Source organism: Chiloscyllium plagiosum, unplaced genomic scaffold (assembly GCF_037043375.1).
Source record: "Chiloscyllium plagiosum isolate Xiang-an unplaced genomic scaffold, Cpla_swu_hap1 HiC_scaffold_52, whole genome shotgun sequence".
Lineage (NCBI taxonomy): Eukaryota > Metazoa > Chordata > Chondrichthyes > Orectolobiformes > Hemiscylliidae > Chiloscyllium > Chiloscyllium plagiosum.
In genome coordinates this window covers 31952701-32024789 of record NW_028270190.1, presented here as the reverse complement: position 1 = coordinate 32024789, position 72089 = coordinate 31952701, and the positions used below count along the sequence as shown (strand labels likewise).

The 72089-nt window shown below is 42.2% G+C and overlaps 1 pseudogene; it reads right to left on the bottom strand.

Annotated features, from left to right (window-relative positions):
- Window positions 1-38394: 38394 nt before the first annotated feature.
- On the bottom strand, window positions 38395-68169 carry LOC148134916 (uncharacterized; annotated as a pseudogene).
- Window positions 68170-72089: the final 3920 nt, after the last annotated feature.

Genomic DNA, 72089 nt, shown 5'->3' with positions numbered 1-72089 from the left:
CTTCAAAGTTCACTCCGATGTATTTCACACTCTCCTTTATTTCGGGGAGAGCGGGTGCTATCGATTTCACTATTCGAGATATGACACCGGGAAATATGTTAATAGTTTCACTGGAAGTCCCTTCATCTGGGAGGAATGAGAGTCCTGGTTAATGGGTTCAGACTTATTTCCCACAGCTACAGTGTACTCCCTATACCTGCCGTGTCCTCGCCATTTATGATCAGCCTGCTCCAGGCAACCAGGCTCTGATTTGACCTCAGATTGAGCACAGCCCCCAGTTTACAGAGATGGTCAGGTAAGATCTGCTTCACTGACACTTACTGATGGACAATGCCAGTCAAGGCAAGGTTATCCAGTACAGCCGCATCTGACATGGGGATTGTGAGCAGCACCAACAGGAACAGGCAGAGTGTCCACATTTTGAGATTTGTCAGCACCCTTTAACCGTACTGTAGGGAAAACACAAACAATCTGAAAAGGATGAAAAAAACAACGTGTTCAATTCATACTACATTGGCAAGAGCGTGAAAGATATGCAGGGACACACATGTCGGCAAACTGAAAATGTCTGTCTATCATCGTAGGTGGTGTTTGCACAAAAGTTAAGCAGATGTTCTGGTTATCTCCCATGGGTACGATTTGCAGGTGAAGATTGGAGTTTCTTCTATGAGTTATAGAGTATAGCTAACCCATACCCTTTACACCTGGAAGAGGGGTGGGTGGAGGAGATGTGGAGGGACAGCGCTGGACAGTGAGCGAGAGGGAGCGTGGGACAGTGAGCGAGAGGGAGCGTGGGACAGTGAAAAAGAGAGAACGTGGGACAGCGAGAATGAGTGCAGGACACCGAGCAAGAGAGGGGACGGAACAGCGGGAGAGAACGTGCGGGAAGATGAGTGAGAGAGAAGGCGACAGTGCGTGACAGAGAGAGACGGGAGAAGAGCGTGACAGAGAGAGACGGGAGAAGAGAGAGGGGAGGCAGCGAGAGAGAGGGGGAGACAGCGAGAGAGAGGGGAAGACAGCAAGACAGGGGAGACAGTGTAAGAGAGAGAGGGAGGGAGGTTGAGATAGAGAAACAGTGAAAAGGACATGTAGAAAGAGAGACAGCGGGAGACAGAGCAAGTGCAGGACAGCAAGAGAGAAAAAGAGACTGAAAGCGAGAGAGAGAGATGAACAGCTAGAAAGGGAGGAAGGGACAGCAATAGAGGGAGGGTGGGACATCCAGTGGGAGAGAGAGTTAGAGAGACAACCAGAGAGAAAGAGAGTCAGTGAGAGAGAGAGAGAGAGCGAGAGGGCGAGAGAGAGAGAGGGCGAGAGAGAGAGAGACAGCAGGAGAGAAGAACAGACAGTGTGAGTGAGCCAGAGAGAGAGAGATTGAGAGAAAGAAAACAATAGCTTTGGGGAAGAGAGTAGTGAAAGAAAGAGATAGAGAGACAGAGAGTATGAATGAATGAGTGTGTGAGTGAGTGAGTGAGGGAGAAAGTGAGACAGAGAAATACACAGAGATAGAGAATGGCAGAGACCGGGACCTGGAGAAAGACAGTCATAGAGGGAGATACAGTGGGGTACAGGGACCGTCAGTGTAAAAGAGAAAGGTGGGGGCGAGAAAGGGAAAGAGATACAGATAGTGAGAGGTTGATAGATGTAGCCAGACAGAAACAGGCAGTAAAAGAGAGAAAGAAAGAGAAATGCACAGAGAGAGAGAGATCGGCAGAGAGGGAGACAGTGAGAGAGAGACACGGATAGAGACAGAGGCAGAGAAGTTAAAAAAACCAGGAAGGAGAGAGAGAAAAAGTGTGAAAGAGAGAGAGAGACTGGCAGAGGCAGTGGGAATGTCTGAGAGTCATTGAGAGAGTGAATGATAGTGTAAGAGAGAGAGAGACAGCATTAGAGACAAAGCTAGGAAAGAAAGAAAGTGAGAGACAGCAAGAGAGAGAGACAGAGAGAGAGAGAGAAAACGAGAGAGAAAAAACAGAGAACAAGGCAGATGGAGAGACAGAGTGATAATGACAGAGACAGATAAACAGACTGAGTGATATAAAGAGTGAAAGAACAAAAGAGATAGTCAGCGTGTGAGAGAGCGAGATACTGAGAATGACAGAGCAACACTGAGAAGAGAGAGAAGGGGTGAGGGAGATTGTATCAAATGGAGACAGACAGAGAGAGAGAGAGAGACAGAAAAGATTCACCAACCTGAACCACCTCTTCTCTGAGCTAATTAATGACTCTGCCCTTGAGTCCGCAATTGATGTCACTGTCCCTGCTGGCCCACTCCTTCTTTTGATTTGGCCAGACATTTACATATTGCAAAACAGCCATCTCGGCCAGACGAACAACAAACATCCAGCCACCTCTTGCGTCCACAGGGATTGAACGCAAAATGCAGAAGACAGTTTCGATTGCAGTTGTATATTCCTTTCCTTCTGAAACAGTCGATTTCTATAACCTGGTACCTGGTTCCATGCTCCCCCGAAAGAAATACATTTATTCATCGTCTAAACATTCAGTGGAAATAATCATGTCTGTGTCAGAAGGCAAGTACTTCATTTGTAGAAATAGTTTTTTGCTGATCTCTCCACTGGAATCATAACCTTCCCTCATAAGATCAGCGATACTGTACACTTTACTCAAAGGCACAATCCAGCTGACATCTGGCAAGTGGACAACCTGACAGTGAAGCAATGCCTCCCCACTGCTCCTGATAATGCGACAGTCCGTATATTCTGTAGTCTGGTTAGCTACCATTTAAATCAAAGATTTTAATGATTTCATCATTTGTAACAAATTTGAGTTGCAAGCATGAGCAAAAGCCTAAAAAAGATCTAAGAATGGAATACAGGGTAAGGTAAAGAGTGTTGTTAATTAAAAGAAGAGGTGTACAAAGGCAATGGTGGTTGGTGGGGAGCGTTTTCTGGTGCAGTGGTAATGTACTAAGTGTATAAAATATATATAAAGCTGACGTTAAACCCCGGGCCTGGAGACTCAGAACAGTTTCTAATTCAATAAAGGGAGGGACTAACAAAATAATGCATTGTGAGAGAAAACACCATGAAATTAAACTAGTGAGAGAAACAAATGTGTTTGCAACAGCTTTCTGCAGGTAAAGCAATATGTAATCAGGAAAGTCAAATATGTGCCCTCGATTGGCAGCAGAAGAAAAGCTGCAATTGGGACAAAGTAAATAACAAAGAAATAAAGATGATTTTTTGGTCTTTTTCACAGAGACAAAATTTCACTAAGTTTCTCAACAATAAAACAGACACAATACCTTCGTCAAAATGAGGAGATAGACGAACTGGTCATTCATGAACAGAAGTAGAACATAGAACATAGAAAAGTACAGCACAGAACAGGCCCTTCAGCCCACGATGTTGTGCTGAGTATTAATCCTAATCTAAAACAAAATAACCTAACCTACACACCCTTAAATTCACTGCTGTCGATGTGCATATCCAGCAGTCTCCTAAATGTCCCTAATGACTCTGCTTTCACCACCACCGCTGGCAACGCGTTCCATGCATTCACAACTCTCTGCATAAAGAACCTACCTCTGACATCTCCTTTATACTTTCCTCCTAACACCTTAAAACTATGACCCCTCGTACCAGTCAATCCTGACTAGGGAATAATCTCTGGCTATCGACTCTATCCATGCCTCTCCTTATCTTGTATATCTCAATTAGCTCACCTCTCCGCCTCCTCCACTCCAGAGAGAAAAATCCGAGCTTAGTCAATCTCTCTTCGTAAGACAAGCCCTCCAGTCCAGGTACCATCCTGGTAAACCTTCTTTGTACCCTCGCCAAAGCCTCTGCATCTTTCCTATAACAGTGTGACCAGAACTGGAAACAATATTCCACGAGTTTTGTAGAACTGCAGCAAAACTTCGCGGCTTTTAAAGTCGATTCCCATTAATGAAAACCAAAACACCATATGTTTTCTTAACAACCCTATCCACTTAGGTGGCAACTTTGAGGGATTTACCCACTTGAACACCAAGATCCCTCTGTTCCTCCACACTGCCAAGAATCCTGTTTTTAATCCTATATTCAGCATAAAGTTCTACCTTCCAAAATGCATCACTTCGCATTCATCCAGGTTGAACTCCATCTGCCATTTCTTAGCCCAGCTCTGCATCCCGTCAATGTCGTGCTGCAGCCTGCAACAGCTCTCGATACTATCAACGGAACCTCCAACCTTTGTGTCATTGGCAAATGTACTAACCCACCTCTCAACCTCCTCATCCAGGTCATTTATAAAAACTACAAAGAGTAGAGGCCAAGAACAGAGCCCTGGGGGAGCCCACTCACCACTGATCTCCAGGAAGCATATCTTCCATTCACAAAAAACTCTCTACCTTTGTCAGCCAACCAATTCTGAATCCAGAGAGCCAAATCTCCCTGTATCCCATAGCTCCTGTCTTTATGAATGAGCCTACCGTGGGGAACCATATCAAATGCCTTGTAGTACTGGAGAAAATAATATAATCATGGAATAATGAAGATCAGCATCTGTGAATCGGCAGATTATTGGTTGTCGTGATGGTGCATAATCTTACATATGTTGCTGGTTATCTTTCCCAATTCTAGAAGCATTGGAATCATTCCTGCAGATTCTATGATGTTGCTATGGCATCAACCCCAGTGAAATATCAGAATGTATTGAAAACGATGATGTAATTGGACGCTTAAAAATAAAATGGTCTGATTGGATGGAGTCAATACAAATTTATCAAGACAAACATTGTTTCACAAGCTCGATAGAGCTCCGTCTTTGGAAGAATTAACTGGCAGAATGCAGACAATGTAAATAGTGAGGGTGTGGTATCCAATATGACAGACAGCATGTAACTATGGGTAACAATCTGGTTAGCATTCAGCATAGTTTAATGGCCAGCAAACAAATAATAGGAATACGTAGGCCATTCTCGGGTTAGCTTGTTGTGACCAGAATGTTTCCAAAAGGACCAGCCTTTTCACACCAACCATCCCCAATCAGCATGCCTGGTTTGAATTTTGTGACCAAATGTACGATTTACGAGTTAGCTGATGATGTAAAGTGAGAATGCAAGTTTCAAGGTGAGCATAAAAAGCCAATACATGATTAATACAACCTAAGTGTGGAGGAATAAAAGTGTGGAAAATGCAAACCAGTAAAGATATTACAGTATAGTGCCAGAAAATAATGTTGTGGTGTTTCAGTGAAGATCTCATTCATGGTGGTGGGGGGGGGGGGGGGGCGGGGAGGAAGACAGCACGAAATAATGTATTCCTCCTTCTAATTCCTACCTTTTCGGTGTCGGTGCAGTTATCCAGCAAGATTATCCCCACAGCTCATCATGAGCTGAGCACGTTGCATCTCACTTCAAGTAAAAGATTCTTGTGGTGCCTTTTCCGTCAGTGCGTCCGGCATGGACAGCCCTGTATTGTAGAATCAGACATGGTTAAAACTGAGGCAAATACTAGGAAAGGGTGAACATCATTTTGTGTCTCATTGATTTTACTACATGGTTATTTCACTAACAACTGATTAATGCAGACACAGTCATTGTATGCCATTGTAATACAATTATAAACACGAGAGAGCTTTCACAGAATAGTATGAATTGAAAACTAGGATTACAATTTCGAAGAAATACATAAATCAACAGAAATGTGGAAGCAACGATCTGGTCAAATTGGAAATTTTGGTCTTGAAGCAATGTTTCCGTGGGTTAGTCTCGAAGAATCAGTACTTATTGAAATTCATACGTCATTGGGCTAATTGGGAAGCATTCCACCAATCTAATTTATGAGGGTCCTCTGCAGTTTCGACATTGAAAGCCCATTTCCAATAAATTTGCATTCCAATGGCCCTGCAAATTTATATTCCACAAGTACCCATAAAATTAAGTTTTGAAGTCAAAGCAGGATATGATTCTGCTCTGTAAATAAGATGCTTCTGGCGAGAAAAGGTACCCGAGAGATTTGACTTTAACATTTAACAGTGTAAGGTTACACAGGGCCAGAGAAAGTACAATGGATGTCCCTGGATGAACAATTGCATACACACGGAGAAAAAAATTACAAGTTGGGGTGTGGGAGCTTCTGCATCAGGGGGTCATTAACATTTCACATGGTGGGTTCAAAAAATCAAGCAAAAACAAAACAACATTTTGCGGACATCATTCTATGCACAAATACCATATACATTTGAATAATAGTTGAACATTTTTGACTAGTTTTTAAGGTTAAATCTATGTTGCTCCGACTTTTGAGGGGTTGAAATCCATGTCCATGAAACTTCAAACCATATCATGAGCAAGAAGACTGATTTCTCTGCGAAGTTCCTCAGGTTGTCCTAGACCCAGCCATCTTCAGCTGCTTCATGAATGAACCTCCCTCAAAAGCAGCGATGTCCAACGACGATATCACAATGCCCAGCATCATTCCGGATTCCTCAAATCCTGAAGCCGCCCATGTTCGTTTGCAAAAAGATCTGGACAATATCCTGACTTAGATATAAAAGTGTTTTTTTAAGATTTACACCAAATAAATATCAGGCAAAATTATCTCCATTATGAAGCAATTTAACCATTGTCCCTTGATATCCAATGGTTTTACCGTCACTAACACCCTCACTCTCAATATCCTCAATAACCATTCACCAGAAATTCAACATGATTTGGAAGCTGGGGAACTTGGGGAAATAAATAGTGATGTCTTGAAAGCAGTCCATATTACAGAGGAGGTGGTGCTGCAGATCTTAACATCAATAAAGGTAGATATATCCTCAGTACATGATCAGGAATCCAGAATACTGTAGAATATTTATTTCCCACCTTTTATTCATGTTAACCTCGTCTCCCTGGTGATCAGATCCAAGTCATCCACTCATGCCCACCTGTCTTATTGCAGATGCTTTGCACATTCAAGTAGAGAAAGTATAATTTACATTTTTATTAAACGTTAAACTTGTCCCTTCCTGTTCCTTTCTGCTTATCGTCAGCCACATGATCATGTTATTCCAATGTTTAAATCTTTCTCTGTTTTTGGAAATATCCACCTACCTGACCCCGGCTCCTGCCTCACCTCTGTCAGTTTACACCGCTATCCATAATCATATTCATATGATTGACCAGGACACTGGTCCCAGCACTGTTCTCGTGGAATCCATCACAATGGGATACATCACTTTTCCTGAATACTGATGCCAGTCCCCCATTAATAAAATAAACACTTTTTTCTGACAGTGTTGTTTTATTCTGAAATCTTCTGGCATGCTTTTGGGATCGACCAGTATTCCTGCATGTGGAATCCATCACAGCGTGGGTGTCGCTGCTGCCTCTGTCTGCCACTTTCTGTTGCAGCTGCTCTGAGATCCTGGGCCCACAGAATTCTCCGCTCTCAAGTAAAGCGCAGAAAGATGATGTTGCACAGGCCAGGATTGGACACTGCGATTTTCTAGATCTTCGTGAGACTCAGTACCATTCCATATTTTTATCCTCACAACGTCAGTTTAATTTCTGAATCTGTCTATTTCTGTGTCTCCTGCAGTTACTTGGAATTACTGACTTCGCAGAATTCCCAACTCCTGTCTCGTCCAACACCACGTGGAAAACAATCAAACAGCCAGAAAGATGGAGAGTGATGCCTACAGCCTTCAATAAATCCTGCAGGTAATTTCACTTGTGTTGTACAAAGCGGAGATGAATTAGAGGGTTCAAAGATAGAGGCCCACAAATGTGACATAGCCAGAGGGCTGATGTGGAAGCACAAAGGCTCCATTGTCATCCTGCCAAGAGAGGCCTGCTTTCACCACTGTTTTACTGAGATTCACGATGATAGCACAGGCCACAGTTGATGACTGGGATTTTCACATGATGTTTTAAAGAAGCTCAATTTAAGAGGTGAAAGCAGGCCTCTTAGGAGAGGCTGATAATAATGTCTGATATCTTTTTATTCTATTCTATTCTCTGTCTTCAACACAGTATTTATGTCCCGTCTTCTGATCCTGTGTGTTTCATCTTTCAAACTTTTATAACAGTCCCAATCTCTGTAACCTCATCCAGCCGCGACTGCTCTCCCTATCACTGCGACGTGCCCCAGTATCTAAAACATGCCCGCTCTTAGCAATCTCATCTTCCAGTCATTGCAAAAGTCTCCAATTGCCTCCAATCTCTGCAAAATCCTACGACCATCCTCGTGTATGCAGAGAGTAAGACAGTCTCTTCAGTTTGGCTCTTCAGTCCAAACTGGGCCATGCTGACTATGACGCCCACAAAGCTCATTTCAAGCGCTCACATTTCTCCATATCCCCCTCAACTCTTCCCATCCACGTGCCTTAAAAAATGCTTTTTACAAAAATATTGCTATTGTCCTCACCTCAAGCACGTCCTGTGGCAGTCCCGTCCACATACACACCACTCTCTGCATGACAACGTTACCCCACAGGTCCTTCTTATATCTTTCAGCTCTCACCCCAAACCAATGCCCTGTAGTTTTCAGTTCGCCATCCCTGGGAAAACAACTCATATGCATTCATTCTATCAATGCCCTTCATGATTGATAGACCTCCGTCAGGTCACCCCTCATTCTCTGACATTCCAAGGAATAAAGTCCGATACTGGTCAACCTCTCACTTTCACTGTGGGCTATTTGTCTTGGCAACATCCTCAGATCTTCTTTGCACTCTTCCCAGTCTTCCAAGTCATTAATACAAATAACAAACAGCAAGCATCCCAGCGCTGAACAATGTGGTACACTGCTGGTCGGAGGCTTTGCGTTACTAAGACAACGCTGCATCAACACTCTTTGTCCACTATTTGTAAGCCAAGTTTTAATCCAGTTTGCCAACTTGTTTTGGATCCGTGGGCCCTTTCGTTTTGTACAAGCTTTCCACGTGGGACCTTGTCAAATGTCTTTCTTAGGTCCATGTCTAAGAACTTTGCTCTGTCTGTAACCTCCTCTAGTCCATACACACATCGTATCTCTGGAAGCTTCTTCAGTATCTCAAATATTGTGTTTCAGAATAACTTTCTCAAGTCGATACATTCATTTCCATCTCTGTAAACATCTCTTCCCATCACAAACTTCCCTATCCGTGCATTCACCTTCTGTTCCTACCAACTTCCCATTTACTGGTGGTGTGCCACAAGTATCTGTTTTGGGACCACTGCTGTTTGTCAGTTTTATAAATAACTTGGACGAAGGCATCGGTGGATGGGTTAGTAAGTTTGCAGATGACACTAAAGTCAGTGGAGTGGTGGACAGTGTGGAAGAATGTTGCAGGTTGCAGGGGGACTTGGATATACTGCCGAAGTGGGCTTAGGAGTTGGAAATGCAGTTCAATGCAGATAATTCCGGGATAGTTCAATGCCGGGGTGGTGAGGGGGGAGAGAGAGGGGGGGCGGGTTGGGGGGTGTGGAGGAGAGAGAGAGAGTAAGACGGCAAGCGCGAGAGAGAAACAGCGAAAGAGAGCAAGACAAGTGGGAGAGCGAGCAAGAATGTGTGTGAGAGAGAGAGAAAGAGAGTAAAACAGTGAGACAGGGATAGAGGAACAGCAATAGAGGGAGATAGAAATGAAAGAAATAGAAATACTCAGGCAGAGACAGAGAGAATGGCAAAGGCAGAGACCCAGAGAGATATAGTGGGAGAGGGAGAGACAGTGAAAGCGAAAGGTGCAGAAGAGAGAGGGAAACAGATACAGATAGTGAGGATAGATAGAAAGAAAGAGATAGTCAGAGAGAAAGAGCCAGTAAAAGAGAAAGAAAGGGAGATACATAGAAAGTGTGATAGAGAGACATTGAGAGAGGGACACTGAGTGAGGCAGAGTCAGAGTGGGTAAAAAAGCAGGAAGGAGGGAGTGATAAAGTGAGAAAGAGAGACTGGCAGAGTCAGTGTGGGAGAGAAAAAAAGCAGTGTGAGAGAAGCAGTAGTAGAGAGAAAGACAGAAAGCTCGGAGAGAATGCCAGTCAGAGAGAGAATGATAGAGAAAGAGACACAGAGAGAAAGTGAAAGTGAGAGAGAAAAAACGCAGAGAACAAGGCAGACAGAGAGACAGACAGACAGACAGAGTGATGATGAAAGAGATAGACAGACAGTGAGTGATATAAAAAGTGACAGAACAACACAGAGTCAGAGTGTGAGACAGCGAGTTAGTGAAAATGGCAGAGCAACACAAAGATAGAGCGAAAAGGGTTGAGAGCCATTGTATCAAGTGGAGACAGGCGCAGAGAGAGAAAAGTTTTACCACCTCTTCTCTGAACGAATTACCGACTCTGCCCTTAAGTCCTCAATTGATGGCACTGTCCCTGTTGGCCCACTCCCTCTTTTGATTTGGCCAGACACTTATATATTGTAAAACAACCATCTCGGCCAGATGAACAACAAACATCCAGCCATCTCTTGCATCAACAGGGATCTAACGCAAGTCAGAAAGTGGTTTCAAACACATGTTTATATCTCTCACTAGTTTATTTTCTCTCTCAATGCATTATTTTGTTAATCCCTGCTTTATGGAATTAGAAAATGTTCCGAGTCCCCAGGACCGGGGTTTAACGTCAGATTTATATATATTTTATACATTTAGCACATTACTACTCCACCACAAAACGCTTCCCACAACCCACCATCAGCTTTGTACACCTCTTCCTTTTATTGACAACACTCTTTTACCTTCCCCTGTATTCCACGACTGCATCTCTTTCAGACTTTTGCTCATTATTGGAATTCAAATTTGTTACAAATAATGAAATCTTGAAAATTTGCGATTTAAATGGAGGCTAACCAGACTCCAGCATATACAGACTGTCGCATTATCAGGGGCGGGGGGAGGCAATGCTTCACTGTCAGTTGTCCGCTTGCCAGATGTCAGCTGGGTTGTGCCTTTGAGTAAATTGCACAGTATCGCTGATCTTATGAGGGAAGGTTATGCTCCAGTGGAGAGATCAACATAAAAGTATTTCTTCAGATGAAATACTTGCCTTCTGACAAGTACTTATACAGAGGCATCTTATTTCCATTGAATGTTTGAACAATGAACAAATGTATTGCTTTAGCGCGGTCTGGAACCAGTTACCAGGATTTAGACATCAAATGGATCAGAAGGAAAGGAATATACAACTGCAATCTAAACTATCTTTTGCACTTGGAATTCGAACCTGTTGACCCAAGAGCTGGCTGGATGTTTGTGGTTCGCCTGGCCAAGGTCATTGTTTTGCAATATATAAATGTCTGGCCAAATCAAACGAAGGATTGGGCCAACAGGGACAGTGATATCGATTGAGGGCTCAAGGGCAGAGTCGGTAATTAATTCAGAGAAGAGGTGGTTCAGGTTGGTGAAACTTTTATGTCTCTCGCTCTCTGCCTGTCTCCATTTGATACAAAATCCCTCACCCCTTGTCTCTCTTTCTGTGTTGCTCTACCACTCTCACTATCTCGCTCTCACTCTCTCTTGTTCTTTCACTCTTTATATCACTCACTGCCTGTCTGTCTCTGTAATCGTCACTCTGCCTGTCTGTCTCTCTGTCTGCCTTGCTCTCTGTGACTTTTCTCTCTCACTTTCACTCTCTCGCTCACACTGTGTCTCTTTCTCTATCTTGTTGTCTCTCACTGTCTTTCTCTCCTAGATCTCTGTCTCTCTAATAGTGTCTCTCTCATACTGTCTTTCTCTCTCTCTCTAACTAACTCTGCCAGTCTCTAACTCCTTCTGTTTTTTAACCTGCTCTGACTCTTAGTCGCTCAGTGTCTCTCTCTCTCTCTGTTTCACTGATTCTCTATCAATCTCTATGTATCTCTCTTTCTTTCTTTCACGCTCATTGTCTCTGACTACATCTTTCAATCTATATCTCACTATCTGTATCTCTTTTACTCTCTCAAACCCCCACCTTTGTCTTTCAATGTCCCTCCCTCTCCCACTTTCCCTCCCTCTCACACTGAGTCTCTCCAGGTCTATGCTTTTGCCATTCTTTCTCACTCTGTCTTTCTCTGTCACACTTTCTCTCGCACTTACTCATTGATTCTCTCTTTCTTTCTATCTTTCTCTGAGTCTTTCTCTTTCTTTCATTTCTCTCTCCCTCTATTACTGTTCCTCTCTCAGTCTCACACACACGGTCTTGCTCTCTTTCGCTGTTTCTCTCTTGCTCGCTATCTGTCTCTCTCTCTCTCTCGCCCCCCACCCCGCCCCCTTACGCTCTCCTCCCTCACCACCCCGGCATTGAACTACCTCGGAATTATCTGCATTGAACTGTATTTTCCAACTCCTAAGCCCCCTTCGGCAGTTTATCCAATTCCCTCTGCAACATTCTTCCACACTGTCCACCACTCCACTGACTTTAGTGTCATCTGCAAACTTACTAACCCATCCACCTTTGCCTGTGTCCAAGTCATTTATAAAATTGGCAAACAGCAGTGGTCCCAAAACAGATTCTTGTGGCAAACCACTAATAACTGGGAAGTTTGTAGGAACTGAAGGTTAATACACGGATAGGGAAGTTTGTATTGGCAGAAGTGTTTACAGAGATAGGAATGATTGTATTGACTCGATAAAGTTATTCTGAAACAGAATATTTGAGAGATTGCAAAAGCTTCCAGGGGTAGGATGTGTGTATGGACTAGAGGAGGTTACAGACACAGCAAGGTTTGTAGAGTTGGGAAGAGGTTACAAGAGATAATCAGTGCTGTCGTGATGGGAGGTTTACAGTGGTAAACCTCCCATCAAGAGGGTTGTCGAGGCATGACACCATTATTCAGATAGACAGCTTTGTAGGGAGTGAGGGGAAGGTGGCAGCCAAAGGGAGGTTTGTACAAGCTAGATGCGGTTCAGAGAGACAGGGACAGTTTTAGAGGCTGGTGCAGTTAACAGTGAATGGGGAATAATGTAATGAATGACAAATGTTCGAGTCATAAAGGTTTCTCAGGATGGTAAGAGTTTACAGTCATATGGCGCATTGCAAGAACAGACGTTCATATCGACGAGAAGTATTTTAGGAATTATACAATTTACTGAGGCAGGGAGTGTAGTTGGAACGAGGCAAAGTGAAAAAGAGGGATGACAGGACTGGAGAAAGATTAATTTAATTCAGTTTTTTGAAAACATGTCTCAACATATTGATTAGGGTAGTGCAGTTGATGTGGTTGACATGAACTTAAGTCAGGCATTTGACAAGGTCCCAAATGGAAAGCTGGAACAAAACATTAAGGGCCAAGGGATCCAAAACAAGTTGGTAAACTGGATTCAAACCTGGCTCACAAATATGAGACAAAGGATGTTGGTGCAGCGTTGTCTTAGTAACGCAGTCTCTGACCAGTATCGTGCCACATTGTTCAGAGCTGGGATGCTTGCGGCTTCCTGTTTATATGAATGACTTGGAAGACTGCTAAGAATGCAAGGAAGGTTTGAGGATGGTGCCAAGACAGGTAGGACTGAGGAATAGGGAGAGTTTGGTCAGTAAAGGACTTTATCCCTTGGAAATTCAGAGAATGAGGGGTGACCTTACTGAGGTGTATAAAATCATGAGGGGTACAGATCGGATGAATGCATATAGTTGTTTTCCAAGGGATGGGGAACTGAAAACTAGAGGGCATTGGTTTAAGGTGGGAGGGGAAAGGTTTTCGACGAACCTGAGGGGTAACTTTGTCAAACAGAGAGCGATGCGTATATGGGCTGCCAGAGGCAATGGTTGAGGCGGGTACCACAGCAATATTTTTGGAAAATATATTTTTATATGTGCATGGAATGGGAAGAGTTGAGAGGGATATGGAAGAATTGTGAGCACTTAGAATAAGCTTTGAGCGCGTCATAGTCAGCATGGCCTATTTTAGACTGAAGGGCCTGTTTCCACGCTGTATTACTCTCTGACTCTGTGTGAATGCAGAAGATGGAATTAGCAAGTTTGCAGAAGACACAAAAATCGGTGATGCTGTTGATAGTGAGGAAGTTAGTCCCAGTCAGATACTGGTCAGTTTGTAAATTGGGCAGGGCACTGGCAAATGGAAATTAAGGACAGACACAATGAATGCTCAATTACTGTGGAGTACTAAGGGGTTGTGGCGTCCAAGTCCATAGATCCATGAAGGGGTCAGTGCAGGTAGACAAAGCTGGCGTCTGGGAGGCTTGTCTTCATTATCAAGTGTCGAGAGCGTGGTGCTGGAAAAGCACAGCAGGTCAGAAAGCATCCGAGGAGCAGGAGAGTCGACGTTTCAAGCATGAGCGCTTTATCAGGAATGAATGAGTAAGCAAGTTTTCTACAAACATTGGTGAGACAACATCGAGAGTACTGTGCCCAGATCTGTTTGCCTCACAGTCAGAAAATCATGATTGTATTGCAGAGAGTGAAAAAGAGATTCATTGGGATGTTACCTTGGATGAAAGGTTTCAGTTATGAGGGGTGTCTGATCGGCTGAGATTCTTTTGCTGGCGTAGAGGAGGCTGAGAGAGCGATCTGATTGATGTTTCCAAACCTATGAGACATACAGACAGAGTAGATCACGAGAATCTCTTCTCCATTGCATACTGTCATACACAAGAAGGCATAAGATTAAGGTGAGGAGCAGGTGAGTTGGAGGAGTTTTGAGAAGTACTTTTTTCACTCAGAGGATAGTAGATAGATGGAACGTGTTGCCTGAGAGGGTGGTGAAGGCAGACACGCTTACAGCATTAAAGAAGCATCTGGATGCGTAATTAAAATGCCAGAATTAAGCAGCTTATGCACCAAGTGCAGGAGATGAGGTTAGTGTAGTTTGCTGCTGATTGTCTGCAGATAGACCATGGGTTGAAGGACCTGTTTCTATGCAGTATGGCAATTAGATACAACGGTACAGACTGGATAAAGTTACAGAGTTCACAAAGGTTACAGGAACAGGAGGAGGAAGCAGACATAGTATGTAGCGTAGAAAGAGGTTTATAAATTAGTGTTTATTGGAAGGACGGAAGAAGGTTACAACAATAGGAAGGTTGCAGGTGATTACAGAGATAGGGATGGTTGTCAAGACTGGATGAGGTTGGTGACATGGAGGGCTGTAGACAATGGAGGACTGAAGGAGGTGACAAAAAGACAGCTGTAGGGACTGGAGGTGATTACAGCAAACAAGAGAATGTTACAGGAACATGGATAGTTTTAGAGGCTGCAGGAGATTACAGTGTATGGAAGGCTAGTCATGACTGGAGGAACTAGAGATAGGGAACACTATAGCAACGGGAGGAGGTGAAAGATAGAGAAAATTGTAGAGACTGAATGAGGTGACAGGCATGGGCAGGGTCAAAGTCGTTTCAGGAGGTCACATGAATAGTGAATGTAGTAGAGACTGGACCAAGTTACACATGGAGGGAAGGATGTTGTGTTTTAAGAACTTTCAGCAGTTCGGGAGGCTTGATTTAATGGTAGGAGATTACAGAAGTAGTGAGTTGCTGTAGGATGGGAGGAAGGAGTGTTGCAGAGACTGGAGGAGGGTGCTCAGATGAGGAGGGTTGTCGGAGGTTGCAGAGACTGGAGGAGACGGGAAAGATAATTACTATTGCTTTGACTGGAAGATGAGATTGCTGAGATAGGGCACGTTTTAGAGACTGGTGCAAGGTACAGAGACAGGGAGAGTAGTCGGGTTTGGAGGAGGTGACAGAGATTGGGGCTGTTCTCGAAGTTTGAAAGATGAAACACACAGGATTATAAGACATGACATAAATACCGGGTTGAAGACAGAGAACAGAATAGAATAAAAAGATAGCAAACTTTATTACCAGCCTCTCCTAAGAGGTCTGCTTTCACCTGTTGAACGTAGCCTCATTAAAACAGCCTGTGAACATCCCAGTCATCAATTGTGGCATGTGCTGTCTTAGTGAATCTCAGGAAAGCAGTGGGGAAAGCAGGCCTCTCTTGACAGGATGACAGTGGAGCCTTTGTGCTCCAACTTCAGCCCTCTAGCAGTGTCACATTTGTGGGCCGACAGCTTTGAGCCCTGTAATTCATCTCCACTTTGTCCGACACAAGTGAAGTTACCTGTAGAATTTATTGAAGGCTGCAGATCTTACTCTCCTTCATCTTTCTGGCAGGTTGATTGCCTTTAATGTGGTGTTGGGTGAGACAAGAGTTGGAAATTCTGCTAAGTCAGGAATTCCGAGCAGCTGCAGGAGACGCAGAAATAGACAGATTCAAAAATTAAACTGACGTTGTGAGGATTACACTGATAAAATGGTACTGAGTCTCATGGAGATCTGAAAAATCCCAATCTCCATTCCTGGCCTGTGCTCCATCATCTTTCTGCTCTTCTCTCAAGAGCTGAAAATTATGTGGGCCCAGGATCTCAGAGCAGCTGCAACAGAAATTGGCAGACTGAGGCAGCAGCTACGGTTAGAGTGGTGCTGGAAAAGCACAGCAGGTCAGGCAGCATCCGAGGAGCAGGAGCAAATGCCCGAAATGTCTATTTTTCTGCTCCTCGGATGCTGCCTGATCTTCTGTACTTTTCCCCCACCACCCTAATCTTGACTCTCATCTCCAGCACGCAGCAGCTCCACCCACACAGTGATGGATACCACATGTAGAGTTACTGCGTGACCCCAAAAGCTTGAAGGAAGATTTCGGAATTAGCAACACTGTCAGAAGTGGTTTTCATTCATGTGGGGGGGTGTGTCTGGCATCAGTATTCAGGAAAAGCGAGTTATCCCATTGTGATCGATTCCACGAGAACAGTGCTGGGAGCAGTGTCCTGGCCAATCATATGAATACGATTATGGATAGCGATGTAAACTGATAAAGGTGACACAGGAGCAGGTGTCAGGTCAGTGGATAATGCCGAAAATAAAGAGAAAGATTGAAATATGGGAATAACATGATCATGTGGCTGAAGCTAAGCATAAAGGAACGGGAAGTACAAGTTAAACTTTTGATAAGAGTAAAAATTATACTTTCTCTACTTGAATGTGCAAAGTATCTGCAATAAGACAGCTGGACATGAGTGAATGACTGATCTGATCACCAGGGAGACTTGATTAACGTGAACAAAAGGTGGGACATAAATATTCTGGAGTATTCATTTTGCAAACAGATAGGCAGAATGGGAATACAGCTAGGAGGAATATTTTAGTTAGGAATAACAAAAGCAAGACTGACATATTATTTATCTTCAGGTTATGAAATAAAGCCAGTAGAAAAGCAATTTGGAAGGGCGATGCGCCAGGAATTGCAAAGGGAAGAACAGTTTAGCGCCTGCCTAATAGCACTGCATTAAACACAAACTTATTGGATTTGTTAAAAGACAAGGAAGCGATTGTGGGGGACTTCGATCTTCATGTAGTCTGGGTCAGTCACATTGGCAAGAGTGATCCCGAAGTGGAGATTGTAGAATGTTTTTGTCAGTGTTTGTTGGTACAACAACCTTTTTCACTGACTGGGGATAGACCTGTTTCAGATCCAGCATTGCATCATGAAGCTGAGGAAATGAGTCATGTCACAGTAAGAGATCCTCCAGGAAATTGGGAATAAGATGGAATTCAGAGGGATGACGAAGTTTTAAAGTGATCCCCACAAAGGACAAACAATTACTGGGAACCAGAAGCAGATTGCCATGAGTTGAATCTGAGAGGGAGCATTGCCTGAGATAAACAGGGAAACAGTGACTTGTCTGACTGCAAATGATCAGGGATAAACATGGGAAGGAACAGCCTCAAATACACAACAAAAAGGCATATTCTTTAGCTTTGGGCCCTCTGGTCTGTTCCCCTCAGGTCTACACCACAAACCCCAGCATTTTCCAGCATTTCCTTCCAGTTCTGAATAAGAGTTAGATCAGACTCCAGACATTAACTGTTTCTCTCTCCACACGACCTGCCTCAGCAACTCAGTTCCCGCAGCACACTCTGGGTGGACTACATTACCCATGCTCCTTCTGGTAGACTGCGCCTGCGCAGTAAGGGCTGGTGTGCTTGCTGTCGTGGAGGATCGGGCCGCGGAGCCTATTGGGAATTGTAGTTCTGACGGGCGCGCACGCATTTTGCGGCGGTTGGTGGCCAACGGCGGGGAGTTCGAATGTGTGCGCGCGGGATTGCCCCCGAGCCGCGGTGACGTGAGCGCGCTCCTGTAGATAGCCAGTGGGGAGGGGTGGGGTTTATAGACCCAGAGACCTCCCCCAATAAACAGCCTCCCTCCCAAACCTGGGGGTATGGGAATACAGGGGAATGGCACAGATATTACATCAATGTTTTCTCTAATTTCTGGGTGGAATGTAAAAAGAAAATCACTAATTACAGGAATCAAAGACCCTCAGAACTATAGACGAATAAGCCTAACGTCTATGGTGGGTGAATTACTTGAAAGGATTGTGAGGGATAAGATGTACATGCATTTGAAAAGATAGGGTTTGATTAGGAACAGTCAGCATGGCTTTTTGGATGCGAGATCATGCCTCACAAATTTGTTAGAGCTCTTTGATGAAGTGACTAGCAAAGTTGAGAAGGGCAGGGCCGCAGACGTCGTCTGGATAGAGTTTGTGGAACGTTTTTGTCAGTGTTTGTTGGAACAACAACATTGGTCACTGACTGGGGATGTACCTGTTTCAGATCCAGCATTGCATCATGACGCTGAGTAAATGAGTCATGCCACAGTAAGAGATCCTCCAGGAAATTGGGAATAAAATGGAATTCAAAGGGATGAAGTAGTTTTGAAGTGATCCCCACAAAGGACAAACAATTACTGGGAAACAGAAATAGAGCCTTACGGCCTTGGATAAGGTTGCACATGGTAGGGTGTTCTGGAAGGTTGGATCTCATGGAATCCCAGGCAAGCTGGAAAATTGGATACACAATTGGCTTGACAGTAGGAAGCAGAGGGTAATAGTCAAAGGATACTCGTCTGATTGCAGGCCTGTGACTATTGGAGTCCCTCAGGCGTGGTTGCTGGTCCCATTGCTATTTGTTATCTATATCAGTGATTTGGATGAGACTGTACAAGGCATGAGTAATCAGTTTTGCTGATGACACTGAAATAGGGTGGTATCGGATACAGTGAGGAAGATTATAGAAAATACAACAGGCCCTTGATCAGCTGGGGAAGGGAGCAGACAATTGGTAAATAGAGTTTAATATACATGATTAAATCCCCAGGGCCCAATCAGGTGTAAGATGTGTTGCTGGAAAAGCGCAGCAGGTCAGGCAACATCTAAGAAGAAGCAGAATCGACGTTTCAGGCATAAGCCCTTCCTCAGGAAGGCGTATGCCGGAAACGTCGATTCTCCTGCTCCTTGGGTGCTGCCTGACCTGCTGCGCTTTTCCAGCAACACATTTTTCAGCTCTGATCTCCAGCATCTGCAGTCCTCACTTTCTCCTGCAGATGCATGTCCCCAGCTGGAAGCATTGAGGCAGAGATATCCTGAAGAAACCACACCGTGAGGCCGGGCCCCTGTGTGTCGTGACCCTCTGACCGCACAATGAGAGATGGCCGTCCCTTAGCTCGAGTGGAGACTGGGAAATGGTCAATAGAATTTCAACCTTGAGCACAGCCGGTTGAAAGATGTGCGGGTGGGGTGCAGAATCAACCAAAAATGTTCATGTGATGACCGCAGTGATGCTTATAACTTCCAAGATTGACACGGTCCCCCTCAGTCTGGATCGGAGTGAGTTCAAGACTCTCTTCTTTCACCATTTGGAGTGAACTAATTTCCCCACAATATGAAACACGATGAAGATTAAACACAAACTAAACAGATGGAAATATGATGTAAATATCGGGAAGACTGGTTCAATAATAAATATAGAAACGTATTGAAACTAATCTATGTTGTATATCTAATACTAAAGCAGCTCATAAACACTCACTTGATCCATTGCAGATGCTGCAGTTTGTACACGTTGGAGCAATGAGGGGACAGAATTGTTGGTTAAGATGTTTAATGAGATGGACAACTCCATCAGTGACTCGTTTGTTCTGACAGTGAGGGTAAGATCCTCAGCACAAAACACTAAGAAGGCAGCAGTACGGAGCCTGGGGGAGACAAAAAGAACAAGAACCAAAGTTTATCAACAGCAGTATTTCTGACACAGACGTAGCTGTACAATATGGGATATTCTGTTCCAGTAAACTGAAGAGAGGAAGCAGGTGGAATGTTCCTCGGTCCTGAATGACATAGATGACAATGAGAAGCCTGGGAGCATCCCATCAGAACTCAAGCAGTGCCTTCCCTGACATCGAGAGCAATAAATCACAATTGCCAATTGAGGTTTTTCTCATTTTTTCCATTCATGAGAATCGGGCATCGCTGGCTGGGCCAACATTTATTGCTCATTCCTACTTGCCAAATTCAAAAGGTGGGATCAGCTTCTTGAACCGCTGCTGTCTAACTGTCCATTGTGGGTTGACCCACAATGCCTTAGGGAGGAAACTCCAGTGTTCTGACTCAGTGACAGTGATATTTCCAACTCAGGATGGTGAATGGTTTGGCCGGAAACTTGCAGAGGTAGTGCTCCTATGTAGCTGCAGCACTTCTCCTTCTAGATGGAAGTGGTTATGGATTGAGAAGGTACTGATGAAGGATCTTTGATGAATTTCTGCGGTGCACCTTGTATATAATACACACTGCTGCTGCCGATCATTGGTGATAGAGGGACTGGGGATGCTTGTAGGTGTCAATCAAGTGCACAAGGATATAGAAACATGTACTGAGATTGATATTTAGCCCTCAGTCCCACTTACAGAAAGTGCTTTCGTTCTCTATCCTCAAAATGTTAAAATCAAGATGAGTTAATATTTGATGAAATGCAGAAAATTTCAACATTACCAACAGGAAAGAACTTAGAAATGTCAACATTGAAGTCCAAGTCAATGTAAGGAAGGTAAAATCAATACCTTTCTTAAATCTCAACAGATTGAATTCAGGGGAATATTTGAATTTTCTTGATTATTCTGTGCATAGTGAAGGTAACCAGTTCTAAAATTAAGTAGATAGCATAAAATATTTGCAGAACTCCGAGCATCCATTAACTCAGAGTACATTGGGTGAAAATGTTCCCATTGGTGAAAGAATTGGGAACCAGAAAGCATTTTATTTCAGGTAATTGGTAAGCGAAGCAATAGCAACACGAGGAATTTATTTCCTGCATGAAATGGTTAGGATCTGGAATGTTCTGCCTGAGAGTGTATTGAGGTAGATTCAAATCAGGCATCCAAGACGACAATGGATTCTTTTCTGAAAAGTGAGACAGGGGACAAATAAAACAATGCAGGAGTTTGTGAGGAAAGCCAGCACAATTTCTGAATGGCATCATTTTTTACAGTAATCTCTCAATGGTTATATTAGTAACAGGTTCAATGATGCAAATGATATGGCTCAAATATTAATCTCCAGTTGTAGATAAATAGTTGTTATGAATGAACGTCCAGTACTTCTTTCCCTCCCCCCCCCCCCCACCCCCCCACCCCCCCACCCCCCAACCCCAAACACCACCACCATGTCTGTATTTTTCAGTTTGGGGTCAATAGTTCCACTCCTGAATTCCCTGTTTATTATTGTTCAACGTCAGGAATGTCAGTGACTGATTTGTAGTGAGAGCAGAAACAAGACCATGAGCACCAGAATATGAGAGGCAAGCATTTGTCGGGTTTTAGTTTAGAGATGGAGAGGGGTGGGGTGGGGGGAAATGGAAAATTGAAATTAAAGTGAAGCAGACGTGAAATTTGACATGAGCGCTCATTTTGGAAGGAAACAATATATCAGTATTATTTAAATAGGGAAAAGGTGCAGAAAGCTGCAACACAAAAACTGAGGGGAACCTGTGCAGGAAACACAAAGCTGGCAGACAGGGTGCAGTAGATAATGCTAATGGAATGTTTGATCTAATTTCAAGTTGGTTGGAGGACAAGAGTCAGGACGTCTTGCTGCAGCCGCACAAGATGCTGGTGAGACCACATCGGGAGTGCTGTGAGCAGCTTTGCTTCCTTTATTTAGGGAAATGTTTCATTTCATTGGATGCAGTTCAGAGAAGATTCACTTGGATGATCTGTAGTATGGAGAGATTGCCTTAGGAACAAAGGTTTAACAGGCTGGGACACTACTTGCTGCAGTTTAGATAAATGAGAGGTGATCTCATTGAAACATTCAGGATTCTTAACGGGCCTGACCGGGTAAATACTGAGAGGAGGTTTCCCCTCATGGGAAAGTCTAGAACCAGAGGACATAGATTTATATTAGTGCCCTTTTTTCTCAGACAGAGATGAGGAGAATTTTCCTGTCTGAGGGTTGTCTTTGGAATTCCATGCCATAGAGAGCTGTGGGGCAGAATTATTGTGTCAGCCAGCATGGAAACAGACACTTCAGTCCTATCAGTCCATGCCAAACACAATCCCAAACTAAACTAGCCCACCTTCATGCTCCTGGCCCATATCCCTCCAAGCCTTTCCTATTCATCTACCCATCCAAATGTTTTTTAAACATTGCAATTGTAACCACATCCACCACTTCTTCAGGAAATAAATTCCACATGGGAACCAACCTCTGAGGGAAAACATTGCTCTTAAGTCTTGATAAAATCTCTCTTCGTACCTTAAAAATATGCACCCGAGTCTCGAGATCCCCCATCCTCGGAAAGAAAACCCTACAAATTAACGCATTATTTTATAAACTTCTATCAGGTCACTTCTGAAGCTCCTGTGATCCAGTGGAAAACATCCCAACCTATCCAGCCTTTCTTTATAACTCAAACCTCCCATACTTTGCAGCATCCTCGAACATCTCATCTTAACCCTCTCTAGCTTAATAATATCCTTCCTATAACTGGGCGACCAGAACCGGACCCAGTATTCCGGAAGAGGCCTCATCAATGTTCTGGACAACGTTACATGACTTTAGAACTCCTCTACTCAAAAGGCTGAGCAATTAAGGCAAGCCTGCGAAACGCATTTCCTAACATCCTATGTGATGTAAACTTCGAAGCTTTATGTACATGCACCCCTTGGTCCCTGTGTTCTGCAATACTATCCAAGGCCCTGTATTTCATTCTAATCCCACCCCTTGTTTGGTGTACCAAAATGCAATACCTTGCAAAAATCCAGATTGAACTCCATTTGCTATTTTCAGACCATTGACACATTTGATCAACATCCCTTTGTAATCTAACAAATCCTTCTTCACTGCTATTATGCCACCAATTTTAGTGTCACCCTGCAACTGACTAACTGTCCCCTTTTGTGTATTTAAGGTTGAGATAGATAGGTTCTTGATCAGTCGGGGAATTATGGGGAAAGGGCAGAAAAGTGGAAATGCTGGATCAGCCATGATCCTATTGAATGGCAGAGGAGGCTCAAGGGGCTGAATGGCCGACTACTTAGCTCGGAAGGCATGTTAACGTTGTGCAGAACATTGATGAGGCGTCTCTTGGAATACTGTGTCCGGTTCTGGCCGCCCAGTTATAGGAAGGATATTATGAAGCTGGAGTGGGTTCAGGAGAGATTTACCAGGATTCTGCATAGTATGGAAGGTTTAAGTTATAAATAAAGGATAGATAGGCTGGATTTATTTCACTGGATCATAGGAGGTTGAGACGAGACCCGCTAGAAGTTTATAAAATAATGAGTTACATATTTCTGATGGACTTATGTGTTAATAACGTACAATGTGATACAATGTATAATGCGTTACAACACTATCGCTGATCACAATAATATACAGCTTTATTATGGAATATTTAAAATATTTTAATTACTGTTACTGACATGAATACCATGGAATTCATGAAAGCTCTGTTACTTGTAACGTACTGCTGATTAAAAGTTCTATTGCACATTAACAATAATGTACAAAACCTTTATTGTTGACAGTTTTGCTGATACAAATTGTCATAGTGTTTAATGCCACTACTACTTTTGCTGGTTAAGTACTTACTTACAAATTATACAATCACTATTACAAATAGTGGGCAGTTTAACTAATAAGTCATTACTAGTATGAAAAATAATGTCGTGTTGTTAATGAAATAGCAACTGTCAGTCGTCATCACAGTGCCAGATAACCACACTCTCTCACAATCTGGCACTTACTTCAGAATCTATATTTTACGGTTTGGAATCCCCACAGTCACAGACAGTTGTTTTACTCTCAAATGACACAATTTATCACCATATTGGGTCAGACCCATCACTGTGCAATGTGCACTGAGAGCAGAGATGAGATCAGAGGTCCAAGAATCTGATACTGTCACCATTCATGCCAGAAATTGGATCGAACAAGGAAAATAATGGGAAGCAGTAAATATAGCATGGGTAAAATTCAGTATGGACAAGTATGCTGCAGCTATGTACAGTATTTACAGTATAAAGAACTATGCTACTGATAGAAGTATATTTGTACGATCAATTCTAACAAAAGTGAACCATATTTAACAATACCAATACTATACTAGTTTTACCAATTGTAATGTAGCGTATTTTTCATTCTCACTGAATACTGTGAATAAAGTGTTAATGATATTAATAACATGCAGTGCTTTTTAATTGTTACCGATACAGTACATTGTCAGACAATGTCAAATACAATGCCACAAAGCCTGGTACGTCCTGCAGTGTGTGTATTTTATGGTTTGTGCTCCTCAGACATTGACAGTCCTTTCACTGGTACTGATACAGAATACAGGAGATTGCTCGGTTCTTCCGTACCTTGTGCAGCCGGATGTTAGTTTCAATCAATTCAGAGTTTGATTACTGGGTGGGCCTGCAAGAGCTGGCAAATATGATGCCATCTATTTTACCTCTCCACTCTTGTTCAATTTCACTTCCACTGTTTGGTATTCATGTCATTTCTGATACGCTTAAACTTGCACACTTTTTATTAAGTGTACAGTGTCAGTCATCTCGTCATTATAAACGTGTCGCATTCTGCTACTTACTCCAGTCCCTGCATTGCGCAGTTTGGTTTCCTCGGATCTACAGATTCAATTTTATTCATGAATCTCCCGGGTCATTGCTCTGGAAACTAAACAAAAGTAGCGAGAAACGCATTTAGTCAAACCAAAATTTATGCAAAATGTGTGTCTCGAATATTGCAAGAAACATGAAAAATTCAAATGTGAGCTTCTTTGATGTACAAATACAATCCAACAGGACAAATTGGAAGGTTCTACTGCAGTTAATAAATGGCAAGCAAAATGATATTTGACGAAAGACACATTACTGGAGATATACCTCACCCAATTTCACTTTCAATGGTATTTCCGTTTCCCAAGGCAATGGAACAGAGAAAGAAGAACAAAGTGAACTGGCTGTCAATTCACTATCACTGGTCTTATGCTGTGGTGAGGTCTGATATCACGCAGAATCACAGAAGTGCAGAAAGAGACCATTTGGCCCATTGTGCCCGCACTGCCTTCTAAATGAGCATCATTATTAGTCTTAATCTCTTGCTTTTCTCTCCCCATATCATTTCACATCATTTTTCTCCAAGTGATCATCCAGTGCCTTGTTGAATGCCACGATTGAACCTGCCTCCACCATATTCCCAGACATCACATTCCATACACTAACTATTTGCTAAGTGAAGAACTTTTACCTCACTTCACCTTTGCTTCTTTTGCAAATGACCTCTTTTGGCATTTATTAAATACTTCGATCTTCTGCAAAGCAATGTCTTTTCAGCCTGGCTTCTTGATAAGTGAGAAGTGTAGCATCCCTTGGATATCTTCGTTGATATGCTGTGGGCTCAAAGGAAGCAGAAGACTGAACTCGATCTGGTGTGTGGCGTGTGGGTGTGTGCGTACCTTATTGAAACATTGTACCTGATCTTGACTGTGATAGGTCCCCAGCCATGGGTACCTGTATGCATCCCAGTTGTGCCTGTCTATTTGCCGGTCATATCAAACATTCCCGCTTCAGCATTTTCACAGGTATTGTAGCCGAACTCTTCCACGGTTACATCGATGGCTGCATCGACACAGCGTCTTACACTTAGGCTGACCTAGAACAGAACATCGACTTCACCCACAACTTCCACACCGCTATGAAATTCACTTGATCATTCTCACAGCCCTCCTACAACTTCCTCGACCATCCCATTTCCATCTCCAGTGACAGAATTCAAACGGACGTCTACTATAGATACCCATAACTACCTGAACTGCACCTCCACCCATCCCGTATTCTGCAATAACTCCATCCCAATCTCACAATTGCTCCAAGTCCGCTGCATCTGCTTGGATGCAGACACATCCCAATCGCAAGCATCCCAGGTGTCGACCTGTTTTGAATATCCACACAGCCCTCCACCGCACCACCTCCTTTCCCGAACCACCACTCTGAACACACTCCCTCCATCCACGATAAGAAAAGAGTGTCCTTTGTCGTCCAACCACCCCACCAGTCTCCGCCTGCAATGCATTATCCTCAAACACAACCACGAACCCAAACAAACCTCACAGTCAGGAACATCTTCCTGTCCCCACCCGTGTCACGTTTCTGCAAGACCCGTTCCCTCCATCATTCCTTCGTTAACTGCACCTTCTCTCCCCCGCTGAACCCTCAGGTAACGTGCCCTGCAACCAGGAAAATGCAAACAAATGCAAGTATGCCACCTACATCACCTCCCTCCAGGGCTCCAAACATACCTTACCAATGAGACAAAAAATATTCTGCTTCTCTTCCAACTTAGGATAATGCATCAGAAGCTCACAATGAGGTCCTCTCGACATCGGGGAGACAGAGTCTAAACTTAGGGGGCAGCACACCGAATTTCACAGGATGGCCCGCAGCAGACGATCGGACTTCCCAGTCTCTGCCCATTTCAATTCCCCAGCCTTTGACTTTCCAACATGCCCATCTTTGGCCTATTCCATGTCCAAAACAAACCGCAGCGTCAATTGGAGAATCAACATTTTATCTAAAGGTTAGGCACTCTACAGGTCGGAGGATTCAACACTGCGTTTGACAATTCCAACTAATCTCACTCCCAATCTCCCGACTCCCCTCCCAGCCCCTTCTCCTGACTGCCACTTCTCGCTGTCAACAACTGGATTCATTCATCCCATTGACTAAACAGGTCACTTTACCTTCCATCATGTATCCTCACTTCACCACTCTGACCCTGGATACCCCTTCAGCTGCAGCTACCCCATACCACACCCAGTCCTGAACAATGGTGAACCTGAAACGTCGACTTCTCCACCTCCTGATGCTGCCTGGCTTGCTGTGTTCGTTCAGACTCCTGCCTGTCTAATTTGAATTCCAGCATCTGCAGTTCATTCGTCTCTTGACTCTAATGACCAGACATTGGACCTGGAAATGAGGAGAGAGAAATTCACTGGAACACACTGCATCTCAGACTTTATAAGTAGGAGGAATTTCACTGAAATATACGTTCAGTATCATGTCTTTGGCACTGATTTTAAATTTCTAGCAATTTCACATTCACATGACCGACCCACCAGAAAGCACAGAAAGTTACACTCAGAATGGAGGTGTCTGTGACTCTTCAACAAGGATGCTATACTGTCAAATGCCTGAGGTCATCAGGTCAATGGAGAAGAATCCAAACTATTTTATTGCCATCAATTGCTGACTCCTTCATTCATCTGTCTCCATGGTAGTTCTGTCGAGATCAATGTCAGTGTTCCTGTTCTGTCTGCTATATGTAATAAACTTCTACTTAGATGTCTAAGAGTTCATAAGTAAGGTTGCGGATGATGAAACCTTTTATGTGGTGGTAAATAATGAGGAGAATAACTAGAGGTCACAACAGGACATAGAGATTTGTCCTTAGGGCTGTATCATTAAAAATAAAATTCAAGCAGAATAAGTGTGACGTGTTGTATCTGGGCAGACAAACAAGGCAAGAGAATACGGTGGCACAGTGGTTAGCACTGCTGCCTCACAGCACCAGAGACCCGGGTTCAATTCCCGACTCAGGCGACTGACTGTGTGGAGTTTGCACGTTCTCCCCGTGTCTGCGTGGGTTTCCTCCGGGTGCTGCGGTTTCCTCCCACCATCCAAAGATATGCAGGGTCAGGTGAATTGGCCATACTAAATTGCCTGTAGTGTTAGGTAAGGGGTAAATGTAGGGGTATGGGTGGGTTTCGCTTCGGCAGGTCGGTGTGGACTTGTTGGGCCGAAGGGCCTGTTTCCACACTGTAATCTAATCTAATCTAAATCTAATGGTAGACCTCCAAAAAGCATGCCACCCATCCCAGACGTCCGTGGGCAGGCACTAAAGTAGGGAAGTTGGCATATAGGGCAGTTGCAAATAAGATGTTTAAATGTAGAAGGTGCAAAGATAGATTTGACACCAACGAAGTTTTCTTTTGAAAGCGAGATCAATAACGAAATGGTCAAAAGTTTACCACTGGGGTCGAAAGCTACAAGGCAATCTGAGAACCATAAATCTTTTTATTTGTTAAGCCAGACGTTAATCGGAATCTAGAACAGTCTGCCTGTAATGCAGGATGAGACAGGCGACCTCAGAACACCGAGAACAATCTAAATGTGTACTTACAATGCCCAACTATAAAAGACAATGGGCCAAATTTGTTACATTTGCCCAGAATAATATGTGATTGCTGTTGAGCAGCTTAGATTCTAAAAGCCAAAAGCCAGCACATGCATTCTTCACCTCTTTGGATCCCAAATACTGGTTGATCAATCAATCTTTCTCCAGGTTTACCTTTACAGGAAAGACTGTCCAGAAAATGCAGCCTCAGAGAGAGAAATCAGTCTCTATCAATCGTGTGTTACTTACACGGAGACTACCTGAGTCTTGTTAGAGTTAGAACAGCGATGCAAGGAGAAGATATATTCAAATAGTCTGTGTGGAATGAGATTGCTGATTGGAAGGCATGTACAACTTCATTGGTTGAGAAGTTGAAAATGCTAATGCAACAGTTAGTTGTTGACTGCTACACAATTTCCAAAATTAATTTAAAATTTAAACAAGTAACTTAACTCAGACTGATGCTACTTGTATAAAGATCTCTATTAACGTTAGGGTCTTAGTTAGTCAGAATATGCATTACCGTCAGTATATCTGTAAATATCAGAATATCTAACAGTTTCAGAAAATTCCATAATGCCAAGACTTCTGCAGGTGTCCAGGCCTCTGGTTGAATCAATGCCTCTGTGAGTTCTGAGCCTGTTTGGGCATCAGTATATACATTAGTGTGATGTTTCCTGTTGTGATTAGACCCTCTGTCAGTGTCAGCATTTTGTTGCAATGAATCATATCATTTTTCAGCAAAGTCCTGAGCCTTCCCAGTGACTGCAGAACAGAGGCTGAGCTAGTTTACTGACTCCATTTTCTCAAAGAATTAACTGTAATTTGTGTTTGAGCCGAAGAGTACAAATCGCTTCTGCCATCCTCCCAATCTTCCCATGCACTGTTTATGGCCCAACCATCAGAAAACTGAGATACACGCGAAGGCCAGCATCAATAGTCATATCTCTGTTTCTCATATTGTAGTCCAAGTCCCCAAGAGGGCTGTCATTTGAAAGTTAATTGGTGTACGTTGTCAGGAGCGATTTTGAGAAAGGAAAACCTGACACTTGGCTTCTCTCGAATAAATCGAAATTTCTTTGTGGACCATCTCGCTGAAAGGAATGGCGTCAACGTTTCAGAGAACTGGCAGTGATGTCCAGACAACCAGAGCACCAGATGGTGCCAGCTTATCCAAATATATCATCTTTGTCAGTTTATTCTCAATGGTGAGGAACACTGGGCAGCAATGCTTAGAAATGTCTATCTGTAGATGACAAACTACACTCACCCGATATTATCCAATATAATATTCTGTGAAATTTGTAATTCTCTTTGAAAAATAAATAAGGGCAAAAACCTTTCGTAACATATTCAAGTCTTCTTACACGTTGCTGCTCAGAGGTTCTTGCAGTGGCTGTCTCTCTTCCTACTGGCACCAGCATATAGCAATGGCATGTATGACTGAGACAGGTATTCTTGCAATTTGGGACACGGCAAAATGCCACATATTATATTCAGTCATAACGGCTGCTTCCAGAGATCGAAACAATAACGAAAATGAGAAACAAGGGCAATATGTGCCAATTAAAGGAAATAAGGTATTTTAGATTTGGCGACTGCAGGCACGAGATAAATCAACAGCAACACGGAGCACGCATCAGAAATGCACCAAGCCGTATCAGAAGCAGCTCGAGCGTACATTAGCGAGACGTATGGAAATCCACCACATATAAGAAATACATATGTCTTTTATCAGAGACAAATCAAGCTTTCAATGGATGCGAATCGATCCATACCAGAAATAACATTTACACAAAGCAGAGCATAGCCACCTGTTAGAAGGGACAATAGAACATATAACACAGAACACAGAACAATACAGCACAAAACAGTCCCTTCAGCCATCGATGTTGCGCGGACCTATTAACTATTCTCAGCTCGTCCCCCTACAATATCCCATCATCGTCCATGTGCTTTCCAAGTATTATTTAAATCTCCCGAATCTGGCTGAGTTGCCTACATTGGCAGATTGGGCATTCCCCGCCCTTAATGCTCTCTGAGTAAAGAACCTGCCTCTGACATCTTTCTTACCCCTCAATCTGTAGTTATGCTGACCTTCTACAAGCTGATGTCATCATGCTATGAGGAAGACTTTCACTGTCTACCCTATATAATCCTCTGGTCATCTTGTATGTCTCTATCAAACCCCTCTTAGCCTTATTCTTTCCAATGAGAACAGACCAAAGTATCTCAGCCTTTCCTCATAAGACCTTCCCTCCAGAAAAGACAACATCCTGGTAAAGGCCCTCTGCACCTTTTCAAATGCGTCCACATGCACCCCGAAATGTGGTGACAAGAACTGTACACAATATTCCAAGTGTGGCCGCACCAGCGTTTCGTTGAATTGCAGCATGATATTCCGGCTTCAGAACTCAATCCCTCTACCAAGTAAACCTAACACACCTTGTGCCTTCTTAGAAGCACTGTCAACCGATTTGGCAACTTTCAGGAATCTATTTACATAGACTCCAAGATCCCTCTGCACATCCACATTAACACGAATCTTTCCATTGACCCAGTACTCTGTCTTCCTGTTATTCTTTCCAAAGTGCATCACTTCACATTTAGCTGCATTGACATCCATTTGCCACCCCTCTGCCCGATTGTGCAGTTTATCCAACTCCTGCTGCAACCTGTAACATTCTTCCAAACTGTCCACTAGTCGACCGCCTTTTGTATTATCTGCAATTTTACTAATCCATCCACCTATACCTGCGTCTAAGTCATTAAAAAAATATAACAAACAGCAGTGGTCACAAAACTTATCCTTGTGGCACACCAGTAGCAACTGGACACCAGGCAAAGTATTTGCCATCAACCATCACTCGCTGCCTTTTTACAGAAAGGCAGTTTGTAATCCAAACTGCAAAATCACCCTCAATTTCATTCCTCTACATTTTCTCCAACAGCCTACCATGTGAAACCTTATCACAGGTTTTATTGAAGTCCATGTATACCACGTCAACTGCCCTACCCTCATCTACAGTTATGACTTTTTTTGGATGAACACTGCTCTATTACAATCATACAACGTTAGGTCAAGAATGCAGTAGGCAATTTGTTTGTCAAAGGCCAGGGGGCCAGTATTCATGTTCTGCACATCGCGACCAATTCACTCAGCAGCACGCGTCTCTCCAGCAAGATTCCAACATGTCAACACAAGTCTGAAAGGGTCATTCACATTCTCCGGAGCTGAAATCACTCGGATAATGAATAGCAATTCACGAAAGTGTGATGTGATGACCCCCGGCAAGACAAAAATGGCAAGTAAAAGCATGATGAATTTGAGGACCCCGGGATCAAAAAAGGCAAGATATAACTTTTATGCACATGTCTTGTGGTTTCTGAATATGGCTGGTCAGGGAGCGTTAGTGGTTATGAATGCCTGTGTGATACTTGCTTTTAGTAGCCGAGGCATACACTTTACGAATGTGCAGATTGTGAAGCGAACTGTATAACATTGATTTGGTTAAGTCACACACTTACAGTTTTACTTACAAATCCGGAATGCACACAAATGGTCACACTTGAAATGGGGCAGAGAGGAGATTTACGATTATGTTACCTCGCCTGGCGAATTTCAGTTATGATGAGAGACCGAACAGACTGGATTCGTTATCGTGAAATAAGAGGAGTTTGAGAGAGCACAAGATTGGCATGTACACAATAATGAGGGGGAGATAGGAAGAAGACTTTCCCCTTCCTGGTGGGATCAGTGGCAGGATTGGTGATTTTAGGTAATGGGCAGCAGGATTATTGTGGCCGTGAGGACCACTGTTTTCATTGAGGTGCTCGTGGAATATGAAGCTCACTCTCCATGGAAGTGGGAGAAACAGAAACACTCAACAATTTCAGAAAGTATTCATCTGTGCAGGCACGATGCCAAAGCGATTGGCAAAGGACTGGGGAACAGGAACAGAGTTTTGATCTGATTGCATTTGATTGTTGCAATCTAATGTGTAGAAGCTTTTCCTTCGTCCAAATGCGACCGAGCTCAGAGACTCTCTGCCGCTCCTGCCAACATTTAACAATAATGTTATAAGGACGCCTTATTTAGCTTCTGTGAAAAGACCTTGCTGACTCCGCAGAGAGGATGGGACGTTAGTGGCTTATCCTGGAGGCATCCTCACAATTGCGATTGAATCTTGTTCCGTCCGCAACTCCTGGAGATCGTTCTAAATATCAACTACCTATTGTTCAGCAATTAACCATGCAGAGCGCAGCGATCACAAAATTTCATCCATTTCCCTCTTGCTTTCTGACCACAATTCAAACAAAGACAGAATTTTAACATTCGTCTCCGTCACTCAAATTAGAAGCCATACATTCAGATGGCTCAGTCTTTCGAGCCTGTTACGTCCTTCAACGGATTGTCTGATAAACCTCAAATCACTTCTCTAATTTATCTCAATACCACATGATTCCCTTTTTGGAGTAATGATCTGTATTTCACAGCTTTGAAGACAGTTCATGATGAAACCTCAATAGTTATCTGCAGCTGATCATTCCAAATTTATTCCCAAATTCAGAGAGATTAAATTCTTCATCATCTGTCTAAACTCGATGGTTCGTATTCTTAAATTATGCCACCTGGTTCCACACTATCCCACAAGGAGAAACAAAGCTTCTTCATCTCCACTAGTAAACACTCTCTTGAGTGATTCAACAGTGACATCTCTCAGTTTTCTCTATTCCAAAACCAAATGGCACAATCATCTCAATATATGCTCATAATATCGTCCAATCATTCCCCGGATTAGCCCAGTAGAAATTCTCTGGACTGCCTCCGATGCCAGTATACTTATTTCTTTCAAGACTGGATTGAAACTAATACTGGTCTCAGTATTCCAGCTGTGATTGAACTCGTGCCTGTATTGTTCCAGCAAAACAACCCTACACTCATGCACCATTGCATCTGAAATACAGGCCAACATTTATTTACCTAAACAATTACCCACACAATGAAAGCAGTTCAGAGACAAAATATATGTTGCCTCCTTGAGCTCCAAACGATGGGATGTACTCTCCAGAGTTTTTTGCTCAGAGTTTCCACCTTCAGACCGAGGCAGGTGTGCTTCTCACTGTGCCAGTTCCTTTCGTTCCTGCAGCTACGCATTGAAAACTTGATGGTATCTCCATCGCTCTGTACAACTGGCGAGCAATTTTGCAAATGACCTTAATGCTTTCCTGGATATCAGGGAGGAATCGAAAATGATAGCCGTTGATTGTACAGAAGAATAGTTCGTGGCTTAGAAAATTATATCCTAAGGTAACAAGCCTTGTCTAACAAAAACGTACCATCCAAAAAGTTGTCTTGTGCCAGATTCTAGGGCACAACATTTCTTTTGTGCTCAAGCACTGTGTTTCGCGTTGTATGCAAATTGCCATTCCCCAAGGTTGGAATCTCACATGTGGTCTACTAAAATTCTGATCTCATTGGAATATTTTCTCTCATGTATTAATGCAGCAGTAGTCCCATAGCCTCGCAGAGACAAGAGCCCTGATTGACCTTCATCGACTCCTGAGTTAGCAAAGTCTTAATTTTAAAACACTCTTACTTTTTTCTGGACTCACTCCATGATTTGCCTCCCTCCCAGTCTTTGGATTCTTTTCAAGCAAAACGCCATTCTCCCACGACCCTTCGTGATCTCTGATTTGTCGAAATCTCCAGCTTTTCCCCACCTCTGCTTGATTTGAAACTTACCACCATTGAGCTGCAGGAACGTTGGAATTCCGTCCAAACCTCTGACAATCACTTCCCACCGTAAAGCAGATCTATTTGACTAGACTGAGTTGAGATCATGTTCGTGTATCATATTTTTATTTGACGTGGCACTGTAGAGGATACTTGAAATTATTCATGAGGCTAAGGACAGGACATAAATCGGCATTCACATTAGGGGACACAGAAGTGTCATTTCTCCTCTTCCCCTCATCTGGCTATAATGCAAGAAATCCAATAATGAAAAAAATGAGCATTTCTGGGGTACCAGGATAACTGAATGACAATCCAAACAACATGTGGATACATGTTTGACTGGTAAATCTCTATTTTGGTCCACCAACGAACTGGGAGTGGGTTGCAGTGTTAGACTTTTGAGGTATCCAGAAAAGGATTGTCAAATGTCGATGTTTTATTTTTAGTTTCGTCAGCTGTTATACCTGATTCTCATCTCCCTCACAATACCTTTTAATTTTGCAAATTAGATTTTGACTCAGTGGTGTGGGATTTTCGAGATCACTCCAGATGTTGGCAAAATGCCTCTCAGCAGGTCTGATTCACCGGTGAGCTTTACTTTCAACGGGAGACTCTCAGGGTCAAGTATCATTTTTTCGATCAACTTGAAGCATTTTAAAATCTCATTGGCTGCCCATTTTGGGACAAGATTAAAACTTCTGGAACACAGGTCCAGTGCACTCCAGCCACCTCTCACCTCAGAGCGCAGAAAAAAGTGTTTTGAATCAACATGTTTATTCACACTGCACTCACTCCACGAATCTTCCTCTCAACATTACGTTCATTGTTTTTTTTTTTACTTCCAGCCATATTAATTCAGTTTCGAACCACAGTTTCGTTTGGAGATGAGGAAGGAGAAGACAAAGAGATGTTGGTGAGTGTGTTTGAGGCGCGAACAGGTGAATGCTGGGATGAAGGAAAACCTTTACCTATGTCGGCATAATTGGCCCATGTCAGCAATAGATTCACTATTTGCAAATTCACTTGTGTAAATACTCTGGGATGTTGTTTGTCAGTCCTTGGATATTTGTCTGTAGAAGCACGGTGGCTCAGCGATTTCATTAACATTCTCTTCTATCAATTATTTCAGGCCAAGTTCTCTTCTAAGTCGCACTAACTCTAGTTTATTTTTCTTACTAAACGCCAGTTTTACATCATTTCCAGTACGGGTATTTGCATATGACGTCTGAAGTGAAACATGAGTATAATTCGTCAGTCATCTCTTTGCTCCCCATTACACATACACCCGTTTCTGAATCGGGAGCAATACCTCATAAATCTGAAACCATAACGGACAAACCATCTTTTCGGCCGGTGATAGAACATAGAACATAGAACATAGAAGAATACAGCGCAGTACAGGCCCTTTGGCCCTCGATGTTGCGCCGATCCAAGCCCACCTAACCTATACTAACCCACTATCCTCCATATACCTATCCAATGCCCGCTTAAATGCCCATAAAGAGGGAGAGTCCACCACTGCTACTGGCAGGGCATTCCATGAACTTACGACTCGCTGAGTGAAGAACCTACCCCTAACTTCAGTCCTGTATCTACCCCCCCCTTAATTTAAAGCTATGCCCCCTTGTAATACCCGACTCCATACGCGGGAAAAGGTTCACACTGTCAACCCTATCTAACCCCCTAATCATCTTGTACACCTCAATCAAGTCACCCCTAAACCTTCTTTTCTCTAATGAAAACAGCCCCAAGTGTCTCAGTCTTTCCTCATACGATCTTCCTTCCATACCAGGCAACATCCTGGTAAACCTCCTCTGCACCCGTTCCAGTGCCTCCACATCCTTCCTATAGTATGGCGACCAAAACTGCACACAATATTCCAGATGCGGCCGCACCAGAGTCTTATACAACTGCATCATGACCTCAGGACTCCGGAACTCAATTCCTCTACCAATAAAAGCCAGTACGCCATATGCCTTCCTCACCGCACTATTTACCTGGGTGGCAACTTTCAGAGATATACCTCAGTGTTTTCTACTTTATTCATAATGCACTCTTAGTAATCTTGAGATCCCTACCTTTGCAGTCCTAAATTCAGTTTGCTTCCTGCATTTTTGATCTCGTTATTTCCTCCTGTCATTTTTCCCAATGTGTAACCTGACCTCTGGCTTTTCACCTTCTACTTTTAAGATGCGCTATAACGGTTCTGAGGCATTCATAAGTCAAACATCGGGGAGGCATCATCGTATTCTTGATTCTCGTTTGCGCCGATCCATCCTCCTCATAATTGGTTGAACTTTGCCTTTCAACTTATTTTGGATCATTCCCTTAGCAACACACACAGAAGGGTGCAACGAAATTGGTTTTCGCTGCTTAATCCAAGAGAACATCTCTCTCAACACTATCTGAAGATGTATATCTTTTCTCAAGAAAATGCCCACGGGGGAGTCTCGCATGGCCTTTTTAGTCGTCTTTCTCTACTAACAATACCTTTTCTGCTTGTGGAGTCTTAACCTGCGATGTGGCCATCTCGCTGCCTTGCTTTCTGCATTTCGCCCAGTTTCACAGTTGTTCTACAGTGACCTCAGACATTGCTCCAGTTCCACAATCTGTACTTCCAGCAGTTACAACTGGAGACATTTCCTGCTCACAGCCTTGCCCGAGGCAGTGGAAATATTCCCGGCTTAGTCCTGCAGGAGCACACCACTGATTGTTGCTCTTCTGCCTGACTGACCCCAGTATCTTGTACGTTTTAGAAGATACTAACAATCGGATTCTCTGGAACTTTGGTCAAAAATCAAGGGAATTTGGCAAAATTAACACTTAATATTCCGTGATCTTTACTGACACTTTTCATTTCGTTAACATGCAAGTTATGCAATGCGAGAGTTTGTCGACACTGTATCGCAGACGGAGGCCATTTCGACAATTGTGCCTGCAACAAGTTTTCAAAATACATACTTTTTTCATACCAATCTCCTGTTCCTCCCTACAGACATGCATTACCTGTCCTTTACAACAGTAGTGTGCATACACATTCTTCACTGTGATGATGATTGTTTTTGACTCGGTGTGTGAATTTCTTTAATTTTGCTTACTTTGGAATGTCTTCAGAATTAAACATAGATTAAAAATGTGTGTTCAATGCCCATGTTAATTTCTCCATTCTCATTGCTAATTCCGCACGTTCACCACTCATAAATGAATACTTTCTGCGTACTTTCTTCCTTTTCTCTACCCTCGTGGAAGGTGAAATCATGTGCTTTGCAAACACTTCTGGATAATTTACTTTTGCACTCCTTTTTCCCATTTTTTAAAAGATCATTCATTGCTGATTTTTAAAACTTATTCATGCCAATACATTTTACCATATTGGTCACAACGTTGTTCGCTTTGATACAATCCTTAAATTTCATGTTTAGTCATAGAAGGTAGAACATAGAACATTACAGCACAGTGCAGGCCTTTCGCTCTCGATGTGGCGCCGACCTGTGAAACCAATATAAAGCCCATCTCACCGGCACAATTCGATTCTCATCCATATGCCAGTCCTATGACCATTTAAATGCCCTTACATTTGGCGAGTCGACTACTGTTGCAGGCAGTGCATTTCACTCTCCTACTACTCTCTGAGTCAAGTACGTCTGACATCGATCCTATATCTAACACCCCTCAACTTAAACCTATGTCCCTTAGTGCGAGAAATCACTCTTCAAGGAAAAGCGTTCTGGATGATGCATCCTTTTCATTAGAGAATCTCTCGGTGAAATGTATGCCGTTTCAGAGACCTAAAAGCCTCCTTAAACGTCTACTACTGCTTCTTTACCGACATGAGTTTTCATTTCGTTTTTAATTCCCCCCGTCACAGGACTGAACCCTGCTTTCATGGGTTTATGTATGTGTTGTGCAAATTGCAGGAACAAAACTCAAATCAAAGTGTCCCACATTAAAAAAAACTGATGATATTTCATCATGTCACGATCACTGTTGAATAGACAATATGGAGGCAAACCTGTTTCCCTATTTATCTTTTTTATGCTTCGATTAATACACGCAAATGCACACATGCATGAGCGTACACACTCTTGAGCAAGTGTACAGATAAACGAGTGCAGAAACAGAAATAGCCGCAGCAAAATAAAGAGGCAAATCGTAAGTTCAAATATGCCTGGATGGAAGTCACCAGCGAATGTGGTTGCATGAGTGAGTTCTTATAGGGCAATTCTTTAATCGTTTTCAAAATTTGATACATTTTAATATTGCAGCAAAGGGATAAGTGACAATATTCTTGAAATGTTCTCTGAACTTAATTTGTGTCAAGACATATATCGCAGTGTTTGTACAACAACTGAGCAGCTGGAGCATGTAGCCCAGTTCCATTACAAAAACTGGCAGCTTCTTGGACAGATATCTCAGAAAAAACAGTCGTCTATTTATGGAAAACACCATTTATACTAACCATAACAGAATAATATTAATTTACAGAAGGAACAACAAAATTATTGAATTCCTTCGATTGTTCATCTCTGTGTCTCTGGTGGTCTTTCTGTTTCTTTGGTGATGGAGCCTCCTTCGGGATCTGCTGGCCACGATAATATGCCTGACCGTTAAACCATTGAGAAGCAGAATGAGAATAAAAGCAACTCCTGGGGTGAGTAGATAATGAAATAACTCAATTGCGCCCCACAATGAAGAATACCTGATACGTCGTGGCAGCCAGCAGAACCAGCGTCCATCTCTCTGACTATACTGACCTGTAAACATAAAATACCAAGAAATGTTCTTCAAACAACTCATTCCAGTCACAGTTCCCAGAACCACTGACGGTGTTTTCACACGGCAGTATTCATTTTTCACTTTTGGGCAACAAATATTCACGAATCGATCAAAGGTGAAAGTAACTGTGAACCAGACAGAACAGTCAGTGGCGGCATGGAGCAGGACAGCGTGGATGTTACAAACAGGAACGTTTTCTAAGAAATGGTGCTCTACCTTATAGAGGAATGGAATGCGTCGCAGGATTAGATCAGTAATGACGACGAGTAAATCCGCCATTGCCATAGCCATCAGGTAGTGAGTGAGGCATTGGGAGACACCACACTTTTTCCGGGAGAGAATTATGATGGTTATTACGTTAGCTGAGGAACACAAACAGTGAAGTTATTGGTTCTGCTCGGATCAAAGAGATCAGATTTCCATGCTACTTAATGTGACATACAAATAGGATACTGTTATATTGTTCTGCCAAATGTTTATCACAGTATTAGGGTTTTCTGTTGCAGCTCGTAGTTGACCTTACATAATTTGATTACAAATGAAAATGTGGGATAAGGTAAATCGAGTGGTTTTCGTCATGTATAACTCTATGACTGTCTGTTATAATGCATGTTGCTGAAATTGGTAAATTCCACAGGAAATAGGTGTGATGTTGTTAAAGTCAATCGAAGTCACGTCAGTCGGATATGATGTCCGCACTTTGATCATGATGATTTTTCTTGGGTAGTTTGATGTTGCCAGTGTTGTCCTTTCCCTTAGAATTCCTGAGTACCCATGTGTAATTGTGAATAATCCATCCTGCATTCTGAAGACTGCATAGCAATCAACGACCCAGTATTGGAGTGTTGGAAACGGACAAAGTCACTTTTTCTGAACTGTCCTCATGCAGAGATGGTAGCGACTGCGTGCAGGCTCGAAATGGGCAATTGCTCACTTCTGTTTACTCATAGAATGCTCTCTACCTGCTTGGACCAGTGCCGCTCTGACATCATTCTACGACCTGACATCATCATGCCAATGTAGTGCACTCAACAAAAACCCAGCTGACAAATTTAAAAATCAATCACACTATCAACAATATGCACTGCTGCATCTCCAAAACACGACTTCGATAATACCGTTCAAATCAATGACCAAGACTGGATAGTGCAATGGCGCCAAAGGGAAAGCATGGGTATCTGTGACCAGAAGGAAAGAGTGTAGATTCACTTTGACAACCGATTTAAATGCATGCCGATTACAATAATGTGTCAGTATTTACTCAGTAAGAGAAATGAGATAGCGACATTTAAATTACTGACAGCGGGAATCAGAGATTCGTCAGGCTGACCAGAGGCAACAATTGAACGTCAAGCACGGTAATATATTTGCTCAGAGTTTGTCAATAATAAACCACGGAATCATCCGATGCAGCAATGGTTGCACAGTAATGCCAGGGTGGATACAAATTGGAAAGACTTACCAAGGAGACCAACAATAGCGAGAATTGGATAATAAACAAGTTGAATGTATTGGAGGGCTCTTTCAATGCGATGCATTAGACTCAATCGGTCAAATTGTACTGACGAGTCACTCATCCCAAAGAAAACCCTCGTTATTGTTGTGCCGTTCCAGTCTATGTTTCTCACTTTCCATGTCTTTGCATCACCGTACCAAGTCGTTGTTCCCCCATTCCAAGCTGTTGTTAATTCTCAGTTATCTGTGAATTGTGTTGTTTGTTATTTTAGGGAATTTTAACTTCGCAAATATAGACTGGGCTGCTGGAGTGTTATTGGCTTAAACGGAGAGGAAATAGTTCAGAACATAAGAAAATAACAACAGAAGAAATAGGAGTCGGCGTCGGCCATCTGGCCATTCGAACCCATTCTGCAGTTCAACAAGATCAGGGCTGCTCTTATCGGGTGTCAGAACCAGTTACCACATTCTCACCATAACCCTTAATTCCTTGAAGTTCAAAAAACTACCCTATAATTAAAAAAAAGAAGAACTTTCAATGGGGAAGCCTCAACCGCATCATTGTGCATGCATTTCCACAGTTTAACAATCCTCTGGGTGACGAAGTTCCTTCTCAATACGGTCCAAAATCTAGATCCCTTATTTTGAGGCTGTGCCATCTTGTCCATTTTTTATGCACCATTAAAAACATATTCTCTGTTTCCATACTATGTAAACAATGGCTTCACTGTTTTAAATATTTGTAAAGGAGCCCACCTCACTGTCCAATGAACATAATTCCAATCCAGGCAGAAGTGGGTACTGCAGATGCTGGAGATTAGAGTCAGTATTCAGTGGTGCTGGAAAAGCACAGCAGAGCATGGAGCATTCGAGAAGCAGGAGAATTGACGCTTTGAGCATAAGCCCTTCGTCAAGAATGACTTGATCAAGAGCATATGTCTGAATGGTCGATTCTCCTTCTCCAAGGATGCTGCCTGACACGCTGTGCTTTCATAGTATGACGTTGTCGACTCTGATCTCCAGAATCTGCAGTCCTCACTTTCTCCTATTGAACCTGCAGACCCACCTTCTATCTATCGTGGAAAAGGACACCCAGATCACTCTTCACAGCAAAATATGTACCAGAAAATGTTTTGTCCGAATGTGTTATTAAATCTAAGAAGGATCCAGGGTAATACAGACCAATGAGCCGAACATCTGTTGTGGACAATTGTTGGAAGGAAATCTGAATAATCGGATTTTCGGTACAGTGGTATGTCATAAGGATCAGTGCCGGCCCCACTGCTTTACATCACGTGTATAACTAATTAGGATGTGAACATACGAGGCATGATTACTAAGCTTGCAGATGACACCAAAACTGGATTTATAGCTGACAGGGAGGAAGTTTACCTCAGAGTACAACGGGATTTTGATCAAATCTGCCAGTGCATGAGTCTTGGCAGGTGGATTATAATTTAGATAAACGTGAGATGCTGCACTTTGGAAAGGCAAATCAGGCAAATCAGGGCAAGACTTATACAGAAAGGTAAATGTACTGACTCGTATTGCCAAATAAAGAGAGGATGGAGTGCAGTATCAGATTTCCTTGAAGTTGTAGTCGCAGTTGGATAGGATTATGAAGAAGGCCTTTGGTATGGTTGCCTTCACTGATCAGTTCAATCAATGGAACAGGTCACGTTTCAGTAATGTACAGAACATTAGTTAGGCCACTTGTAGAAAAAATGAAAATATTTGCAAACTTTAAAAGAAAAAAAATTATATGGGCTTTGCCAGCGAGAAAGAGTTTAGGCTTTTGGTAGAAACTCCTAAGGTTGCATTTATTTTCAGCAAGCAGGGTTACTTGACCAATGTCTGTAAACGTATGATAAGCATGGACAGCATGAATAGCCAAGGTCTTTTCTCTAGTGTTAGGGGAGTCCAATACCAGATAGTTAAGATTTAAGGGGAGTTGGGAAATATTAATAGGCACCGAAGGGGCAACGTTTCCTACAGAGGGTGCTGGTGTATTGAAGAGGAAGTGGTCAGAGGGATATGGAGTAAATGTTGACAAATGGAAATAGATTTATTTCAGATATTTCTTCGGCATGCACGAGTTGAACATAAGAGTATGTATCCATGCTGTACAGCACAATGAATCCAGACAGCAAAAAGACATTACTTAAGTGACGGACAAGAAAACTCAGCTAAAATTTGGGATAATGTCAACGGTTCCATTCAAACAATTTTTAACCCAGTTTCAGAAACCATGCATCAGAGAAATGAAGTCAAAGGAATTTGCACACCTTATTTCCTAACCTAACTGTTCAACGTTATTGACACCTTTGATGTTATTTCCCATCAATAATGGAGGGAATCTAAGTAGAGAAATTCACGTCGAAGAAGAATGGGTGCTCAAATTTTCATGTTTATGGACCAACAGATTTCCAAATCTAACTCTCGTGGTTTCACGCAGAATCTTTCCGACAATGTAACGATGCTCTTCATCGCCCGAGCAGCCTTCCAGGGGAAAGGCGAAACTTGTTTCCAAGCTGAACTTCTATATTCTATGAACTGAACGGAAATCCAATATCAGATGTTGTTGCATGAAACAGTTTGTGATCACCAGCACTATTAATCGCCTGTCGGGAATCTTTTGGCAGTTTATTAGGTTTGTTCAGCCCGTTTACAGGAACGAAGCACGTAACGAAATGATAAAAGCTTGCCAATTTTGATTATTATATTGACACCAAAGGACGATCATGCTCTCGGTACATTTTCTTTTAAATCTCGTGAAATTAGTGGGAACAGTATCCTGTTGTCCACTTGAGGAATTAGCGAACATTTCCCTCTATCTCCATCCTCTCCTCCTGCTCTATCTTTCATCTGTCTGGTGGAGAACTATTCCAGTATCCCTGACCGAAAAAAAATAACCTCCTCCACCACGAGATGACCCTAGTTTTGGTTCATGTTCAGATGCACCAGAGTCGATTTGATTTGGCTATCGTGAAGTAACTCAAGCATGCAGTCTGCTTTCTAACCTCTGCTGCCCTCTGTTTAGAACACATTTGCATTCGCCAAATCCCTTGCCGTCTGTATCTTTATTTCAGCACGGATTTGATCTCATCTTTGCTGGCTTCCCAAAGCACTTCCTGTTCTGATTACTCCGCGCTGATCCTGGAAATTATTTTAATATATTTCGAACAGCCGTTATTTTCTCTGTTTCAGACAATTCACTGAACGTTTTCGAAAAACCATTGCCAGATAACATCTTCTTCTGATGTCAAATGTTACTTGTACCGAACCGACATCATCTGAGGCTTACCTGATCTTTTTTCTAAGGCAAAAGTGAGGCCTGCGAATGCTGGAGATCAGAGTCAAGATGAGAGTGGTGCTGAGAGAGCAAAGCAGGTCAGGCAGCATCCGAGGAGCAGGAAAATAGACGTTTCGGGCCACAGCCTTTCATCAGGAATGAAGCAGGGAGCCTCTGTCGTGGAGAGAAAATGGGAGGGCAGTGGTGCTGGGGCGAACGTAGGGAAGGGTATCATATGTGGGTGGAGGTGGAGTTGAAAGTGATAGATCGGAGATGAGGGTGGAGTGGATAGGTGGAAAGGATGATTGGAAGGTAGGACAGGTGATGAGGATGGTGCTGAGCTGGCAGCTTAGAAATGGAGTAAAGTGGGGGGACGAGAAATGAGGGAATTGGTGAAATCCACACTTATGCCCTGCAGTTGAAGAGCTCAGAAGCAGAAGATAAGGTTAGTGAGTGGCGGTGGAGGAGTCCCAGGAGCTACATGTCGTCAGCAGATTGGGAGGGGGAGTTGAAATGTTTTGCCACAGGGTGTTCCGGAGATGTTCCATAAAGCACTCTGCGAAAGGGCGCCCACTCTCACCAATGTAAAGAAGATTGCATCAAGTGCAACAGATGCAACAAATGAAATTGGTAGGTGTGTAAGTGAAGTGCTGATGGATGCGGAAGTCTCCTTTGCGGCCTTGGATGGAGGTGAGGGAGGAGGTGTGAGCGCAGGAATTTCAATTCCTGCGGTGGTTGGGAAGATGATAGGAGTGTATGATAATTTGTTGAGGGCTGTGGAACTGACCAGGTAGTCACGGCGAGAACGTTCTTTGCAGAAAGCGGATAAGGGTGGGGAGGGAAATATATTCCTGGTGTTGGGTCTGTTCGTAGGTGACGGAAATGTCGGTGGATAATGTGGATTATACAGAAGTTGGTCGTGTGGAAAGTGCTGACGAGGGGTTTCTGTCCTTGTTGCCATTGGAGTTTTGGGGTTTCAGGGCGGAGGTGTGGGAAGTGGATGAGATATGTTCGAGGTCATATTCAACCATTCTCTTCCCAAGTGCTGGGAAGTAATACTACTTTCGGAATGTCAGGGGAAAAGTTATAAACAGACAACACCAGGTTGTATTCCAACAGGTTGATGTGGAAGTACTGCTGCTCCTTCGTCAGTTAGCTGGATAGTCAGAACGCTTTCTAATGAGCAGACTCTCTCACTTATAAACACACACACTCCCCACACTCAATGTTTCTCTCTTACTCACACTCAATCACATGCATATATAAGTCAAGGTAAAATTGCACTTGCACGTTTACATTTGGAGAGGGGTACATTCTGTTCAGACAAGCACTATCTGTCGACAGTCAGTCAATGTCAAATTTTATAAATTTCTAATTTGAAAGTACAACCGGTCTGAGTCAAGTTTGGAACTCAGACAGACTCTAAATGCAACAATTTTAGTATATTGTCTGAGCTGAGATGGCGATTTTAAAAATAACCCTAATTTATCTTGGGACTGCATCGTGAAAGAAATGTTTGAATTTATATATTTAATAATCGAAAATAGAGTTCCCGTTCCAAGTGATTAAAACCCTAACAGCAATATAGGTTTGTGCAATGTGTTGCAACACCCGTATGACACTTTAGTCGTTTCCCATATATTCTGAAAACTTCAATATTCAATTACACCTGTTGGACAGTAACCTGGTATGTGTAATTTTGAACTTTATCCACCCCAGTCCAAAACCAGCACTTCCTCATTGTGACTAGATTAGATTACTTACAGCGTGTAAACAGGCCCTTCGGCCCAACAAGTCCACACCGACCCGCCGAAGCGCAACCCACCCATACCCCTACATTTGCCCGTTTAACCTAACACTACGGGCAATTTAGCATGGCCAATTCACCTGACCCGCGCATTTTTTGGATTGTGGGAGGAAACGGGAGCACCCGGAGGAAATCCACGCAAACACGGGAAGAATTTGCAAACTCCACACAGTCAGTCCCCTGAGTCGGGAATTGAACCCGGGTCTCTGGCGCTGTGAGGCAGCAGTGCTAACCACTGTGCCACCGTGCCGCCCATAGTGTCTCTGCCGTGACTCCGGTAGAGACACTATGTTGCCCATGTTGTTCTTCTTTTTAACGTGCTCCTGTCCTTATGGAGGCAGTATATTGGTGAAAGAAACAAACTTAGAAGATAGGAGGAGAGTTGGTCACTCAACTGATCTGACCTGCTCCGCCTTTCATTTTGCTCCTGACAGATCATTGACCTCAATGCCATAATGCCACCTTTCTGATATCAAGGAGAACTTTTGCCCACAGATAAAATTTGATTGCCTTCTTGCAAATACATCTTAATTTGGTCTCAACCACTTGTTGTGGTGGTACATTCCTTAAGTCCGCCATTCTGTGCGTGGTCAAACTTCTCCTCATTCCAAAATTAATTGTTTGAATGATTTTGTCGAGAGGTGAGAGCAACAATCAGAGGCTGCTGGGAAGGTGAGTGATGCTAAATAAAAAGCTTACCTCGGGCGTCGGACACGGTATTTGTCAAGAGGTGAAAGTGAGGACTGGAGGACTGTTGGAAACGTGAATGAAACCGTTTTAAAAAACTGACCTCAGGCGCCGGGTCCTCCATTTGTTTGGAGGTGAGACGGAGGACCAGAGGGCTCTGGGAAGGTGACTGAAACCGTTTAAAAGTTACCTCGGGCCTTCGAGCCTCCATTTGTCAAGGCGAGAGAAGGTGGAAAAGAGCTCTGCTGGGTAAGCTAGTGAAACATGTTTAAAATCTTACTTCGGGCATTGGAGCCTGCATTTGTCAAGGTGGGAGAAGGAGGACCAGAGGTCTGCTGGGTAAGCTAGTGAAACATATTTAAAATCTTACTTCGGGGCATTGGAGCCTGCATTTGTCGAGCGGTGAGATCGGGGACCAGAGGGCTAGTTAGAAGTTGAGTGAAACCGTTTAACAAACAGACCTGTGACTTCGGGGCCTTCATTTGTCTAGAGGTGCGAGCGAGGATGAGAGGGCTCATGAGAAGGTGAGTGAAACTGTTTTAAATATTTTTCTCGGGCCTCGGAACCTACATTTTTCTCGAGTTGAGAGCGAGGACCAAAGGTCTCTTGGGTAGGTAATTGAAATTGTGTTATTAGGTAGCGGCTGAACCCAAGGTACGTCATGTGTCGTGTCTCCCACCCGACCTCCTCCTCTCATGAAAAAAAGCTCTTGAGCTGATCAGGTAACGACATTCTATTTCTTTTTTTATTACTTTATCGAGTGATTTGGTGAAAACATAGCTTTTTCATACACGTGGGAGGCTTCATAAAAGAGCTTGCTTCGAGTTTTGAAGAAGTATGTTCCTGTGAAATAAGCGATCGAAATGGCAAGGTTTAGGAACCTTGGATGACAGGATAAATTGTGACTCTAACTAAGAGGAAACGGACGTGTACATAATATCGAGGCTACAGAAGATAAACAAATCTTTGGAAGAATATCGGGAATGTAGGACCATTGCGAAATGAGGAATTAAGAGGGCTAAAATGAGTCATGAGATATGTTCAGGAAATAGGGTTAAAGATAATCCCAAAGCATTTTTTTTCATCTATAAGAAGCAAGAGGGTAACTAGAGAAAAGGGTAACCCACTCAAGGCCAAACCAGGAAAAACATGCATGGAGTCAGAGAAAATGGGTGAGATCCTTAACGAGAACTTTTAATCGGTATGCACTGAGAAGAGGAACATTACGGAATTTGAGGTTAGGGATCGATCTGTGAGTGCTCTGGGTCATGCAGGCATCAGGAGGGAGGAGGTTTTGGGTGTATAGTATACAATTCCCCAGGTCAGGATGGGATCTACCACAGGTCAGTGAGGTAAGAGAGAGAGGAAATAGCTGTGCTTTAACATATATCCTTGCAGCATCCTTGAACACGGATGCGGACCAAATGACAGGAAAATTGCTAATATTGTCCCCTTGTTTAAGAGAGAAGCAGTGATGCTCGAGGTATTCAGAGACCAGTGAGACGGACGTCAATTTTAGCGAAAGTGAGGGACAAAACTATTGCATTTGGAAGAAAATGAGCTATTCAGTAATGGGCAGCATAGATTTGTGCGGGGAAAGTCAAGTCTTACAAACCTAATAAAATTATTTGTTGAGGTGGCAAATTATATTGATAGAGGAAGGGCTGCAGAAGCCAGAAATTTGGACTTTAGTAAGGCACTTAATAAAGTTCCCCATTGTCGGCTGATGGGGAACGCGAAATCGCATGTGGCCCATCGTGTTCCAGGTGGATGGATCGAGAACTGGCTGGACAACAGGAGACAAAGTGTAGTATTGGAAGGGACTTGCGACCACAGGGATCAGTGCTTGGAACACTGTTGTTTGTGATGTATATACATGATTTGGACGAAGTAATCAGGTGCCTGAGTAGCATGTTTGCAGAAGACACTAAGATTGGTGGAGTCGCAGATAGTGAAGGGGAATGTCAGCGAATACAGCACAATATAGATAGATTGGAGAGGTGGACAGAAAAATGGGAAAAGGAATTCAATCCTGGCAATTGTGAGATTATATATTTTGGAGAGTGAACTTTACAGTAAATGGAAAAGTCCTGGGAAAAATTTACGTACAGCGAAATCTGGGAGTTCAGGTCCATTTTTCCCTGAGGATGGCAACGCTGTTCAGTAATGTAGTCAAGAAGGCATACAGCCGTGCTTTCCTTCATTGGACAGTGTATTGAGAACAAGAGTTGGCGGGTTATGTTACGGTCGTGTAGGATTTTGGTTCGGCAACATTTGGAATACAGCTTAGAGTTCTGGTCGCCACATTAACAAGAGGATGTGGATGTTTTGGAGAGTTTTCAGAGTAGATTCATCAGAATGTTGCCTGGATTGGACGGTGCTAGCTATGAAGAGAGGTTGAACAGATTACGAATATATTCAATAAGAAGAGAGTTTTCGGGTGGACGTGATTAAGGTCAGCAAAATCGTGACATGTGTAGACAGGGTGGAAAACAAGAAGACTTCTTTCTCAGCATGTTTAACTCAATTACTGGTGTTCACGAGTTATAAGTGTGATTTGAAAGGTTGTGGGAAGATATTCGTAGGACGTTCTTTACACAAAGGATGGGGGGAGGAGGCTGACCGCATTGCCAACGGAAATGGTAGAAGTGGAAAGCATACCATAATTTATAATGTATTGTGGTGAAATTAAATCGACTTAACTCAATTATTAGCAAGAGCAAAGAAAGGATCTTTATTAAAAATTCTGCAAGATTTTGACTCATTACACTATGTCAGATCACTCAATGCAAACAGTACTGAAACATTTGCAGACGCCTGTCTTTTAGCATTCCCTATCACACACTCAAGGGCAAAGACCGGGGGAAGCTCAAGTTGTTATCCTCTTATCCCCGGTTCTAGAAATAACAGTCCTTCAGCTTTCGCTTAGTTTGACTATCGCAATGTCTAGTTGACTGTTTACAAAATTCAAACAGAGATAAGCTAACTGCAAATCTTTATCAAAGCATCATTACAAACCTCAGTACAGCACTGAATTTTAAAAAAAAATATTCTCTTTAAATTTCACAGTAAGTGGATAATTTTCCATTACATGTATCTAGAGAGATACAAGAATGGGCAGGGAGCAAAGATCTTCTGAAAATAGGCTGCAGGTTTAGATGCAGTGTCTGGATCAGCGCAGGTTTGAAGTGGCGAAGGGTCTGTTTCTGTGCATTTCTTTGGTCTTTGTTTGTTCTTCGTTTGGCTTATCATCAAACGCTCAAGTTTATTTTGGACTCTCCCACCATCGTGAACATCGTTCTTGCATCTAGCCTGTCTAGTCATTTTAAAATTAAGCTGTTTTCTATTATTTCTCCCGTTCAATTTTCTAAACTCCAGGTAATACTTTCTTAGACAACCCAATCTCTCCACATATGTCAAGTGTGTCAACCCAGGAAGCATTTCGATAAACATTCGCTACTTTCACTGTAGAGCAAGAACCTCCTTCATATTTTAAGTATTCTAAAACAGCTCAGAATATTCCATTTATGGCCTAATTAATACGTTGGAAAATGGATGCAAGGCAATTTTTTTTCTGGCACTCATATCCTTTGCCCGATCAAAAGCCAAAATACAGCTTGCCTTCTTTTGCACGTGCTGCACCCGTACTGTTATTTACTCAGAGACTAATGAACATGGGCCTCTCTGATCAGTGCTCTCTCTCAAACTGTACTCAATTAAATGCGTATATGGCGAAAGTGAGTACTGCAGATGCTGGAGATTAGAGTCAAGTTCAGACTCGTGCTGTAAAATCACAGCAGGTTAGGCAGCATCTGAGGAGCTGGAACATCGATGTTTCGGTCAAAATGCCTTCATCAGAATTAGAAAAAGAAATTACATGCAGCCGACAAATAGGAAGACATAGCTGGGGGCAGGGGAAGTGCTTATTGGTGCCTATGGAGAGGAACTGGATTTCTATGGTGAAGATGACGTCTTGGGAGCCTGGCACACGGAAGTCTTGGAGGAGATGGAGGGTAATGATGGTGTTCGGAAGGTACGCTGGGAGTTCTTGGACTGGGGGAATGAGACAATATTGGAGTAAGTGAGGATGAATTCGGTGGGACAGGAGCAGGCTGAGACGATGGGTCAGCTGTGGTAGTCAGGCTTGTGGATCTTGGGTAGGACATCGAATCGGGCTGTGCGGCGTTCCCGAAGTATGAGATTGGAAGCTGTTGGGAGTTCCATTGAGGTGCTGAGGTTGTGCATAGTATGGGAGGTGATGATTTGGTGATGGGGTTATCGTCAAGAGGGTGATAGGAGGAGGTGGCTTCAAGTTGTGTCGAGATCAGTGCGTCAAACTACCACTGCACGCACCCACTTCCTCCCCTCTTTGTGCGCTGGTTTAATGGTGAGTTAAGGGACGGAGCAGAGGGAGTGGAGGGCTGCATGTTCTGAGTGCGCGAGGTTAGAGTGGGAGAAAGTGTAGGATAGATTGAGGTTGTTAATATCTCGGTAACTGTTGGAAATAAAGATGTCGAGAGCGGCTAATGAGGACGGAGTGTCCAGGTGGGTGGGGTGTGTTGGAGATGGGCAAAGGGGTCGTTGGAAGGTGGGCAAGTGGCTTGCTGATTAGCTTTTGCCCAGAAAGCCGATTTACCTGCTCTGGGATGCTGCCCGACCTGCTGTGATTTTCCAGCATGACTCAAATCTTGACAAATAATTATGTGACATTTCAAATAGTAGTCTGCCTGCCAATCTTGGCGAATAAATCCCATTATGTGTACACATTCTTCCGCACATGCCATACATTTACATACGTGGTTGGAGGCTCACACTGATGGTCTTACCTCTGCTTGGTGAAGAAACGTTTAGAACAAACCTTCCAGCGTAGCGAGCTAACTTACAAACATATCATAAACCGAAGCTACATTTAACAAATATCACGAATTTACATTGTATTGATCCTGCCTAAATAACACAGACACATCTGCACATCCTCCTCGCTGCTCAGCCTTCCAGCCAGCACGAACGACACCACAATTTGCTTGCTCACTCTGTCAGCAAGGCAGAATACATCTATCTGGTCCTGAAGACTTTTCGACCAGTAGTGGTGCCAGGCGGTTGAACACTTTCCTATCTCCATTAACATACAGCTCAGTTGTGCAAAATCGACATTTTAAACTACGCTGTTGCTATCATTTTTCTAACTTTGCAAAGTCCACATCAAACTTCTCATTTATTATCTCGGTTATAAATTGATTCAGGGAGCAGCTAAACCTATTTGTTCCTTATACACTCCCCTTTATCCTTCATTAACCTTTCACTGTTAACATATTGAAGACTTGTCTCTTCTCTTTGATTTCGTGCACCTGGCACTCTTTCCTTATGCTTCCTGTTAGCCTTCTTTATTTTTCTCAGTATGGCTCTACACAGTTGAAATACTCTGGCGCATTGGTATTACTAGCATTCTTTCAGTATGTATCATATGCCTCTTTTCCTTCCTTATTTCCTCCATGATTTCCTTAGTCAATCGGGTATATTGTTAGGCGTAAAGTGCCTAATGGATAACATAAATTTTCATCAGAATGAGTAAAAGAAGACGTGAGTTTTTATTCAAAGCCATGTTTTTTTTATTTAAGCTATTTCAGTTACAACCAAACTGATGAGTAAATGATAGAAGTATGGAATATCTGCTCTGTGGAAACGGCTATTTAGTCCATTTTTTTCTGTACTCGTTATTCGAAGTGCTTTCAAATTAGATCCAGCATTTCTATTGTATCCGTGTAATGTGATCTACACAGCCTGCACATCGATGAACACAATGGACAATTTAGCATTGTCGTTCCACCCAACATGCATATTTTTGGAATATCAGCTTTAGTCTGCTATCTTACATGATGTCAGACATATTCAACAAGCGAGCCTCACTTCCATTCTTGCATTGGAGTCTGTTGTGTCAAGGCTGGCAATTTACAGTCCTGTCTCAGCCTCCTGAACATGAGTCTGAGATGAAAAGTTCTCCCTGGCTTGGAAAAGTTATCGACATCAATACTATTCTAACATACTGCACTGCCCTCTCTGATGACTCTCCCAAGCATGAGTTCGGGCATAAACTCATCCAGGTGTCTCTCTCTGATTTTCCTCAATTGTTTGTTCCCAAGCCATCTGCGGTCATGGAAGTCACAACCGAGACAGAATTGACTTTTCTTTTATTAATCCTCAATGTTTCATTCACTTAATTTTCTTCTATTGTTCTTGTCCAACAAACAACTAGCAACTGAACCTTAACTAACTGGTTTGAATGTATCATTTCTAAGCATCAAAGTACATCAGGATACTTTATCCTGGAATATCCTGTCTTTCCATTTCTCATAGCTATATAGCTACTTTGAATGCTGTATTCTCTTTTCAAATTGTCCTATGATTTATTAAATCTTTTATCCACCAAAACACTTTTCCAAACAACTTTCCCCAGTTCATCTTTAAACAGGGAAAGTCTGCACTTTATCAGTCTTATTTCATAAACGTTGTAAGATATTTCTGCTTTACCAACTTAATATTTTTATTAATTACTTTATGATTGCCTCTGATTATGATCCCCCACGCTGACATTCTTCAATTGGCAGCCTCGTTTGCAACTACTATCAGTTCCTCTCCAGTACGATTGGAAATCAGCCCTTGGCAATAAGGTTCACCAAGAGATGGTTCAGTGGTTGGATACCAATTATGAGAAACGTTGTCCATGAGGAAGTGTGCATGTTGCTTGTATTCCTCAAAGATTCGATGAATAAAATTCTGTGTATTTTAATATTCATGATTCTTTAGGGAATAGAGGGGGTATGCGATGTGGACAGGTTGTACACCTTGTTAGAAAGTGTAACATTAGAATCTCTTACTTCAGAATAAAGAATGTCAATTTAAGAAAACTTGGTGGAGGACTTCCCTCCCTTATGTTATGACAGGCGAGAAATGTACTGTACATTGACGAGAGTTGAAAAGCTAGCAAGGACTGACCCAAAGTGCAGCTTGTCCTGAGCAATGTAACAATGTAACACTTGATCAAAACAAAGAGCAGCAGTTGGGTTGCTATAAAAAAACACACTCAAATTCGGCCAATTAGTTTAAGTTATACCCCAATATATCAAAATCCAATCAAATTTGTATTTAGTATTTTGATAATATTAAAACAATCTTATGGTTTAGATATAACATCGGACAGACTGAACAGTTTGCGGCAGAACTGCGAAACACCAACAAATCTAGAGCGCTAGCTGAAGAGCTCTCATCAAACTACCTGCCTGTGGGGGATTTCACGAAGCAAAATATCGAGGCTGCCCTGAGAGAACCTACAGCGGAAAATTTACAAACAAGAATCGGCAAAGCCAATTGGTTTTGAAATGTAATTTTCTTTTGTCAGTCTTAATCTCTTTCTTTATTAGACGAGTATTGTAGAGTGTGAGGAGAAAGATAGATTTCGCAGAAAGCAGTTCGATATAGTTGTTGGTTTTCATATTGTCTGTTGGTCTTAAAAAAAGAAAATTGTTAATTATTATATAAATAGTGACCTCTGGCATAGTTCTTTGCCTCTTGAATTTGAACAGGTTACAGCACTGCCCGCGTGATTTCTCTGTGGCTGGTTTAAATTAGCAGAGGGGATTATCCCTTGTCGTAATGCTTGGAGGGTCTCGAATTTCTGGATTAATTTACCACACACATCTGTGGATGTTGGATTCTTAAGTGTATTCAAGACTGAGATAACATGATTTTATGGGGGAATTGAAAGGTTATAGGGAAATGGCAACAAGGTAGATTAACTTTAAAATACTTTAATCTTCCCGACAGCCTACTGAGCAGATCATTCGATCAAGGCCTTCAACTTCTGTCTAATATCAAAGTGCAGAATTTAAAAGGCCTTTCTCGGAAATTAAGAGATAACCTTACAAACACAATTGAACTGTTTCATACTTTTGAACGAAATTTACAATGTTCCTTCCAATACACAGCAATCCAGTTTTGAAAACAGTGAATAAAATGCATTCCTTTGATAGGAGGAAATTTATTTCTGTTGTTGTTTGTTTGTGGCAGGGCTTTTATGATCGTTTTGATGGTACGTGATTACAGAATTATGTTGTTTTGTTTTATTAGTCTTTATCTCTTTCGATCTGTTCTCATAATCACGACATTGCATTTTCATTTAGTTTTGTTTGTAATGCAATACACGCCTGCTAAAATGTGGAGAAGGATGTTTCGCTTTGCGTTCTTGATTTGGCATTGTTTTCCCTTGGTCAGAATAAGCTTCTGCGTTAGAAAGTCTAAACCTGTTTCAATAATTTGTTAATTATTATAATGATGACACTCATTTTTCTTGAGAGATGGTACAACATGGAAACAGACCATTCGATGCCACTCATCCATGTCGACCAGATATCTAAGTTAGGCTAGCTCCCTTTGCCAGAATTTGGCCCATGTCCCTCAAAACCCTTCCTATTCATATATGCACCCTTATGCCGTTTCAATATTGTAATTATATCAGCCTCCAAAACTTCGTCCGGCAGTTCATTTCAATCTCTAGTTCTTGTCTTTCACTTTCTCTATTTCGCCTACTCATGCCCCTCATGATTACAAAAACCACTATTCGGTCATCCCACAGTCTCTTACACTCCAAGGAAAACACGCTCAACCTATTCAAAATTTACCTGTAACTCAATCCCTCAAATGCTTGTAACATCATTGTAAATTTTACTGAAACGTTTCAAGTTTGACAACATACTTTCAATTGGACAGAGAACAAAATCGCAGACAATAATCCAAAAAATTGCAAAACAGACCGTTCGAATTATGCTGGGATTACTGAGTGTGTAGTTTTAAATTTCAGATTTGACATTAGATTTTTAAGTTGTATTCTGGAAAATCAATATTGTCAGTTTTATGTATTTTCAGCACATGTACAACAATGCAGTCATACTACAGTGAAATAGATCCTTCAGTCTGAAAGGTTTACACTTACCAGGCATCCCAATCTTATCCTGCCTAGTTTTAGATTATAATTCTTTACAATGTGGAAACAGGCCCTTCGACCCAACCAGTCCACACTGACCCTCCACAGAGTAGCGCACCCAGACCCATTTCACCTCTGACAAATTCACTTAACACAAGGGGCAATTTATCCTGTTAAATTCACGTGACCGGCACATCAATACACTGTGGGAGGAAACCAGAGTACCTGGAGGCAACCCACGCACGGGATGTGCAAACTCCAGCGTGGTAGTCATCCAAGGCTGGAATCGAACTTGAGACCCTGGTGTTATAAGGCAGTATTGCTATCCAGTGAGCCGCCAACTTTAGTACAATCGATCACAGGTGGCAATGTGTGAAGCTGAATCATATGTAGTTCACTCAGTGCAGTGTCGGCAATACACCATTGACTTGTTTGACTGCTTCTTTATAAAATTTGAACTTTCATTCCAGCACTTTCGTTTTTTCCCCTTAAAATTCGTTTTCTCCATTTCGCTTCCTGTTAGAGAATGATGTCGAAAACAGTATTACTTTTGGTGAAAGGTATCGTGAGAGACGTAGATGAATTTCATTGCTTTTGCTCTTTGCTCAAGATTGTTATGAAGTTGTAAGTATGTGGTGTCCCTTTCAGAGAGAATGTTAAGCTGGCAAGCACAGAATGTGCTGACAAATTTTAAAACGTAACATTTGGCTGTGAAACAAATAGCTTGTTCTGAGTTGCCATGGGACATTACAAATTCCAATTTGGCCAATCAGCTTAAATTATGCTCCAAGATATCAAAATCCGATCAAATTTGAATTTTAATGTTTCGGTGAAAACATTCCATTCAGAAGATCTGATGCATTCAGTTATATAAAATCGGACATTTTGAACAGTTAGCGTGAGCAGCAAAGAACACCAACATATTGTGCCTGCAGAGTCGGTCTCTGAAAAGTATCTTTTCATATGAAATCTGTGAAGCACTAGACCGAAGAGAAGAAGACCAAAGTATACAGGAAATCGAAAGGAGAATGGTATTGGAATTCACATGCTTGGTTCAACTTAATCAGAGATTTTTTTTATCGGATCAGTATATTCCTGTGGAGTGGGACCGAGGCAAATTGGTCAGACTAGTGAGGTGTACAAGGATAGATAGTTTCGATTTTTCTTTTCATTTCAGTTGGATTTGAAGAATAAATTGTTCAACTTCTCTTTTTATATAGTAGGCCATGGTTGTTATTTTCCAATCATACTTTAAAGAATTACGAGGTGAGGTGAGCTTTTCTGAGTCTGGTTTAAATTAGCAGAACGTTATACAACGTGATGAACCAGCCTAGAAGCTCAAGTCCTTGATTTGAACCGGTCAGTCAGATCCAGTCTGAGATTTGGACAGATTTGAATAGATTTGCGGGAGAAACAAAAAGCCTAGTTGGTTTAAACACTTGCAGGTTAGTGTCTTCTTTTTTTAAAAAAAATATAACGTAGACTAGACAGTTTGTTTAATTTTGTTTAAATGTGGTTGATTAAATTAAAAATGAGAGAAATGCCGCTGAAGATTGCTAAAGACGTTCTGGGGTTTGAAGATGACTCCCAAATTTCTCAGGAAAGTTTAGAAGGAAAGGGAAAGAAAGACGTTACCTTTAGAATTAGTAAACAATACAGAATTGGGTTTAACCAAGGACAAAAGTAAAGCGGAAATTGTAATTAAAACACTTAGGTGTGCCAGAGAAATAGACATGTGCAGCAGCGTTCGAAAGACATTAAATTGCAGTTGAGAGAAATGCAGTTACAATATAAACAAACGAAAAGTGAAGGAAAGTGAAAAAAATCAGGATAATGAGAGAGAGGGAGAGTTCTTATCTGAGCAAAGAAAGAAGGAGAGAGGAAAGGGGGAGAGAAATAAGAGAGAATTTTGAACTTGAAAAGATTTCAGTTAGTCTGAAAAGTCAAGTTAACAGGATAGAGTTTAAAATAGCATGTATCTCTAAATGTCAAACTTTACTACATTGTGATGCGAAAGAGTTTGAAGCGTTCTTCCTTGCATTTGATAATTGGCGACGCAGATGTAGGGATCCGATGTATTGTGGGTAATGTTAGTTCAGACTAAACTGGTGGGCAGATCTAGTGAGGCATTTGCAGCGCTTTCAGATGCGGTACCCAGACGCTATGAGGAGGTCAAACATGTTAACTTAAGTTCTTATGAACTGGTACCAGAAGCGTCTTATTCTGTGGTTCAGAAACAGAAAGAAAGAACCAGGTCAAACTTATGTTAACATCGAAATAACTAAACATAGTTATTTTGAGAGATGGGGACAGGCCTTAAAACGAGATAAGACCAATGAAGCGCGAAGAGACATAATTCTGCTGGAGGATTTTTTTAAAATGTCCCTTCCAGATGTGACAAGAATTCATGTGGAGTAACGGAATTTTCAGGAAGTAGGATAAGCATTAGAGTCAGCAGATGAATACAAGTTGGTGCACCTGCCAAGATTCAGGAAAAATAGGTCACCCCGTGAGAGATAGAAGTTACTAGCAGGTGAGATCTGACATTATGAAACAAAGAGTTGAGAACACTCGTCAGTGTATACCACAGTTCAAAGAAGAAGCTCATGAGCTTATAAAGTAGGTGAAAGGCCTCAGGTACTTCCACTGTGATAACATGTTATATGGAATCTCATAGCGCTGGTCGTCACAGAAAGGCACTGCAGGAAGAGTTGTCATAAAAGAAGATAAGCCAGTGGCACAGTGAAAGTCGGAAAGGAACACCCAAGACAATTCATGGAACTGCAGAAGAGCGTACAGCTTAGGCAAGGGCTGAGTATGGAAATAGAAAATGATCTCAATAAATAATTCGCCTTTGTGGACAACGTTTACTCGAAAGAACAGGACGAGAAGGTTCCAGAGGTTATACTGTTGAGAGACGCAGGATCTAACCAGTTTCTAACAGTAAGAAATGATTCTTTCTGAACTGTTATCCGAGAGATTGGTAATTCGTGGGGCAGATGGACAGAAATTTAACAATTCCCGTCGAAAGATCAGGGGGATGCCAAATGATGACTGGGGAAGAATCATTTGAGTGATGAATAGAGTGTCAGGTCCAGGAATCCATTTGTTCTTGAGAATGGTTTAGCAGGGTCCAAAGTGATATTAACACCCTTTTTTTGGAGCTGCCCAAGGAACACCAGAAAAAAGAAGAGATAAAAGAAAAAAATACGTGTACTTTATCCAGACTGCGTGGTAAGAAGTTACACTACCCTAAGTTACAGCATGAATCAACAACTAAAGAGAAAGGTAAAGGAACTTTTGTTCAGTTAGAGGCATACTGTTGGACTGAATGGAATAGGACAGTCCTGAACAGGCAGAGGGTCAGTCAGAAATATTTGTTCTGAAAGGCTAAGGGATTTGCAAAAAAATGACGACAATTAAAGACTTGTATTCTGATGCATGCACCCAAAAGGAGGCAGAGAATATACCTGAGGTTTATTGTCTGAAAGAACGAGGGAAGCAGCTGTTGGTTACTGCTCTGCAGAGTGAGGACTCCGATATTGTGGAATTTGATGCATCTCAAATTTGATGCATCTCAAATTATTTAACAATGACGAAGTCCTTGAGGCATGGGTAAGTTAGTAAACTACCTGTCTCAGGAGGAAAGAACCCAGTTCAAATGTTTGTTACAGCAGTATGACTATATATGTTGGAATACGTTGGGGAGGACTAATGCTATTGTGCATGAGGTAGACAATGGGAATACTGTTGCAATAAAGCAACACCCCAATTCGCTTAATGATTTCAAAGCCAGGCTGTTCCGGAACGTGGTGGAGGCCATTCTCAATGAAGATATCTTCGAACCGAGGCAGAGCTTTTATTCTTCGCTGATCGTCTTAGTTCCAAACTTGCTGAGACTCAATGATGTTGCATGGATTGTCAGAAGGTCAACGCTGGAACAAAATCAGACTGATATGAAATACCGAGATTGGAGGACTGTATCGAGAAAGTGCGACAAGCCCGTCAAAGTATGAAGTTGGACTTGCTGCCTGGTTATTGGCAACTGCATTTATCAGAGAGGACAGAAGACATTTCTGAGTTCTTAACCGTAAATGGAATCTATCACTTCAAAGTGATGCCCTTTGGAATGAGGAACGCACCCGCCACATTTCAAAGGCCAGTGAACAGAGTTGCAACTGCGTTAACAAACTGTTGAATCTGTCTGGACGATGTAGTGATCTTTCGTAAGTCCTGCACATGGCAAATTTGGCAGAGCTATTTGAACGAGTATGAGAAGCAAAACTGATAGTGAATGGAAAGAAAACTGAATTCGCGAAAGCAGAGGTGACGTGCTTGCGACACAACATCGGTCATGGAAGGTTGACGCCATGGAACGCAAATCTGAAAGCCATGAAAGAATTTCGAAGACAAATCTCGAAGAAACAGATGTTTTAATTTTAGGTAAGAAGTGAATTCTATCGGAAATTTGTTCCAGGTTTCAGCGGTGTAGTGGTACTGTTAACCGCTTTCCTGAGGAAGAACACAAACCTTCGGTGGACAGAACAATGCCAGGAGGTATTTGACCATTTGAAAGCATCCTTAACCACCGCTCCAGTTTTAACGACAGGAAACTTCTCGAATCCCTTCAATGTTGCTATCGATGCTTGTGGCATAGGAGTTGGAACTGTACTGCTGCAGGAAACGAGGATAGGATTGAACTGCCAGTTGCTTATTTTTCGTAGAGACTTAACATCCATTCGAGGAAAGACTCCAGGATCAAAAAAGCAACTATTGAGTTTGGTACTTGCTGAACAACATTGAATGTGTATGTCATGGACAATGAGTCCGAGACGGTTGTGTACATGGATGACAATCATCTAACATTATTGAAAAGCTTGAAATACCGGAATGTGAGATTATTTGTTGGGTTAAACGTTGCAGACCTCTCCTTTATGCCTCGGAGATGTTGTGGGTCAGAAGAATGTAACTGCAGATGCGTTGTCGTGGATTTAACTGACAAAACGTATACAAGATTGGTATACTTTCAATGTTATTATGTATACATATATATGTTATACATAGTTAAAAATCACACAACACCAGGTTATAGTCCAACAGGTTTAATTGGAAGCATACTAGCTTTCGGCGCGACGCTCCTTCATCACCTGATTTCCTTTTTTCACGGTCCATGTGCAAACACTTAGCAACAAGCAACTCTCCTCTAGAGCCAGCTGCCCATTCAGTGAAAGAATCATTGTGTTATTAATATTGCATTTATTCTATATCCTACGTACGTCACGAAGAATAAATCCATCATTGCTCTTCTGTACCATGAATGAAACTGACTTGAACAAAGTGATACATGGGTAGCATGAAGGGAGGTGTTGCTGTTGGGTTAATTGATATCAACGTGTTGTATTTCAATAAGGGCAGGAAATTAGTGAACAATCAAATAATCATCAGCAGAGTCCTCATCTTACTCTCTGACGTTCGAGAAAGGGAATCACAGAATTGCATTTGACGATCTCTGCATCTCATTCTTACTGGGATATTCACAGAACTTTCTCTCTCACAAGGATATTGACATACACTGCGTGAGATCTACACCAGGTGAAATCACATGGTATTAGTGTGAACTGGCAAGATGAATACAAAACTGGTTTCGTCATAGAAAATAGAAGCCAGCAGTGGAAGGATGCTTTTAGGCATGGAGAATTGTTGCTCGTGGTGTTCCACAGAGATCAGTGACATGACATGTACTAAATGTGTTGTACAATAATTTTTTGGAGGAATAAATACCTGGTCTAATTTGTAAGATTGCTAACTATACAAAGATTGTTTAGTGAGGATGTTTGTTATAGAAACAGCATGATATAGATCATTTAGAGCTGTGCGAAGTAAAAACATGACAAATGGAGACTAATCTGGAGAAATGTGAGGTGATGCAATTTGGAAGACCAAATTGCAGGTGGAAATTATACAGTGAATGGAAGAGCACGTACGAGTACTGGTATGAAAAATGATCTGTTTGTACAGGTCCACAGATCATTGAAGGTATCAGCACAGGGAGAAATGGTAATCAAAATGGCCTACTGCATGCTTGCTTTCATTGCATGTTGCATTGAAAATGAGAGTTGTCAATTTATAATCCAGCGTTATAGAATTTAGGCCAGTCCACACTTGGAATATTGTGCAAGAGTCTGGTCACCACGCTATAAGAAGGATTAGATGCTTTGGAAAGAGCATAGAAAGGGTTTATTAGGCTGTTTCCTGGCCTGAGGGAAGGAAAGCTATGAAGAAAGGGCGAATAATTTGGATTTGTTCTCACTGTAATGCTGGAGTGTAATGGGTGATCGGATACAAGTTGACGGTGTGGAAACAGTGGAAAGTATGAGCGTTTTTTCAGGGTGGAGGGGTAAATTTCTTGGGAGGCACAGGATCAAAGTCGAAAGGTAAGTTTAAAAGAGATGAGCGAGGCAAGTTCTTCATACAAATGATTGTGCATTCCTGGACCGGGTTGCCAGAAGGGTTGTTGAAAGCAAACTTTAAGAATCACCTGGACGGATACATGAATAGAAACGCAATACAGAGGTATCGATGCGGGAGGTGAAGACAGTTTTAGTGTGGAAGGGCAAAATTTGTCGATTCAGGAATCGCAGATCATAAGGCCTATTCGTGAACATTGTGTCTTGTTACTGGAACATCCGAAGACCACAGTTGCTTACGTTCTGTTCCATCTTCTTTGTAATTACCAGTTCCTTGACTCCTATCATTGTCTTTGTCTTGAAAACATCCCTACCCATCAGTCATTTCATGTTTATGTGATCCCGAACAATTAACGCCCTTTTCTCCCCCTTCTCAATCATCTGCTAATATCTCAGCAAAACTCTAATTCCTGAGACCTGTATCAGGAGAGGGCTACCATGATATCAACCACTGCACAGAAACTGACATCCATCTCAGCTTTTACTTTTCGTAGCTGTCGATATATTCTATACATCTTCCAATGTTTCTCAAAGAGGTCTCACGGAGTCAGAAGCAGTGGGTTTCCAGTTCACCTGCTCAATCTTCTGTCTCAGGTCCAGTCTGTTGTGAGAGGCGTCAGTCTCTGGAGACCTAGCACTTCCCATCTCATAGGACACACAGTGCAACGATCGCTGTTATTTTTTTTGTTTGGTAATATCATACATGGAATAATGCAAAAACATTGTGATACCATAGATGCATATTGAAAAATTTTCATGAAAGGAGTTGAACAAGAAAAGTAGAGGAGCATTTCTAACAGAGTTTATAGCAAACTGTTTCGTATTTGTGTTCCGCCAGTTCCGTCATAAGGATGGTATAGCTTTTTTGGAATGAGCAGAGGTTCGGAACATAACACATTTACCACATCCAGGAACTGCGTCCAGATACCACGATAGCTGTAATGACACCAATATACTGCTGTATTTTCACATATTCGGTGTGTTGAGATAACAGTAGCTTTGTAAGGCTGGATTCGATAGAACAAGTTTTACCTACTGCAACCAAGGCCATGGCACCAAAAAGACCAGCACATCTTTGTTCCAAGTACATTCTGAGAGTCAGCTTTTGTATCAGTTTCAGATTCCACTCTCTCATGTTCCGAGCCTCTGTGAGTTCAATGACATTCTTTTGTCGCAGATTCTGTGTTGGTCTCAGAATCTGCAACAGTTTCAGCGTTTTTATTAATTTCAGGGTCTGTGTGACTCTCAACATCTGTACTAGACGTTGATTTCATATCCGGTTCTATACAAGCAAAACTTTTCTAAGGTCTCTATCATTTTTAACGGCTTTAATAGTTATAGGGTTTGTCTTACTTTGAGGTTCTGTATTAGTTTTAGAACAGATAATCATTCCGTTTTATGCATAATATTTGGTGAAGTGTTTTCTCATTTCGCTTACTCTCCCATCCCTGAGATATTGTTTGAACTTTCGATAACTCCGCTGTGCAAACGCCTAAATTTCTATTTAAATGAAGTATCCACATCCGTCAGATTACCTCCTCACTGTTTTTCAACGCAGAACTGTGAGTTTATTTGACACTGTCGGCTTATCAAGAATCCCGAAACATTTCATGTCCTGAAGACACAGATAATCTGCCAGCGCGAACAGTCTCCAATTTGCATGTGTTGTTAATGCGGTTTTGGAGAATATTTAGTCTTTAACACGCATGAACAATCCACTACGTTCAATCTGAGAGTATTCTGTCTTAAAAATAAATCATTATTACTTCCCTATCTTGCTTAATAAAAAAAAGTGTGATGCGCCACAGCCTATGACACAACGAATACGTTACTGCATAATTCTGGTTCTATCCGTTTCTCCATCACAGCAAATATCTCAATGTATACCCTGGTGTGATCATAAAACTGTCATTAATTTCTTTTAAAGTCTGTCTTCATAATCGACGACGCTTCCAGATCTCCAAACTCCCTTTGCATTGCGTCCTGAGTCTCTGTACGCCCTTTTGACAAATACATGTCGCCTGCGAAGTTGAACTTCCTACACAATATCACATCGTACTGGTGTTGTTGTCAGTCAGATATGCAATGAGTTGGGTCCTGATGAAAGTATTATTGCCAATCTTTGAATGTTCTTGATGAGATTGAGTGAGCAGGTAAATTTATTGGATCTCCAAAAGTGACAATTGTGGTGGTGTGGAAGTAGCGTCACTGGAATGTTTTCCTTTATCTAATGGGGCATTAGATGGAAGAGTTGGCAGGCCATGTTACTATTGTTTAAGAATTTAGTTCAGCCATGTTTGAAATACTGCATACCGTTCTGGTCGCCAGATTGCCAAAAGCATGTGGATACTTTGAAGTGGCTGCACAGGAGCTTGTATGGAGGGCGTCATGAAGGGAGGTTGAGCAGCTTATGATTATTTTCATTATAAAGACGGAGGTTGAAAATAGTTACAAAACCATGAGACGTATCTTCAGGGTAAATAGCAATAAGGTTTTTCCCCAGAGTGGGAGATTCAATTACCGGGAGTAACAAGTTCAACGTGACAAGGGAAATGAGATATGTGTGGAACCTTCTTTACCGAGAAGTTGTGGAAGCGGAAGTGGTCGGGCTGGGAACGATAGCGTCATTTTGTATTATGCAGACAAACATGAATGGGCAGGGTGCAGAGAGATAAATATTTTTTTAAAAAGTCGACAGGTATAAATAGAGGATCTCGAATAGCACAGGCTTACAGAACCGAAGGGACTGTTGCTATGTTGTACTTTCTTTGCTCTGATTTTTTTCTTTGAATGTCAATTTACCATAAATCCATCCAACGGGTAGACACAACAGAAATGGAAGCAGAGCGATAGACAACAGGTTTGTGGTTTCACTGTTAGATGTTAATATGGAATCCTTGCCTCATGACCTCTTGGAACATGATGTTGACAAGGGACATATCAAACAAAACGTGCAGAAAGGAAATTTCTTGGTACTTCCTTATCATGACTTTTGTAATACGTAAGATGCCAAGAAAAGCTTGTTTTGACGAAAGTGCAGATAAGCGCAATCGAAAACATTTCAGAAGAAACATCCAAAAAATCTCTTTAAATGGCCAGCGGACTAGGTTTAATGAATGGCTCCCATCCTGTCCTACGTCTTATGGCGATCTAGCAACATGCTTCAAATGGGTGTTGCGGCCTTTGACAAAAGGATCAATACCTGCTGATTCACATATTCAAGCCCTTGTCATGCTACATTAAATCTTGTCTGCATCCTGACACTCTTCATCATTATACCATAGCGTGGTCGTCTCGTTGGAGTATCGTCTCGTGGCAGAGAGGTTGTTGATATTGATTGACAAATTGGAAAACAGCACAACCCATATTCATGATCCAGTCCTTTGGCAATTGGAACAGAGGATGCAATTACTCCAGTTATTGCTGAGAGGCTTCAAGTCACATTTTGGAGTGGATGCGAACTTTTAAATATCTGACTTCAAGATTCCAAAAGAAAACTGCATAATTCCTATTACACAATATGTGGCTACCCTATTTTGTCATTTGCAAATTCTAGGAAATAACTGGTGACGACTGTTTGAGGATAAATACACATCTGACATGTTGCAAGTTTTTTTGACGTCCTTTGTTAGCGTCACGACCACTGAAAATGACCATAGAGCACAGAATAGGACAGCACAGTACCTGTTGTTCAGAAGTAGATCTGACGTATTAACCGGTCATAAAAGGCTGCAACTTTGGAATATAATGCAATAATTCTGAAAATTACGGACTTTGTATCGATATGACGAATACAATTGTTCTCTGTCGAACAAAAGTCGACGTCACTGAGTTTATTAGAAAACTTTCTTTTTAATAATTCATTCTGGCATTAATCCGTGACCAGCTGACTTGGGGCTTGTGATCGCTTCAAAAGGCACGATGTACTCAGGGTTGATCACCGTAAAGATAAAATGACGAGCAGATAAAGGAATTTTTCAATCATTGTTGGGGAAAGGATGATTAGATTAGTGAATGCTGTGGGGCCTGAGTACCCAATGCTCTGAGAGAAACATATGGAGACACAGAACATTCTTCACGAAGTTAAACTTTGTCATGTTGCCGCCCTTACCTGGTGTCATTATCCTAACTAATCGTATTAGCTTACGTTGTCTTTCAGACTAATCATTTTCTGCCACAATGGCCTTCTACCTTACACTTAACCTATCACATTTCACAACGATTATTTTAAGCTTTAGCTAATCTGTCACGTGATTTGACTAGCCTATCATATTATGTGTCCATTACTCTCAGCATTAGCTCATCTATTGCTCGTCTGTTACATGATTCTATGCATTGCTTCGTCAATTTAAACATACAACTGCCAAAGTAATTTTCATATTAGATGATTCTATGCATTGCACTATTAATCTAAACATACAACGGCCAAACTAATTTCCATATATTCCCCCCTTTGAGATCTATTGGTCTGACGTAGAGAAAGAATACAATGAGCTGGAGGAGTAAAGGCCAAACTGGTAGTTACAGTCCCAAAAGCGGGAAGGAATAATTCCACGATCCAATTCTCAAAGGATTCTCCTCCGTGCCTGGTGTCAATGGGCCAAAAACACGTCACTCAATATCCAGAATAGGAAAAATAACCCAAAGACTCTCACAATCTAAGCTCGCATATGACACAAATATATTCAGGCGTATTTGTCTGGAAAAGGCTTCAGCACGTCAGTAGTTATGAGATCATAATAATTCAGCGTTGGAGTATTATTTGAAGAGGGAGATGTTCGGCAGAACCACAGGAAACTTCCGTGCAGTGAGGCGTACTAAAACAAGTCTCAGAAGAGGTATAGCACAGCAAGAGACAACTGCAACAATATTCATCATGATACCTGCAACAATCCCAATCTTGGCGAGTCAAGCTCCCCATCCTTACTAAACGCTATCCAGCCAGTGAAAAAAACTGATGGCCGGGCCCTGCATTTTCCTTAAGCTCTTGTCTGAGATACGTCAGCTTATCCGTCGCCTTAATAAATGTTCCCTCCATGTTAGTATTATTGGATATGACGGTGCAGCAATGTTTCCCAAACATCACACCTTTTTTGGCTAACAACCAGTCCAAAGGCTATTTCACCATGTCGTTTTGGTAGTTGCATCCAATTGCTCCTCCAAGGCTGAGAGGGCATGATCAGTGGAATTTATGAATCTCTGCTGGTTTTAAAAATGCAGTTAATCCATTCTGCATTTTTGTGAAGTCCGGTAGGAGGATGAAGTGACTCCCTCCTGTGGCGATTTTGCTTCGAGCCTTGAATTTGAATGGTGATGCCACTTGGCTGACTGATACTATCAATTTGCATTGTAAGGTCAGGGGCGCTCTCCCGTCGCCGCCTGTGTAAGTTGTTCGTAATAGAGAGTCAATGTGGGCCCGTAGTGACACATCAACCTCAAGGTGGACCAGAACACGAGTGCAGGTCAAATCCCAGCCAGAAGGAAGCGTCGGACCCTACCCCTCTTCCAAGCCACACGCCACCAGGTTTCTGCTAACGTGATGTGCAGCCAATTCAGAATGAACCATAGATGTGGGTCATGGCTTCAGAAGTTGTGTCAGTCCGAAGGTGAAGTGTGACCCCACAATGGCGTACAAAATGGCCTACCGGCACAGAGACATTCCATCTAAAACAGTCAAATCTTAAGCCTTTATGCACCGTGAAAGTAGCCATGGGGAAGGTCTGATGTCTTTTACTGGTAGACTAAGCGGTACCACAATTACACAACTGTCGAAGTTGCTGCCTGACGTTTTCATTCCGTTGCATATACGTGGAATCCTGCATGAGGAGGCACCAGAGAAGGTACTTGTGTTGCACCGGTGATGACACGTCATTCAGTCAATTGGACGATGGGTTTGTTGTTGTTGCCTTTGAAAGCAAGTGGAAGAGTTATTGGGCAGAGGAGCAACGAAGTATGATGGTTTCGCCTCAGTGCACAGGAAGCAGTCCTATCTCGTCAGCAATGCTGCCGTGTAATTTGCCCATTGTTACCACTGGTTACTACAGTCAGCAACCATGCTTGAGGAGTGGGCTCCACACTCCTCATTCCTCTATACCGTTTCCCTAGGCTTTGCAGGGCATTGGCATTATCAAGCGAGATCCACCATGACTGGCAAGTCGATGGTCTACAAGTCTGTACACTCATAGAAAGGTTCACGACTGGGGAATGTCTCATCATTGACCACACCTGGACCATCCCAAGCCATACAATCAGGAGACAGACCACCTTTCACAGACTAATTTCTGATAGTCTTGGAGGCGTAATTATCGGAGAAAACCTCACTCACCAACTGCTCATAGTCTCGTAAAGGGGTATTGATTTGCAGCATGTTCCCTTCTGGCTCTGCAGCTCCTTCCTCAATCTCACCTACCTCAGCTCTGGTGTCAGTCAGCATCTGCGGGACACCTCTAGTGTAACGTTCCTCCACTTGAACGGCTATGGGCAAGTCGGTGCTCAACGCGGAGGGCCCGTCTCTCCTCGGCTCATTCCAGTTTCTCCGGGAAACGCGCATATACCTGGTCTCCGGGTCTAATATGTCTGTCCTCTTTGTCAGATAGATTCATATTCACAGTTAGTTGTTGCATGTACAACTTAACATCTAGCTGCAATTCTTTCAAGCTAGGTCCTTCATACAGAACCCTCCATTTGGCACTGGCATGGTCGACTGGTAAGTATTTATTGCAATGGCACGTTTTTCATGCAATTCGTCTACATGCGCGAGCAAATTAGTGCGAGCGGCAGCCCATTGAGCCATTGTACTTACGCAAATTTAATTGAACTTAGATTTAAAAGTTCCGTTAATCCTTTACACCATGCCTTGTGACTGGGAATGATACACACATCTAAATCTCGGCTTGATCCTCAAATTCTGCAGCACCCATTTAACCACTCTTTGTATAAAGGCAGACCCATTGTCTGAGTTGATCTCTGACGCTATGAGAAACTTGAGAATAACTTCATTCGTTAAAAATTTCTCTCCTGTGGCTGTCCCTGAGTCTTTAGATGGAGTTGCCTCTACCCATCTATTGAACCTGTCGATTACCACAAACATATATATTTTTCCTCTCAACGTCTTTGTCATGTCCACATCGTCAATCACCACATGTTTAAATGGTCCTTCAAACACAGGTATGTGACCTATAGGGGTCGAGATTCCGTTTTTAACATTATTCTGAACGCATACCTCACATTGTGAAAGGACGTAATCCACAGTCTTATTCTTAATCTCAAAGTGGTTGCACTGAGTCCTGCCTGTCCCCACTTCCAGGGTCCTGACAGGAATGGGTTATTCAGCATTAATCGTTGAGTGGACACCTGAGGTAGGTTCTGCCCCTAGTGGGTATGCTGGTACTAATCGACCTCTTCCAGGTTGACACATGTGGTATAGGGTTCCGGAGGTCTCACGACATAATTGCTGTTTACCTTTAGCTTACATTGTGGTTCATTCCAGTTCTCGAAAAACCCAGTAGAAAACCACTTGTCATCACATTAGCAACCCGAAATTCCTGGATAAATTCATATGGTTTTGCCTGTTCATGTTGGTGACAGCAGAAGGAATGCATTGCAAAAGCATAGGGTTTAACTAAGATGAGTCAGCTTCTCGATCATTCTTCATTTTTGGGATTTATGCCACTTTTGTCAGACAGGTGGCCACTTCTTTTAGCCCTCTTACAAAAGTCATTCGGATTCAGTTCAATCGCAGAATTATGCTGCCTTTACATCTGTATCATTGTTTGGACATATTGAGCAAATTGGGCCAGTTTCTCCTGACAGGGTTTGGTTTAGGAAGAGAACTGTAATTCCCGCCATCGCCCCTTGTTTCAAACGACTCATGCCACTAACCCCAATGACAGCAGCTATGAAGGTGGATACCGATATTGGATTCTGCATCTTCAGAGCACGGGAAGGTTTATTATCGTGGGATGGGCTGGGAACAGTCAGGAGATATTAGGGGAAAATCCCCATCGCTTTCATCAAATAGTGTCTGTATGCCAGACATAGACTCTGCATTATGAGTAGAATGTAAGTACTTTGTTTTTACAGCGTTTTTAATTTAACTTTTTAATGTATGCATATTCCTCAAACTTAGTGTTCTTTTACATTCTCCCAGCTTTTTGGAGATACTTCTGCTGAATACACCTCTACCCGTATCACATGCAGAGTTATTCCAATGGCCAGTAAGGTGTCTTTTCATTTAGTATTGGCGTTATCCTTCCATTTTCTAATGACGAATGAATCAATGCTGCCATGCTTCAACTTAACCATGAGGTAATGACAGAGGTCACTGACAATGTGTTAAGGTATAAAACCAAACGATCCTGCCAATCAATTCTGAGTCTGAAATTCAGGGCTTATCCAATTGGTTTATAACTATTCATGAGTACAATCATTATCAATAATTGAAAGATGGAAACTGAACAAGCGACTAAAACATTTTAAAAGTCACCAATGTAAACTGGAAATTTATTTATTCAAAACTAAATTTAAAAATGTAAACTTCACATAGTGTCCAACTCTACAATCTATTATAATTGCTTGGTTCTAATCCCTGCATTCAAATCGCTGATTTGGTACCTGAAACGGTTCGGACCAAACGTTTCTCAATTACAATGCGACAGCATGTGAAAAGACTGCAGCTATATTAAAATACCTTGTCTATTTCCATGGTATCAAAATACTTCTAATCCACAAATATTGGCCGAACCCAAACACACAGATATGCACAATAGGATTTTAATACTTGTTACATGATTTTCACAGCATAATGTTCAACCAAAACTTATTTTCTCAGTGAGAGAGGCAAATTAATATAGAATAAAGCTACAACTGGTACTCCATAATAACCAATGAGATGTAACATCTTCAGCGGAAACAAAATAGTCCGAAACAAAAACAAATCATTTCTGCTAGAATCATTTTCTGAAAACTATATTATTGGTTTGTGATATTTAGAATCTGTCTTCATATTTTCAGTTTTACAATATTTAACGATTATTTAAGTTCACGTAATTCCTCCACTCAATCAGCAAATATGATAGTCTGAGATGATATTCGTCAATGTTAGGTATAGTTTATTATTTTAAATGAAATTGAGCTGGGACCTGCTCTCATCCTAGGCCAGAATGATTCTGCACCTGAGGCCACGACTTAGTGTGGCTGATTTTACTTCCTTTAACCAATTATTTCATTCGTCCAACAAGTTGGGGTGAAAGGTGTGAAACTGATTAGATTAGATTAGATTACTTACAGTGTGGAAACAGGCCCTTCGGCCCAACTATTCCACACCGACCCGCCGAAGCGCAACCCACCCATTCCCCTACATTTACCCCTTTTACCTAACACTATGGGCAATTTAGCATGGCCAATTCACCTGACCTGCACATCTTTTTGGACTGTGGGAGGAAACCGGAGCACCCGGAGAAAACCCACGCAGACACGGGGAGAATGTGCAAACTCCACACAGTCAGTCGCCTGAGTCGGGAATTGAACCCGGGTCTCTGGCGCTGTGAGGCAGCAGTGCTAACCACTGTGCCACCGTGCCGCCCACAAATCTTTGGCAGCCACATGAAAATATGGGGAATTTGCAAGCAAGTTTGTACTGATGTTAAATGGTCCAGAGTCTAAGGGGAAGACATATTTCTTTTTAAAAAATAGGATCGTTATGTCGTCTTCGTCCATATTAAACTGATTGAAGGTAAACAGGGTTGGATTTCATAGAAGCATAAAAATGTGGTTAGTTAGAAGTTGACAGTAGAGCTGACTTGGTCCGTAAGAAGAACGGGTGGGTTAATATTTCATTAGTATTACCATTTATTCATGAAATTGGTTTTTCATAATCCCTGGTAGTTTCCTGAATCCCTCAAAAGAAATCGTCCTAAATTTCCAAAATGCAAAATAAATTCGAAACAGTCCTGTATGTTGAGCTCCAGAAATAAAAAACAAACAAACATTCAATCACCATCAACCAAAGGTGCATTCAAACTAGATCACAAACAGTTAACCTTTCTGAAAACTGCAAGGATTCACACGCACGGACACACCCACACTCACATGCACACTTATTTGAGAAGAGCGATCATTCTTTTAGTATGGGGGAGCACTTTATCCATGCTATCATCTTCATCCAGGGACTACCCTTCAGATCCTGACCATTATTCCATCTGCAATTAATCCCAACCGTCCCGTGCTGCTACCGGTCAGGCCTTCCTCTGAAAACGCTTTTCTACCCCATTTTGCCCCTTCTATGGCTCATTTTCCATCTGGGCCTATTCAATACTCCGTTTACAGTTTAGAAAATCCGCGTAGAGCTTTGTTCTCGTACTGTCCGAAGGAACCTGAGTTCCTCGTCTAAATTTCCCTTTGTGTTTTTGCCTTTTTCACTTGCCCCCAAAACACCTTTCTCTCTTTCTGCCTTTCGTTGATTAACCCCTT